This window comes from Phyllobates terribilis, unplaced genomic scaffold, assembly GCF_046119375.1.
Source record: "Phyllobates terribilis strain yellow unplaced genomic scaffold, ASM4611937v1 Scaffold_13__5_contigs__length_258822181, whole genome shotgun sequence".
NCBI lineage: Eukaryota > Metazoa > Chordata > Amphibia > Anura > Dendrobatidae > Phyllobates > Phyllobates terribilis.
This window is the reverse complement of record NW_027362773.1, coordinates 225366741-225426530: the sequence shown is the minus strand read 5'-3', so window position 1 is coordinate 225426530 and position 59790 is coordinate 225366741. Positions and strand designations below refer to the sequence as shown.

The 59790-nt window shown below is 45.8% G+C and overlaps 1 protein-coding gene across 3 annotated transcripts; it reads left to right on the top strand.

Annotated features, from left to right (window-relative positions):
* Positions 1–9278: 9278 nt before the first annotated feature.
* Positions 9279–54572, top strand: LOC141174408 (gastrula zinc finger protein XlCGF66.1-like). 3 transcript variants are annotated; one of them, XM_073659323.1, is made up of 7 exons: positions 9279–9348; positions 49518–49667; positions 49794–49973; positions 50057–50180; positions 50264–50361; positions 50558–50648; positions 52963–54572. In XM_073659323.1, exons 2-7 carry the CDS (start codon positions 49590–49592, stop codon positions 53841–53843), a joined length of 1452 nt encoding a protein of 483 aa, XP_073515424.1. In that variant the 5' UTR covers positions 9279–9348; positions 49518–49589; the 3' UTR covers positions 53844–54572. The 3 variants fall into 3 exon arrangements, with proteins under 3 accessions (XP_073515424.1, XP_073515422.1, XP_073515423.1); XM_073659321.1 differs by having other exon boundaries at positions 52960–54571; XM_073659322.1 differs by lacking the exon at positions 9279–9348 and having other exon boundaries at positions 49542–49973; positions 52960–54572.
* Positions 54573–59790: the final 5218 nt, after the last annotated feature.

Below are 59790 nucleotides of genomic sequence, written 5' to 3'. Positions count from 1 at the left end.
CTAAGGTCCTTCAAGCTAAAAAGAATCTGGTGACCCACAATAACACAACCCAACTTCCAGCTGCGAGCGTAAAGCTCAGGAGCACCAAAAACCCCCGAAAGGGTTCATAAAACGGTTAAACCGCCACATCCGGAACTCGACATTCCTTTATCGTAAGTCCCATAAATCACCAGACCCAAATACCACTTTTAACTGAGGGATTCATGTCCTTTTGACACTCCCACACCAATTTATAACCAACTTCAGGGACCCTAAAACGCTTCACCACGAGAGTACTTCACAACCTTAAGTACTCGAGACCCCCCTTCCTTTCATAAACATCGCTTGCTCGATGCCCCCTGTAAAGCTAATGACCATAAATCAATTCCGACATCAAATGAACTCAGTCTACCAACCTAAATTCCTCCGAGCCATTCTCCAAGTCAAAATGACGAACTGCTACCCCCTCATTTCTAGAAACAAAATTAGAAACCGCCCTGTTCACCTTCTTCCGACCTCTATTCATACTCTCTATAGACCGTGCGTTTCGCCATTTCCTACAGGGAACCATCTCAGACCAGATCGTTATCATCCCCGGACCCCGGAAAAGATGACTAGAGCAGCAATAAATCATGTGTAATATCTCTAATTAGGTCCCTACATGGCCAAACCCCCAAGTCATTACCCCCCACGTGTAAGAGCAATATATCCAGGGCACGAGCTAAATGGACAAAATTGTTCACCTCCCAAAATGCCTTGTTCCAACCCATACCCCTAACCCAGAGCTAACGAATAACGGCTTTGTCCCTTAAAACGCCAAGCTGCCTTCTGTCTTGCCGCATGTCTGCCCGTACCGCACCCCAATGGACGTAGGAGTGGCCCATTATCCAAATTAACAGAGGGGAACCTATACAAAGACAACACATTATCAAAACATAACAATACACATTTTATTCACGAGGTAACTGTCGAATCAGGTCTCACATAAAACAAAAACCGCCTAGACTTCCATCTCCCTATCCTTTTTTACAATATCCGAATTCAGCCCGAAAGCCACAGCCTCTGTAGCAGCCCCTATACGAAAAGAATGAGGGGCAAAACTAAGCGGATCCAATCCCAACCGACTTAAACACCTCCTAAAAATTCCGGTAAACTGATACTGCGACAAAAATGTCCCGTCCTAGTGACACAACAATGACCCGATAAGACTTCCATGTGCTAAGTGATAACGATGATTTAACTATTGGTTGGGCTGCACAAATACCAAGTTCCATAAATGTCGCGGGCACTCGAACCTCCTCTCTTCTGCGTCCGGAGCCAGAGGCCGAAAGCGATCCCACTGGAAACGAGAAAGGGCGTCAGCAATTGAATTCTTTTCACCTGGTACATGTGAAGCTGTGATACAAGCATTCAGTAACAAGCATACCAACACAAGACGCTGTAACACATCGATTACTGGTGGAGAAGATGCCATTATATTGTTGATTACCAACACTACCCCCATGGTGTCACAGTGTAAACGAAAACACTTGTTCCAAAATTGATGACCCCACAGTGTCACCACAACCATTATTGGGAAAATTCCCAGCAACGCTACATTTTTTACCAGCCCTGCCACTTTCCAACTCTCAGGCCATTCCCCTGCACACCACTGCCCTCTGAAATAATCGCCAAAGCCTGTGCTGCCTGCAGCATCCGTGAACAGCTTTAAATCAACATTGTCTGTTACTTCCTCCATTATCAAAGAACGCCCATTATACGCTTCTGGAAAACTGGCCCAAACCGACAAATTTTCCTTATGCTCTTTAGACAATCTAATGTAATGATGAGGAACCTTTACCCCCATTGTCGCACTCGCCAATCTTCGGGGAAAAAAAAACACGCCCCATGGGCATTACCCTACACGCGAAATTCAGTTTGCCGAGCAGCGATTCAATCTCCATCAATGTAAACTTTTTCAGTCGCCTAGCCCTCGCAACTTCAGCCCTTAATGCCACCACCTTCTCATGCTGTAACCAAACCTCCCATCTCTCCAAATCAATGATGATCCCCAAAAAACAAATACAAGAAGACTTTTTTTCGGGAGTCAAGGAGACTCTAAAAAGCTTAGCAACCCATTCCATGGTATGCAATGTGGATTCACACATCGGGGAATCTTTTGGACCAAAACACAAAAAATTGTCAAGATAATGAATGATTGGTGCCTCACCAGATACGTCGCACACATCCCATTCCAGAAAACTACTGAACGCCTCAAATAAAGAACAAGAAATGGAACGGCCCATGGGCAAACACCGATCTACAAAATATGCTCCATCCCAAAAACAACCCAGCATAGTAACATACATAGTAACATAGTTTTTAAGGTTGAAGGAAGACTAAGTCCATCTAGTTCCACCCATAGCCTAACATGTTGATCCAGAGGAAGGCAAAAAAAAACATGTGGCAAACACTAAGCTCCACATTGGGGAAAAAAATTCCTTCCCGACTCCATACGACAATCAGACTAGTTCCCTGGATCAACGCCCTATCAAGGAATCTAGTATTTATAACCTGTAATATTATACTTTTCAAGAAAGGCATCTATGCCCTTCTTAAATTTTAACAGTGAATCACTCATTACAACATCATGGGGCAGAGAGTTCCATAGTCTCACTGCTCTTACAGTAAAGAATCCGCGTCTGTGATTATGATTAAACCTTCTTTCCTCCAGACGTAGAAGATGCCCCCTTGTCCCCGTCTCAGGCCTCAGAGTAAAAAGATCAGTAGAAAGGTCTTTGTACTGTCCCCTCATATACTTGTACATAGTAATAAGTTCACCCCTAAGCCTTCTTTTTTCCACAGTAAATAACCCTAAGTGTAATAACCTGTTTTGGTATTGCAGACCCCCCAGTCCTCTAATAACCTTGGTCGCTCTTCTCTGCACCCTCTCTAGTTCAGCTATGTCTTTCTTATACACCGGAGACCAGAACTGTACACAGTATTCTAAGTGTGGTCGCACTAATGACTTGTATAGAGGTAAAATTATGTTCTCCTCATGAGCATCTATGCCTCTTTTAATGCATCCCATTATTTTATTTGCCTTTGCAGCAGCTGCCTGACACTGGCCACTAAACGTGAGCTTGTCGTCCACCAATACACCCAGGTCTTTTTCAGTTACAGTTTTGCCCAGTGTTTTACAATTAAGCATATAATTATACATTTTATTTCCTCTGCCCAAGTGCATTACCTTACATTTATCCCCATTAAAGCTCATTTGCCATTTATCAGCCCAAGCTTCTAGTTTACATAGATCCTCCTGTAATATAAAATTGTCCTCCTCTGTATTGATTACCCTGCAGAGTTTAGTGTCATCTGCAAATATTGAAATATTACTCTGTATGCCCCCTACAAGGTCATTAATAAATATGTTAAAAAGAAGGGGGCCCAATACTGACCCCTGTGGTACCCCACTGTTAACTGAGACCCAGTCTGAGTGTTTTCCATTAATAACCACCCTTTGTTTCCTATCACTGAACCAATTCTTAACCCACATACATATATTTTCCCCTATTCCCATTGTTCTCATTTTATGTATCAACCTTTTGTGTGGAACCGTATCAAAAGCTTTTGAAAAGTCCATATACACAATATCCACTGCATTTCCTTGATCCAGTCCAGAACTTGCCTCCTCATAAAAACTGATCAGATTAGTTTGACAGGAATGGTCCCTCGTAAACCTATGTTGATATTGGGTCATGAGGTTATTCATGAGCAGTCGAACAGTATCTAGGTGTAAGGCAATAACCTGAACGCACCTTCTATGTCTCTTTTAGCCATCAGTGTGCCTTTTCCTAATTTCCTGACCCACCCCACCGCCTTGTCAAAAGAGATATAAACAACAGAACATACTTCTGTTGCAATTCCATCATTCACCGACCTACCCCTTGGATAAGAAAGGTGATGAATTAACCTAAAGTTGTTGGGCTCTTTTATATGTACAATTCCTAATAGGGAAACGACTAAATCCCCCAACAGTAACTCCTTAAATGGCGCTGCCATTCTGCCCAACGCCACTTCCTTTCCCAACTTCTCTGCAACTACTGACGGATGCTGGTAAGTAGACTTCAAGTTTTTATTAGTAAAAGGAACCTCAACTGAAGAGGAAGGAATCCTAAAACCCACTTCAAAACCTGACGCCAACAACTCCGCTGTTGCCTGAAATCTATTTAGAAAAGGAAGCATTTTTGGTAGCTTCACTGGCGTCACTCCCTTGGGAATTGCCAAGAGGGGCCCTTCCCTTTGCTTTTCTGAAACATTTTCCATCTCCGTTTGAGGAACCATTACAGAATGAACAGACGTGTTTAAATTTACAGCTGGTACCGAACTTACACTGGCTGTCATTAAATAGCCAGCATAAACCTGGCTTTTGTCCTCCTGTTTGTCTCGCCTGCCCATTAACCTTTCCCCTATCTCCCTGTCTGGACAACCTGGCCCCCACCTGAAAAAACTGCTCGAACATAGCCGGGGCCATTACCTTCAACCGCAGACCTATATCTTTTTGGTCCCATCTAATAGCTGTTCTAATTGCCTTTCTTTGACGAAACTTTTCGTCATACCTCAACCATGTTTGATTCCCATATACTCTATATGCCTCCCCTATAGAGTCAAAATAACAAAACAGGGAGGAACAATTCTCAGGTGCCTTCTCGCCTATGACACGTGCTAAGACAGCAAATGCTTGCATCCAGTTAGTAAATGTGGAATCAAATGCCACCTACGTTTTTTCTCGTCCTCCTTTTTATTATCGTCACTCTTATTTTTGGCTAAATTAAACTTCTCCAAAGGCAGGAAGGAAACGATTTCGATGTATTCCTCTTTTCAAATTTGTTCCCTCACTTAATTCTTCAAATGGGCACCCAGAGGGCCCTCGAAGCAAACGTATACTTCGCCTTGCTCCTTGTCATCTAGATGAATCTTATCACCTTTGTCCACCATGGTCTGAACTGAAACGGACACAGGACCTGGTACCTGAGAATTCACATCCCCAGCCCTTACCATCTTGCTACTCATGCCCCCACCCCTCAATGGAACCTGGCCGACACTTGAGATGGCGGGAAACTAGGGCCCTCAACCTCGCCAAGCAATTTTTTATGGCTGCCAGCATATCTTGAATCCCAGCCCCCCCTTGTGACGAAAAGTTTGTGGTGTGTCTCGCTGGATTACCTACAACTGACCCTGTCTCTACTTCACCTGTCTGCTGACTATGCACTAAACTTTGTGACATCAAAATAGGAGGAAACGGACATGACATAGAGAAATACTCACCAGGCCATGTGGCACTCCACCAGCCATAAATCCCGCATCCATATGTCTATCCAGGTCTCCCGTTGCTGCCCATCTTGATGCCGATGTTCCCACTGGTAAAGACAAGGGGATAAAGGAATCCCCCACAGTCGATGATGGGGAAAGAAATCTGAGGGCCTGAACCGCCGGACTGGCCTTGGGAACAAGGCCCAGGCACTTGAGGGAGACCAGCAGGCAGGGTGAACAAAGGGGGGCCTCCCAAACCATGCCGGCCACCCGCTCTATCAGGGGTGAAAATGTGACGCAGGTCCTCCCCAGCCCTGGGTGAAAACTCATGCCGCAGATACTGATGCCCCACCTGGGGATCATGTGGCCGCAGGTCCTGTCGCCCCTCCCATGGGTCACGTGGCCGCAGGTCCTCCATTGCCGCTACATCACGTGACCGCAGGTCCTGTCGCCCCTCTCGATAGTCACGAGGCCTGCTGGTCCTCTGACGCTGCTGCAGCTGCCATCCGCAGTCGCAGCTCCTCACCGTCGTAGACCTAGGCCGCGCCCGCGGATTCCTCCCGGTCCGGGAACGGGGTTTGGACACTGGCGCCGCCACCGGAGAGTCCCTGGAGGGGCTCCTGCGCCGACACCTAGCTCTTGGGGCCCATTCTGGGGACAGCCTTACTGGAGGCTGAGTCCGTCAAGGACGCCGCTCCTGCAGCAATTCCACCGCTGCCATCCGAGCCCCACCACCGACAATCTGGGCCACTTGCTCTTCTAGCCGTCCTGAGGGTCTCCAGGAGCTGTTCCACCGATGACATACTGCAGAACAAGACCAAACTCCCTCCCAGGGTGACCTTATAAATGACCCCCACCTCCCAGACCCCACCCTCACTATCCCTGTCCCCACCTATTTCAAACCCCCGTCATGCCGGCTTCCTCCCACTGTCCTAGTTCAGTGCTCCAGCCTTTTTCTTTACCACTTGGTTTTGTGAAAATAATATTACATTTGCTCTGAGGCACAGCGAGGGGTTCAGCTCAGCATGTGAAATATCTGAGCGGCACCAAATCAAGTAACCGTATATATGCATACATATACACTGCTCAAAAAAATAAAGAGAACACTCAAATAACACATCCTAGATCTGAATGAATGAAATATTCTCATTGAATACTTTGTTCTGTACAAAGTTGAATGTGCTGACAGCAAAATCACACAAAAATCATCAATGGAAATCAAATTTATTAACCAATGGAGGCCTGGATTTGGAGTCACCCCCAAAATTAAAGTGGAAAAACACACTAAAGGCTGTTCCAACTTTGACGTAATGTCCTTAAAACAAGTCAAAATGAGGCTCAGCATTGTGTGTGGCCTCCACGTGCCTGTATGACCTCCCTACAACGCCTGGGCATGCTCCTGATGAGGTTGCGGATCATCTCCTGTGGGATGTCCTCTCAGACCTGGACTAAAGCATCCGCCAACTCCTGGACAGTCTGTGGTGCAATGTGATGTTGGTGCATGGAGCGAGACATGATGTCCCAGATGTGCTCAATCGGATTCAGGTCTGGGGAACGGGCGTCTGGCCACGAGGTCTGGCATTGTCCAGCATTAGGAGGAACCCATGGCCAACTGCACCACCATATGGTCTCACAAGGGGTCTGAGGATCTCATCTTGGTATATAATGGCAGTCAGGCTACCTCTGGCGAGCATATGGAGGGCTGTGCGGCCCTCCAAAGAAATGCCACCCCACACCATTACTGACCCACTGCCAAACCGGTCATGCTGAAGGATGTTGCAGGCAGCAGATCGCTCTACACGGCATCTCCAGACTCTGTCACATATGCTCAGTGTAAACCTGCTTTCATCTGTGAAGAGCACAGGGCGCCAGTGGCGACTTTGCCAATCCTGGTGTTCTGTGGCAAATGCCAAGCGTCCTGCACGGTGTTTGGCTGTGAGCACAACCCCCATCTGTGGACGTCGGGCGCTCATGGAGTCAGTTTCTAACCGTTTGTGCAGACACATGCTCATTTGTGGCCTGCTGGAGGTCATTTTGCAGGGCTCCGGCAATGCTCCTCCTTGCACAAAGGCGGAGGTAGCGGTCCTGCTGCTGGGCTGTTGCCCTCCTACGGCCCCCTCCACGTCTCCTAGTGTACTGGCCTGTCTCCTGGTAGCGTCTCCAGCCTCTGGACACTATGCTGACAGACACAGCAAACCTTCTTGCCACAGCTCGCATTGATGTGCCATCCTGGATGAGCTGCACTACCTGAGCAACTTTTGTGGGTTGTACAGTCCGTCTCATGCTACCACGAGTGTGAAAGCACAACCAACATTCAAAAGTGACCAAAACATCAGCCAGAAAGTATTGGTACTGAGATGTGGTCTGTGGTCCCCACCTGCAGAACCACTCCTTTATTGAGGGTGTCTTGAAAATTGCCAATAATTTCCATCTATTGTCTATTCCATTTGAACAACAGCATGTGAAATTGATTGTCAATCAGTGTTGCTTCCTAAGTGGACAGTTTGATTTCACAGAAGCTTGATTTACTTGGAGTTATATTCTGTTGTTTAAGTGTTCCCTTTATTTTTTTGAGCAGTGTACTATTCTATAAGATCAGAGTCTCATTATACCGAGTAGAGAAGCTCCAGGGACAAAGACCCTGTTTGGTTCTCACACGCTGGGGGCCCAGAGTATCCAGCCACGGGGCCCGGATTCTCTCATTTGTGGCTCCAGCGTTTCTAGTAGAATAAATCCCTTTCTCATACAGTCCTGTAGTAATGACTTTGTTATAACGTTTTGTAGGAGGTGTGACAAAGTCACTGGCAAACTACTGGAGAGAAAATATGTTTCACTAAGGCTGTTAGCTTCAGTGATGTGAAACATGGAAGTTTCTCTTGCATAGTAGGTGCAGAGAGGGTTAAACAGCCAGTTACAAAAGGCATGTTTTATTGGTGGATGGCTATAGTGCGGAGGGAAGCCATCCACCATATCTTCACCCCAGTATGTGGTTTGGGGCTATAATGAGCCAGCCTTTTGACTCAGGAGATATTCATTATCTGGAGAGGATTGCTCCAGAGAGGAGCTTGCATGTATTGTGCTGAACCGTGTGTGGTTAACCCTCATTGGCCAGACCTCGGCCAATATACGGACTGTGATGCAATTTTGTTTTGCCATTATGCCGAATGAGCTGTGTTTACTTTATGGACTCCAGGTTAGTTTATGATGCTTAAAGAAGTTGGTCACAACTTTTTATTACCCCCCCAATGTATTCCCGTGGGGCCCCCAGCATCCACCGCAGGGGCCGTGTCACTGATGTCACGCCTCACTTAACGTGACATCAGTGGCAGGTCACGTGATGCATGTGAGTGGCCCACGGTAGTGCTGCTCACAGGCAGAATCTGCAACACAAGGGGGCCCCGGGGGAATACATTGGGGGGGGGGGGGTAATAAAATGTAGTGAATAACCCCTTTAATAAACGAACCCCAAATTTAAAGAGACAGTGTTCCGTGTCTACCTGGGTGTACAGCCAAGCAAGCCGCTTTACCAAAGAGGGTTCGTCTGAATCCATCTTATGTTATCAATATATGTGCAAGAAACAAGAAGTGTCCGACCGCAGTTTTACCGAGTGTTCAGTGTCAGTTCTTCTACACTCTGATAAAGAGCCACGATGTCTCCGACTGAACCTGGGGATTATACAGCTGTATACACCGTACACACCGTACACATACAGCTCCGTACACATACAGCTCCGTACACATACAGCTCCGTACACATACAGCTCCGTACACACACGGCTCATTTTCGAAGACATGAACGGTTCCGCTCTGTACACACACAGCTACAAGTAATACACATCGTATATGCGCGACTCCACTCCGTACACACTCAGCCCTGCTACATCCACACTGTAAATCCCTCCTGACCCCACACACAAACTTCAGCTCATCCAGCACCATGACAACCAGCACAGCAGAGTCCTGCATACAGTGAGGCCCCTGATCATGTGACTGCTGACTCCTCCCCTCCTGTGACCTCATCACAGGTCCTGTGCGCACAGATCAGCCATATATGTGGTGGCGGCTCTGCAGGTGGAGGTATGTGCAGATTCCCCATTACTGGGCGCAGGGGACATTAACCCCTTCAGCAGTGAGACTCTTTTGGGGTCTTGTGTTGCCCCTTTATAAGAATCATAACGTTTATGTTCTGTTACCAGTAACTATGGAGACAGGAAGTGAGGAAACGTATTGTTCTCATAGTACAGGACCCTTTCTTGGCCCCCACACAGTGTAATGCCCCCATTATGCCCCTTGTGCAGGATGTGTAATGCCCCCATTATGCCCCTTGTGCAGGATGGATGATGCCCCCACATAATGTAATACCCCTTATGCAGGATGTATGATGCCCCCCACACAGTATAATGTACCCACAGTACCACCATCTCCCCCACACACAGTATAATGTACCCACAATACCGCCATCTCCCCCACACACAGTATAATGTACCCACAGTACCGCCATCCCCCCACACACAGTATAATGTACCCACAGTACCACCATCTCCCCAACATACAGTATAATGTACCCACGGTACCACCATCTCCCCCACACACAGTATAATGTACCCACAGTACTGCCATCTCCCCAACATACAGTATAATGTACCCACAGTACCACCATCTCCCCCACACAGTATAATTTTCCCACAGTACCGCCATCTCCCCCACACACACAGTATAATGTACCCACAGTACCGCCATCTCCCCCACACACAGTATAATGTACCAACAGTACCGCCATCCCCCCACAAACAGTATAATGTACCCACAGTACCGCCATCCCCCCACACACAGTATAATGTACCCACAGTACCGCCATCTCCCCCACACACACAGTATAATGTACCCACAGTACTGCCATCCCCCCACACACAGTATAATGTACCCACAGTACCGCCATTCCCCCACACAGTATAATGTACCCACAGTACCGCCATCTCCCCAACATACAGTATAATGTACCCACAGTACCACCATCTCCCCAACATACAGTATAATGTACCCACAGTACCACCATCTCCCCCACACACAGTATAATGTACCCACAGTACCGCCATCTCCCCAACATACAGTATAATGTACCCACAGTACCACCATCTCCCCCACACACAGTATAATGTACCCACAGTACCGCCATCTCCCCCACACACAGTATAATGTACCCACAGTACCGCCATCTCCCCCACACACAGTATAATATACCCACAGTACCACCATCTTCCCCACACACAGTATAATGTACCCACAGTACCGCCATCTCCCCCACACACAGAATAATGTACCCACAGTACCGCCATCTCCCCCACACAGTATAACATTCCCACATTTCTGCCACCCCCCCCCACACACACACACAGTATAATGTACCCACAGTACCGACTGAGGTCCTGCAGTTGAAATAAGTCCTGAAGTTTTACAGTTGGAATAATCCTTCTGGAAAATGTTTTTCCCTTTGCCTGCTCCCCTACATGTATACCCTCGAGCATGTATACATGCATGGAAAGGAAGGCCAACGGCCAAAAGGAGATGAGCCATACTCCAATTTATAAATATGAAAAAACACTTTATTGATAAAATAACATACAAGTGAGGTAGATAGGGTACACATAAAATGATACACTGGTGGAAAACACAGAAACACATGGCGGAAATAATCACTACATGTATGTAGAGGGGCCACAATCCAAATCACTGTACAATTAAATTATTACATATGGCCCCAATATATACTAAATGTGTGTATGGCAACTAGCGATCAACCTAAAGGCTAATCCATATAATAGTAAAGATCCATAGAGGTGTAGAGAAATTACCTAAAGCAATCAGGGACCGTGGAGCTACAGAATCCGCCGGAGCTCCAACCCTGACGCGCGTTTCGGCCAAATGCCTTCCTCAAGGGGTATGTGTCACAACTTAAACAGCCGGTATAAAAAGGGGGATGTACCAATAGGACCTGATATTGCCGTCCATGTGAGAATCAGCTCACTGGAAATGCCCGTTGCTATGTAGGCGGGCATTACACACCCAGAAGTGCTTTGCGCCACCCGGAAGTGACACGCACATCACCCTGAAAACAAGGATGCCCGGCGGCCGCGGCATCAACCAGGCTCCCATGTAAACACAGGAGAATGGGGTAAGATGTCACAGGCCGGCGGGAGTGCAGGGACCAGGGAGCATGCGCGTACGGGGGCTGGCAGCAACCACTGCTGGGAGCTGCAGTTGCCATATATATATCATCAGGTGGGTATTTGTAATGAAGAAGTATTGCCAAAACAAGAGGGAAGCACATATATACACCATAGTGAGGTACAGCATTAGGGTCAGAATTACAATCACAAACAAAAATATAGATACATTATTCTTATACAGTGGTGGCCAAAAGTATTGGCACCCCTGCAATTCTGTCAGATAATACTCAGTTTCTTCCTGAAAATGATTGCAATCACAAATTCTTTGGTATTATTATCTTCATTTAATTTGTCTTCAATGAAAAAACACAAAAAGAATTGTCCTAAAGCCAAATTGGATATAATTCCACACCAAACCTAAAAAGGGGGTGGACAAAAGTATTGGCACTGTTTGAAAAATCATGTGATGCTTCTCTAATTCGTGTAATTAACAGCACCTGTAACTTACCTGTGGCACCTAACAGGTGTTGGCAATAACTAAATCACGCAGCCAGTTAACATGGATTAAAGTTGACTCAACCTCTGTCCTGTGTCCTTGTGTGTACCACATTGAGCATGGAGAAAAGAAAGAAGACCAAAGAACTGTCTGAGGACTTGAGAAACCAAATTGTGAGGAAGCATGAGCAATCTCAAGGCTACAAGTCCATCTTCAAAGACCTGAATGTTCCTGTGTCTTCCGTGCGCGGTGTCATCAAGAAGTTTAAAGCCCATGGCACTGTGGCTAACCTCCCTAGATGTGGACGGAAAAGAAAAATTGACGAGAGATTTCAACGCAAGATTGTGCGGATGGTGGATAAAGAACCTCGACTAACATCCAAACAAGTTCAAGCTGCCCTGCCGTCCGAGGGTACAACAGTATCAACCCGTACTATCCGTCGGCGTCTGAATGAAAAGGGACTGTATGGTAGGATACCCAGGAAGACCCCACTTCTTACCCCGAGACATAAAAAAGCCAGGCTGGAGTTTGCCAAAACTTACCTGAGAAAGCCTAAAACGTTTTGGAAGAATGTTCTCTGGTCAGATGAGACAAAAGTCGAGCTTTTTGGGAAAAAGCATCAACATAGAGTGTACAGGAAAAAAAAAGAGGCATTCAAAGAAAAGAACACGGTCCCTACAGTCAAACATGGCGGAGGTTCCCTGATGTTTTGGAGTTGCTTTGCTGCCTCTGGCACTGGACTGCTTGACCGTGTGCATGGCATTATGAAGTCTGAAGACTACCAACAAATTTTGCAGCATAATGTAGGGCCCAGTGTGAGAAAGCTGGGTCTCCCTCAGAGGTCATGGGTCTTCCAGCAGGACAATGACCCAAAACACACTTCCAAAAGCACTATAAAATGGTTTGAGAGAAAGCACTGGAGACTTCTAAGGTGGCCAGCAATGAGTCCATACCCGAATCCCATAGAACACCTGTGGAGAGATCTCAAAATGGCAGTTTGGAGAAGGCACCCTTCAAATATCAGGGACCTGGAGCAGTTTGCCAAAGAAGAATGGTCTACAATTCCAGCAGAGCATTGTAAGAAACTCATTGATGGTTACCGGAAGCGGTTGTTCGCAGTTATTTTGGCTAAAGGTTGTGCAACCAAGTATTAGGCTGAGGGTGCCAATACTTTTGTCCGGCCCATTTTTGGAGTTTTGTGTGAAATGATCAATGATTTGATTTTTGCTTCATTCTCTTTTGTGTTTTTTCCTTGCAAGCAAATTAAGTGAAGATAATAATACCAAAGAATTTGTGATTGCAATCATTTTCAGGAAGAAACTGAGTATTATCTGACAGAATTGCAGGGGTGCCAATACTTTTGGCCACCACTGTATAAAACATACAAAATTGTACTTATGGAAAATGGACAAATATTATATATCACCGTAAGATTTGTTGTACAAATAACACAATTTAAATGGAATATATATATATAGGACACTACCCACAGAGACATTCCTCTAAATAACATAGATATAATAATAACCGCATCTGATAAGGGAGGCAACATCCAGCTCAAATCATCTCCAGTAACATGTTGTATATTTAGCGGATCGCTAGAGGTACAGGGCCTATGGATATTAAGAGAAATTAATTAGATACAAGCAAGTTAAAACCAAATAAAAACAAGCCACCATGGATCAAAGTACATGAAAGATGATGTGGATTGCACTGTCATGATCACAAAAAAGGTACGAATCTCAGGTTTTCGTTTAGACCATTGGGATACACAGTATTTAGGGTCCAGATCCACACGGCCTCAATTTATGAATATCAATAAAGTGTTTTTTCATATTTATAAATTGGAGTATGGCTCATCTCCTTTTGGCCATTGGCCTTACTTCCCCTGTTATACAACATGATGAACCAATCACATATTGAGTCTTAGGTGAGCAGTACCAAATATGGGTTACAATATCCTTATGATTATATTGAATGTGCTGTTGTTCTCTGCAAGCTCCCCTCATGTATACATGCATGTAGGGGAGCAGGCCTTACTAGATATCAAAGGCTTTGTACAGTAATATACCTCCTGTCTTACAGGAGTAAGACATTTCCGGGGAGTGCCTTGGGAATTCAAATTGATAAGAATGTTCAATTCCTTGACAAAAGGACTCAATCTAATACCTGGATTTATGACTCACTACATGGATTCAATTCACACCTCCACCAGACAGTCAGATAATTAAACATTCCTACAGACTTGCCATTTGCAACTAAAAACCCTAAATTTGATCTCTTTGACTTATTATTAGGAGGCGTCACCCTTACACCTCATGAACAAATGTCTTGCTGTAACATCGCTTAAAAGTTGTACCTTTTGTCTTATCAATTTATTTGTAATAATGCCTGAAGAAGGTTAGCCAATAAAGGTATCACTCCGAGAATACTTTTATCATTTTTGGGCATAAAAGTATTTACATTGAATTTGTCAGGGAATTTAACATCAATAGAGTGGGCCTTAGATTTACATCGGAGTTTAATTATTACCTGTTGCCTTTCCTAGATGTATTAATCAAGAAAAACGGGATTGGCCCCTAGGGAATCTCATCTACCATAAACCTACAAGTACTAATAAACTATTAAAGTGGGATAGCCACCACCCCATCTCCCTAAAAAAAAAAAGGAATATCCAAGGGCCAATTTTTATGGTTGAGAAGGAACTGTTCTAATGTCACATATTTTAATATACAAGCAATAGACATGAACACCAGATTCAGGAAAAAGGGTTGCCCACAGGACATTTTGGATTCTGCACAATTGTTTGCAGAAAAATTAGTCAGACACTCCTCCATACCTAACCAAGACACCAATAATAATAATCTTTATCCAATCTTTACACCAAGAAAAAGATGGGATAACATGAGCAATAGGGGCATTCTGATTGACGTAAGTTCCTATCTTTAATATCCTCAGAAAACACTGGGATATACTTGTGGTCGACGCGGATCTGAGGGGTACTGTGGGATCTACTCCCACAATAACTTTCAGAAAGGGTTAGTCATTTAGGGACATCGCAGTGTTTCTATAAAAAACCTGCACCAAAGGGGACTTGACTAGGTTTAAGAATCTGCAGTTTATTTAGATGTGGAAAATGTTGTAATTGCAATTGGATGAGACCATGTAAATCATTCTCGAGTTCCTACACGTAAAACATTTTTCAGAGGGATTTTTCCAACTGTAAAACCTCAGGACTTTTATATATACTGTATATATATAAAATAACTACTTCATGATGAAGACGACATCGTCATCTTCTGCTATGGCTCTAGAAACAAATTTGGCCAAAGTTGTTCACTGACTACATCAGCATCGGCCGTCTATATGAATGTTTCCCGTCTTCCCAGGATTGTAATCTTCTATCAGGTTAGATCTCATGTCTGGTTCACACAGAGAAAGTTTGAGGCATTTATAAAAGCTTTTTTGTTTCCACAAACACCGCAGACAGAATTATTTGATACCAAAGTCTCCATGTACAGTGTTTTATGGGGTTTATTTCTGGCTTTAGGCTTTCCTATATTACAAGAAAACACCATAAAAAAAAGCAGATATTAAAATGTTTCAAAAGAAAATTGGCGCCAACAATTTTTTGGGAAAAAAAAACATGCAAAAAGCATAAGACACATTTCATTATTTAATACGTTTAATATTTATTTAAAAAAAATTAACTCTTTTGGGCACCAGAACATAGATGTACACTGCAGGGATGGCACAGGTGCAGCTGCAACAAAAACACTGGCAGTTTAATTACTTGCTGCTGTCAAAAGCAAGCATGGCATCTAACAAGGTTTGGCAGAGTTCAGCTGAATGCCCCTCCTCCCCCAAGTACTTGATAGCATGGGGCTTCTTAGTTACTATGATACTTAAATGCCTAATAATGGTGTCTGGGTCTGCAATGTACGTAAGTTTATTAGGTTGGGCCAGAGGCAAAGTCCAATAAGATGCCTTTTAACGTCCCCATACACATTAAACCAGGGGTCTCAAACACGCGGCCCGAGTAATGTGCCCATCCCGGTCCCCATATGGGGACCGGGATGGGCACATTACTACAAGATGGGGACCGGGATGGACACATTACTACAAGATGGGGACCGGGATGGGCACATTACTACAAGATGGGGACCGAGATGGGCACATTACTACAAGATGGGGACTGGGATGGGCACATTACTACAAGACGGGGACCGGGATGTGATCCTTACCAAGAGATGGGGAAACTACTACAAGATGGGGACATTACTATAAGATGTTGGTTGGAATTACTGGTGCAAATTGTAAGAAAAAAAATCACTGTATGTGACCAATTAGGCGACACAAAAAGGAAATAAAAATTGTAAAAACTGTAAACTTGTAAAAACGATAAAACTGTACCATAGCCCATAAAATGAATGCCATGTAAAAGAATGAAATAAAAAAGCCAAAAATGTTCAAAAATGATCCAAAAGGTTTATAGAAAAAACAATATGGTATCATTAATTTTTTTTTATCATTCTGCAAAGAATGCGGCCCTTTATATTCACATTTTTTCTATGTGCGGCCCATATACTTAGCCGAGTTTGAGACCCCTGGTATAGACTAACGTTCATCTTGTAAGCATATATATACATTGCCTATTACATGCATGCATATAATAAGTTAAGCTAGATTTTTTATACGTACTTGTGTTTCCCGGTATGAATGTGACACACATGCTTGACAAGGGAGGTTATTCACAGATATAGTGGGTGGGATTTATATGTCTTTGGTCTATGAGAAAGGACATGTCCAGGCCTTCATGATTGCTCCATGATAGATGGAGTTTTGGTCATTGTATTTCGATCTTCAACTGTGATATAGGGTTGGTATTGAAACATGTGAAACCCAGTTGGCTTCACCATATGCATATCGAATATTCGCCATGAGAGCGGTTTGCCCATTCTAACTATCTTTCCCCTTTGATTTAGGAGATGTACAGACCAGGCGGCATCAAACTTAATGGTCTAAAAATCCCCCTCTCCTTTCTATATTCCTACATGGATACACATCGGTATATTGGACATGTCCTCCTCTACAGAATTATCCTCCTCTACAGAATTATTTACATTTATTTGGTACCCAACCTCATATGTGGCATCATAATATGCTACAGTATTTTCTAAAATTAAGGTATAATTTATTTGCATGGTTCTTTCACTTCTTAGTTCAAAACTGAACATGTAACTACTACCTTAGAATTACCTGGGCATTGTGCAGACTAAGTAGAGGTAATGTAGATATCTTACTCACAGTGGCACTATGTGCACTGACTGTGCGGCGCTTTTAGATGTGCATTTGCATTGGTGATGGTGGATACAGCTATCTCCACTTCTAAAAAGCCAGCCAGGACTATTTTTTTTGACAGATGCTTTAGTGCATGCGCAATATGAGGTATGGGCAAAATTGTTTGCCCACACAAGGAGACTTCCGGCTGATGCCGGCAGCTTCGCTTCCTGTTTGCGGCTACTGGACAAAATGCGGTCTCTACAAACACCACCATTGGTAGGTGATTTCCAAATTATTATCGGTACATATATAAGTGATTGCTCAAAACAATGGACTTCATTCCCCTGATGAAGCCGAGCTTGACATGGCGATATGAGTGGGGACCTGAGCCTCTACTGCGCCAACTATGCCTCCTTGCCTCAGATAGGGCATATCTCCACATAGCCATGGGATTCCATGGGCTTGGATACACATGTCTCAGCTAACTTAGGTATCAGCATTTTCTTAGAGATGTGCCATATCCAGGCTAACTCGAAGGGCTCTCCTAGGATAGTTCTAAAGCACTTATTAAGTCCACCTCTCAACTTTTTGCCATGTGGACTTATAGTACCTATTTAGTCTTCTATTTCAGCTAGATATTAAGACTAGTGCCTACTTTATATTGATTATTGTGATATACATGTTTTGATGATATTACGCATTGTGTTTTTGAAATAGATGCACTATTTATGACTGTACCCTATATTGTTATTAGGCTTACCCCATATAGAGGTGGGGTCTCATCTAGCACTTTACTAACTTTGTATTTTCAGTTGTTACAACCATATATGTGGAACTATTTGATACTACTACTATACAGCTTTATCTGAGGCTAGGCATCTATGAGGTATATGAACTGTGTATTACGTTTTGAGGCTATTTATATTTATATGGGACAATTTATTTGTACATGACTTCCCAATAACTGCAGGAGACAAGAGTCTATTGATTTATGTAGTTTTTAATTGCTTTTAAATTTGTATGTCTATATGTTTTGGAATAAAAGATTTGCTATATTCATGCTAGACAGCTGTGCTCAAAAGTTTACATACCCCGGCAAAATTTTTGCTTTCTTGGCCTTGTTTCAGAGAATATGAATGATAACAAAAAAAACTTTTTCTCCACTCATGGTTATTGGTTGGGTGAAGCCATTTATTGTCAAACTACTGTGTTTTCTCTTTTTAAATCTTAATGACAACCAAAAATATCAAAATGACCCTGATCAAAAGTTTACATCCCCTGGTGATTTTGGCCTGACAACATGCACAGAATTTGACATAAAAAGAGTTTGAATGGCTACTAAAGGTAACATCCTCACCTGTGACCTGGTTGCTTGTAATCTCAGTGTGTGTGCATAAAATTAGAGTGAGTTTCTGGGATCCAGACAGACTTTCATCTTTCATCCAGCCACTGACGTTTCTGGATTGTGAGTCATGGGGAAAGCAAAAGAATTGTCAAAGGATCTACGGGAAAAGGTAGTTGAACTGTATAACACAGGAAAGGGATACTAAAAGATATCCAAGGAATTGATAATGCATGGTCGAGTTGCCAGAAGAAAGCCATTACTGCGCTAATGCCACAAAGTATCTCGCCTACAATATGCCAAACAGCACAGAGACAAGCCTCAAAACTTCTGGAACAAGGTCATTTGGAGTGATGAGACCAAAATTGAACTTTTTGGCCACAACCATAAACGTTACATGTCGTTACACGTCAACAAGGCCTATGATGAAAGGAAGACCATTCCTACAGTAAAGCACGGAGGTGGATCGCTGATGTTTTGGGGATGTGTGAGCTACAAAGGCACAGGAAACTTGGTAAAAGTTGAAGAAAAGATGTATGCAGCACGTTATCAGCAAATACTAGAAACAAATTTACACTCATCAGCCCGGAAGCTGCGCATGGGACGTACTTGGACGTTCCAACATGACAAAGGTCCAAAACACAAGGCCAAGTCGACCTGTCATTGGCCACAGCAGAACAAAGTGAAGTCTCCTGACCTCAATATCATTGAGCCACTCTGGGGAGATCTCAAGCCAAAATTCGTTCTAGACAGCCCAGGAATTAACAGGAACTGGAGGCTTTTTACCAAGAAGAATGGGCAGCTTTACCATCTGAGAAAATAAAGAACCTCATCCACAACTACCACAAAATACTTAAAGCTGTCATTGATGTTAAAGGGGGCAATACACGGTATTAAGAACTGGGGTATGTGAACTTTTGATCAGGGTCATTTGGATGTTTTTGGTTGTCATTAAGATTTAAAAAGAGAAAACACAGTAGTTTGACAATAAATTGCTTCACCCAACCAATAACCATGAGTGGAGAAAAAGTTTTTTTGTTATCATTCATATTCTCTGAAACAAGGCCAAGAAAGCAAAAATTCTGCCGGGGTATGTAAACTTTTGAGCATAACTGTACCTCCCGTCCAAGACCTGTCCAGCTGCAACCTTACAAGTAGTACAGTGCATCACCTGAGCAATCAGAGGCTTGTATGTTGTATGATTGCACTAATGAGAGTTGTAAAAAAAAAACATCACAGTTTTAGCAACAAAAAATATCTATAGCTATAGGGAAAACAGAGTCACTGCACAATGTTAGGTAAGTCATGTCCATAAAAACTTTATTATACTGTATTATCCTATACACAGTGGAGTAGACTGAAATCACAGATCCCAACATAATATATATATATATATATATATATACCATATATGTATAACCCAGACCAGATGGTATAGAAATAAATGAGGGAGACCAAAGTCCAATAATAAACTTTTACTTTACAAGAACTTGATGTACATCAGATAGCAGGCACAACACCTCATGGACGCTTCTTCTGCATTATGCAGAGTCAAGAGCTTTCCGGTTACATGTGGTGGTTCATAAGTTTTGTTAAAAGCTACAAAAGTCCAGAAAATCATTTTAGATAGGCCCATCATCCCCTGTGGGGACCATACAGCTAGTCTTAGTTCCCAGTTGAGTTGTGAGGATCTCACTGGCTGAGGTGCATCGGTACGACTCCTCATTAGTACTCTCAAAGTACATTTGATGAGGGCCACACACTCCTTGGTGTGGCACTGCATCTTCAGTTCTTCGTAGGAGAACTCCTGTCCCAGTTTGGCAACAATGTAGCTTCCTCTCTAGTATAAAAAATTGTTTAAATCCTGTTTGTCTAAGATAAGGAATCCTTCCTTAACATAATCCCATTTAATTAGGCCTTCTGCCCCTCAGGGCAAAGTTCCACACCATTTCAGTAGGCCTCCTGGCCTGAACTAAGTACCTTTTATATTTCTGCTCACCTTAGCAAAGTTTTATCCCTTAAATTAGGCCTCCTGTTACCTCAGGGCAAAGTTCTGTACTGTTTAAGTAGTCCTCCTGGCATGAGCTAAGGACCTCATCCTGCTCTTTGTCCCCACTATGCTCTCTAACTGGAATCCAGATTCCCATTGCCATTATATCTTTGCTTTCCTTCAGAAGGTACTATCTGATGTCTCCCTCATGGCACACAACATCATATCAATTCAAGTCTACAACCAGATAGTCCAAAAACTTGTATTTCTCACTAACTTATCCCTATGTGACTCATCTCCAGGAACTTGTTCTCCTGTATGCCCATGTAGATCAGAATGAGGGCTCCCACACAGTATGATGGCCCCCATAGCACCTCACACAGTATTATGACCACAACAGCCTGCTACACCACATGAGGAAACCCACTCAGTATGGAGGCCTTTACAGTCCACCACAGCACCTCTCTCAGTTTAATGGCTCCCTTCAGCTGCCCACTCAGTATAGGCCCCAACAGCCCTTCACTTAATAGAATGCCCCCACAATTCCTGATATTTACAAAACAAAACAGACACACTACTCAACCAACCCCGTTCCCGAGCTGCGCTACTCCGGTCTGTGCAGTGTAAGTACTGAGGCTCCATACTACAGGTGTAATGCAGTGCACAAAGGCTCCTACTCACAGGTGAAGGCTGAATGGTGGATCAGGGAGCTTTGACTTCCTGATTCACTATTCTATTCAATGGCATCACCTTCACGGGAATGTGGATATCGCTGAAATTGTGATAATAGTGAAGGAGAGGGTGCCCGTCGCTAAGCCGCACCGAGCCCTCTCAATTCACGGGAACCAATGATATGCCTTTGCCTATCCAACTATTGTGTGGTAAATATCTGATAGGTCCTGGCTTCATTAGTATCTGCACCAAGAATGATGCTGAGCATTTATTAATTAGCCGTGGGGTAGTCGGTGGGATGGCTTCTACCAAATTGTGCGTGTAGAGTGCAATACTGTGAGAAACCCTCCTCTCCAAATTAAAATGTTAAACCTTAGTTAAATATATGAATTAAAAACTGAACTAAAAACATATACACATATACAGTGTATGTATGTGTGTGTATATATATGTAACAGGTCTGGGAGGCGGAACCTCTGGGCAACTATACAAGGGGGCGGTCCTTGTAAGGAAGCAGGTGGCTCCCAGGGAAGACGGGCAGGTAGTCACGGCAAGTGACAGGGACAGTCTCTGGGTAGAAGGGCAGGTAGTCACGGCAAGTGACAGGGACAGTCTCTGGGTAGAAGGGCAGGTAGTCACGGCAAGTGACAGGGACAGTCTCTGAGTAGAAGCACGGGTACTCACGGCAAGTGACAGGGACAGTCTCTGGGTAGAAGGACAGCAGGCAGGTGGCTGGTGAGCGCTCCCAGGTGAGCGGGCGAGAGTCTTTGGACAGGCAGGTGGTCACGGCAAGTGACGGCAAAGCCTCCAGGTAGGCTAGCAGGCAGGTAGCAGGTGAGCGCTCCCAGTTGAGCGGGCAAGAGTCTCTGGACGGGCAGGTGGTCACGGCAAGTGACGGCAGAGCCTCCAGGTAGGCTAGCAGACAGGTAGCAGGTGAGCGCTCCCAGGTGAGCAGGCAAGAGTCTCTGGACAGGCAGGTGGTCACGGCAAGTGACGGCAGAGCCTCCAGGTAGGCTAGCAGACAGGTAGCAGGTGAGCGCTCCCAGGTGAGCAGGCAAGAGTCTCTGGACAGGCAGGTGGTCACGGCAAGTGACGGCGGAGCCTCCAGGTAGGATAGCAGGCAGGTAGCAGATGAGCGCTCCCAGGTGAGCGGGCAGGCTGGTCCATAGACAGACTGACAGGTGTCAGAAGGCAGACCGTCGGACCGCAGGCTTGCAAGCAGGTAAACGGATATCAGGCAGGTATCAAGCAGGAATCTGGCAGGTGACTGGCAGGTGACTGGCAGGTAACTGGCAACGGGACCTGAGGGCTGAGTGAAGGCTTTGCAACAACATTGCTCGGGCACCTCCATTTTGGAGGAGGTGCCTTATATATGGTGAGGCCCTCCGGCCATTGGCCGGGGACTCCTTAGGACGGCGCGCGCGGCCCCTTTAAGAGAGGGGGAGCGCGCGCGCCCTAAGCACAGTTGCCGGGAAGCAGCGCGCGCTGCCAGCAGAGCGGGAGGAGGACGCCGGGCACGGAGTGGAGAGGTGAGGGGAACAGCGTCCCTGCCTCCTGCTACAGTACCCCCCCCTTTAGGCCCCCCCTTTTTTAGGCCAGACAGAAATTTATCAAGGATGAGAGGGGCATGGATGTTCTCCCGGGGCTCCCACGTTCTCTCCTCAGGACCAAACCCCTTCCAATCTACCAGAAAAAAGGTTTTTCCTCTTACCCTTTTGGTGGCCAGAATGTTCTCTACCTCAAACTCGTTTTCAGCGGAAACCGGAGCAGGAGGCGTACCTGTAGACTTGGAAAAAGAATTAAGTACCACGGGTTTGAGGAGAGATACATGGAAGGAGTTAGGGATCCGCAGGTTGGCCGGGAGTTTCAATTTATAGGCCACTGGGTTGATTTGTTTGATAACTTCTAGTGGGCCGATGAACCGAGGCCCTAACTTGTAGGAAGGAATCTTGAGCCGGACATACTTGGACGAGAGCCAGACTTTATCTCCAGGACGGAATTGTGGAGGATCCAGGCGTTTTTTGTCAGCGTGTTTTTTCATCCGCTCGGACGACTGAAGGAGTGCGGATCGGGTACTCTCCCAAATGGAGGAAAATTTGCTAACGAGAGATTCCGCAGCCGGATTGTCCACCGAGGTGGAGACGGGAAATGGGATCCGAGGATGCTGACCGAAGACTACAAAAAACGGGGATCTGGAGGAAGATTCGCTCTCGTGATTATTGTAAGAGAATTCGGCCCATGGCAGGAGATCCACCCAGTCTGAATGGTGGGCATTAATGAAGTGCCGGAGGTAACTGGTCAGGATCTGATTGATCCGCTCCACTTGACCATTGGACTGTGGGTGGTATGCGGAGGAGAAGTCCAGGGTGACGTCTAGCAGCTTACATGTGGCTCTCCAGAAGCGTGAGGTGAACTGAACCCCACGATCCGACACGATGTGGAGGGGCAGGCCATGGAGATGGAAGATGTGGCGGATAAAGTCTTTAGCCAGCTCGGGTGCAGACGGGAGGCCTGGCAGGGGAATGAAATGAGCCATTTTGAAAAAGCGGTCAGCGACCACCCAAATGACCGTACAACCGGCAGAGACAGGGAGATCAGTTATGAAGTCCATAGCTATATGCTGCCGGCGCAGGACACACAGGCAGAGACAAAGTCTATTACGTCCTTGTGCAGGGTAGGCCACCAGTAGTGCCTGGAGATAAGCTGGAGGGTCTTTTTCTGACCGGCATGGCCAGCTAGCTTAGACGAATGTCCCCAGTGTAGGACCTTCTCACGATCAGGTACCGTTACGAACGTCTTACCGGGAGGGAGATGATTTAGACTCACGGGGGCCACCTGCATTACTCTCGCGGGATCGATGATGTGTTTAGGTTCCTCCTCAAGATCAGACACCAGGAAGGATCGGGACAAGGCGTCAGCTTTGATGTTTTTGTCAGCCGGGCGAAAATGAAGAACAAAATCAAATCGAGCAAAAAACAAGGACCACCGGGCTTGGCGCGGGTTAAGTCTCTGGGCACTCTGGAGGTAAGCCAAGTTCTTGTGGTCCGTGTAAATTATTACCGGGTGAAGAGCCCCCTCGAGCAGGTAACGCCACTCCTCCAATGCCAGCTTAATGGCCAATAATTCTCGGTCTCCTATAGAATAGTTGCGCTCGGAAGAGGAGAAGAGTTTGGAGAAGAAGCCGCAAGTTACCATTCTCCCGGAAGACGATTTTTGGGTAAGTACCGCTCCGGCTCCAGAGGAGGAGGCGTCAACTTCCAGGAAGAATTGCTTGTTGCCGTCCGGGCGATGCAGCACCGGGGCGGAAGAGAAAGCCTGTTTTAAGGAAAGAAAGGCTTCCTCAGCTTCGGGCGGCCATTCTCTGGGATTAGTGCCCTTACGGGTGAGCGCAGAGATTGGGGCAGTCCAGGAAGAGAAGTGCGGTATGAAGAGGCGGTAGTAGTTGGCGAAGCCCAGGAACCGCTGAATAGCCTTCAACCCCTCTGGTCGAGGCCACTTCTCGATGGCAGACAGTTTCTCAGGATCCATTCGTAGGCCGGTCTGAGAAATTATGTAGCCCAAAAACGGAAGCGAGGTCTGCTCAAAGAGGCACTTCTCATATTTAGCGTAGAGGTGGTTCTGCCTAAGCCTGAGCAGAACCTGACGAACATCCCTCCGGTGTGTGGGGAGATCCGGAGAGAAGACCAAGATGTCGTCCAGGTACACCACTACGCAGGAGTAGAGAAGGTCCCGGAAGATGTCATTGACCAACTCTTGAAAGACGGCGGGAGCGTTACAGAGACCGAAGGGCATTACCAGGTATTCATAGTGGCCGTCCCGGGTGTTGAATGCTGTCTTCCATTCATCCCCCTGACGGATACGGACCAGGTTATACGCCCCACGGAGGTCCAGCTTGGTGAAGATTCTAGCCCCCCTCAGACGGTCAAATAATTCCGGAATGAGCGGAAGGGGGTATTTATTCTTCACCGTGATCTGGTTAAGGCCTCTATAGTCTATACAGGGACGGAGTGAGCCGTCCTTCTTTTTGACGAAGAAGAAGCCTGCTCCCGCCGGGGAAGTAGATTTCCGGATGAATCCCCGGGCCAGATTCTCCTCAATATATTCTGACATGGATCGGGTCTCAGCAGCGGACAAAGGGTAAATGCGCCCACGGGGAGGAGTAGCGCCGGGCATCAGGTCGATTGGGCAGTCGTATGGTCTATGAGGGGGTAATGTCTCTGCCTCCTTTTTATTAAAGACGTCCGCATACGACCAATAAGGAGCCGGAAGACCAGGTAGATTGGCTGGAGTAGGAGAAGGACGGACAGGATGGACGGGAACTAAACAAGTCTTATGACAGTCCTGTCCCCAGCGAAGGACTTCTCCGGTCTGCCAATCAAGCACGGGTGCATGTTTCTGAAGCCAAGGTAGGCCTAGCAATAGGGCGTGAGAGAGTCCAGGCAGAACATGAAAGAAGATGCTCTCAGAGTGCAGCATTCCCACCTGCAGGGTTATGGATTCGGTGATGAGTTGGATGGGATGTGGTAAGAGGCCCCCATCCACGGCAGCGACAGATAAGGGTACAGCTAGAGGTTTGGTGGGAATGCGGTATCTCTCTACCAGAGACTGAGAAATGAGATTTCCGGCAGCTCCAGAGTCAAGTTGGGCTAGTTCAAAATAACGGTTCTCCCCGCAGATGATAGAGACCGACAGCAACAGAGATGGAGAGGGTTTACTCTTGTCTAGGACGACCTCTCTGAGCGAACCTAGACACAGGCGTTTCCCGACCTCTCCGGGCAGGAACGGATCCGGTGCTCCTTACTGCCACAGTAGAAGCAGCTCCCCTCGGCACGGCGTACTCTTGACGGGTTTTGACCATCTTGGTCTGGTCGACCTGCATAGGCTCGGGTGAGTGTGCCTGGGGAGTAGCGGGAGACGTGACAGGTTTCTGAAAGGTAGGGGCTAGACGTGGAAACCTCCTCTCACGGGTGACCTCTTTGGCGCTTTCCTGGAACCGGATGTCAATCCGGGTGGCAAGAGTTATTAAGTCGTCGAGAGTGGTAGGTATGTCCCGATGGGCGAGTTCATCTTTAATACGGCCGGACAGACCCTCCCAAAAGACAGACACCAGGGCGTCGTTATCCCAGGCCAGCTCCGAAGCAAGGGTACGGAACCGTATGGCATATTGGCCCACGGTGAGATTTCCTTGATGGAGGCGTAGCAGAGATGATGCGGATGAGGTCTTCCGTCCGGGTTCGTCGAAGACTTTCCGGAAAGCCGTGAGAAAGGCTGGCAGGTTGGACACCAGGGGGTCTCCTCTCTCCCATAGAGGATTTAGCCAAGCCAGTGCCTCCCCCGTGAGATGGGACATGATGAAGGCTACTTTGGCCCGGTTGGAGATAAACTGGTGGGACAGGAGTTCAAAGTGCAGGGTGCACTGGTTTATGAAGCGGGGTCGCCTCCGAAGCGAGGAGGTGCAGAAAGCCGGGGTCCGGGGCAGGATGCCATGGTACTGGTGGGCAGCGGCGCTGCCGGGCTGCGAGTCAAGACACTAGCGGTGGTTGCTGGTGGAGCAGTCAGAGTGTCCAGGCGAGAGTTGACATTCCGCAGATGACTCAGGATGGACTCCTGTTGGGACCTCTGACGGGACAGTTCATGACATAGGTCCGAGAGTGAGGGAGCTTGGGTGCCACCGGGTTCCATGGCCCGAGCAAACTGTAACGGGTCTGGGAGGCGGAACCTCTGGGCAACTATACAAGGGGGCGGTCCTTGTAAGGAAGCGGGTGGCTCCCAGGGAAGACGGGCAGGTAGTCACGGCAAGTGACAGGGACAGTCTCTGGGTAGAAGGGCAGGTAGTCACGGCAAGTGACAGGGACAGTCTCTGGGTAGAAGGGCAGGTAGTCACGGCAAGTGACAGGGACAGTCTCTGAGTAGAAGGACGGGTACTCACGGCAAGTGACAGGGACAGTCTCTGGGTAGAAGGGCAGGTAGTCACGGCAAGTGACAGGGACAGTCTCTGAGTAGAAGGACGGGTACTCACGGCAAGTGACAGGGACAGTCTCTGGGTAGAAGGACAGCAGGCAGGTGGCTGGTGAGCGCTCCCAGGTGAGCGGGCGAGAGTCTTTGGACAGGCAGGTGGTCACGGCAAGTGACGGCAAAGCCTCTTGGTAGGCTAGCAGGCAGGTAGCAGGTGAGCGCTCCCAGTTGAGCGGGCAAGAGTCTCTGGACGGGCAGGTGGTCACGGCAAGTGACGGCAGAGCCTCCAGGTAGGCTAGCAGGCAGGTAGCAGATGAGCGCTCCCAGGTGAGCGGGCAGGCTGGTCCATAGACAGACTGACAGGTGTCGGAAGGCAGACCGTCGGACCGCAGGCTTGCAAGCAGGTAAACGGATATCAGGCAGGTATCAAGCAGGAATCTGGCAGGTGACTGGCAGGTAACAGGCAGGAATCTGGCAGGTGACTGGCAGGTAACAGGCAGGAATCTGGCAGGTAACTGGCAACGGGACCTGAGGGCTGAAGCAGAGTGAAGGCTTTGCAACAACATTGCTCGGGCACCTCCATTTTGGAGGAGGTGCCTTATATATGGTGAGGCCCTCCAGCCATTGGCCGGGGACTCCTTAGGACGGCGCGCGCGGCCCCTTTAAGAGAGGGGGAGCGCGCGCGCCCTAAGCAAAGTGGCCGGGAAGCAGCGCGCGCTGCCAGCAGAGCGGGAGGAGGATGCCGGGCACGGAGTGGAGAGGTGAGGGGAACAGCGTCCCTGCCTAGCAGGAGGCAGGGGCGCCGACGCTACACTATACATATACACTGCTCAAAAAACTAAAGGGAACACTGAAATAACACATCCTAGATCTAAATGAATGAAATATTCTCATTGAATACTTTGTTCTGTACAAAGTTGAATGTTCTGACAACAAAATCACACAAAAATCATCAATGGAAATCAAATTTATTAACCAATGGAGGCCTGGATTTGGAGTCACCCCCAAAATTAAAGTGGAAAAACACACTACAGGCTGATCCAACTTTGATGTAATGTCCTTAAAACAAGTCAAAATGAGGCTCAGTATTGTGTGTGGCCTCCACGTGCCTGTATGACCTCCCTACAACGCCTGGGCATACTCCTGATGAGGTTGCGGATGGTCTCCTGTGGGATCTCCTCCCAGACCTGGACTAAAGCATCTGCCATTTCCTGGACAGTCTGTGGTGCAACCTGACGTTGGTGGATGGAGTGAGACATGATGTCCCAGATGTGCTCAATCAGATTCAGGTCTGGGGAACGGGCGGGCCAGTCCATAGCTTCAATGCCTTCATCTTGCAGGAACTGCTGACACACTCCAACCACATGAGGTCTGGCATTATCCTGCATTAGGAGGAAGGAGGAGCCATTAGGAGGAGCCATTAGGAGGAACCCAGGGCCAACTGCAACAGCATATGGTCTGACAAGAGGTCTGAGGATCTCATCTCGGTACCTAATGGCAGTCAGGCTACCTCTGGCGAGCACATGGAGGGCTGTTCGGCCCTCCAGGGAAATGCCACCCCACACAATTACTGACCCACTGCCAAACCGGTCATGCTGAAGGATGTTGCAGGCTGCAGATCACTTTCCATGGCATCTCCAGACTCTGTCAAGTCTGTCACATGTGCTCAGTGTGAACCTGCTTTCATCTGTGAAGAGCACAGGGCGCCAGTGGCGACTTAGCCAATCCTGTGGCAAATGCCAAGCGTCCTGCACGGTGTTGGGCTGTGAGCACAACTCCCATTTAAAACTAGCAAAATTACAAGCTGAATGGCTTACCCTATACTGTACCTATATAAAGCTGATTTTTGCCTAGCCACGGAGGTTGGGCACCCTAAGGAATGATAATGGTGCCCCCCTCACCGGTGGCTGTCCATCAGAAGCCCTAGTCAGCCCTGATATCTATAATATAATGGGAGATGCTTGTCTCTGAAGCCTTTATAGACTGCGCAAGCGCGACACGCCTGCGCAGTCTGGCTTCAGACAGAAGCAGGCATGGAGCCGTTACAGGTAAGAGGAGTGTGTATGGATCCGGAGATCATGGTATGCGTAGACACTGAACGCATACCCCGATCTCCGGCTCCATACTTACCTGACCGGGAGGAGTGTTGCCGCGGCGCCTCTCTTTGCCGGAGACCGGGGCAGGAGTGAGGCGTCGGAATCTGCGCATAGCGCTATCCGACGCCATTTTACTGAAGACACATTTTCAGTGTGTCTTTCGCAAAATGGCGCTGGACAGCGCGGTATGCGCACGTGCGTACTCCGGCGCCGCACTCCTCCCCCGGCCTCCGGTAGAACAGGACACCACAGCGCTGGAGCACAGGGAAGAAAGGTGAGTATAAGTGTTTATTTTTTTGTATGTGTGCAATGTGAAAGGGATGAGGGGTGCCATACATACCAGGATTGAGGGGTGAGGGGTACCAAGCATACAAAGATTGGGGGATGAGGGGTACCAAGCATACCAGGATTTGGGGGATGAGGGGTACCATGCATACCAGGATTGGGGGATGAGGGGTACCATACATACCAGGATTGGAGGATGAGGGGTGCCATGCATACCAGGATGAGGAATGGGGTGCCATGCATACCAGGATGAGGGGTACCACACATACCAGGATTGGGGGGTGAGGGGACCTTGCATACTAGGATTGGGGGGTGAGGGGACCTTGCATACCAGGATTGGGGGCTGAGGACCATGCATACCAGGATTGGGGGTTGAGAGGACCATGCGTACCAGGATTGGGGGGTGAGGGGAGCATGCATACCAGGATTGGGGGGGTGAGGGGTGCCATGCATACCAGGATAGGAATGAGGGATGGGGTGCCATGCATACTAGTATAGGGATGAGGGGTACCATGCATACAAGGATAAGGGATGAGAGAGCCATACATACCAGGATTGGGGATGAGGCGTGCCTTGCATACCAGGATGAGGGATTGGGTGCCATACATACCAGGATGAGGGGTACCATACATACCAGAATAGGAATGCGGGGTACCATGCATACCAGGATAGGAATGCAGGGTACCATACATACCAGGATGAGGGATGGGGTGCCATGCATACCAGGATTGGGGGATGAGGGGTGCTATACATACCAGAATAGGGATGAGGGGTACCATGCATACCAGGATGAGGGATGGGTTGCCATGCATACCTGGATGAGGGGTACCATACATACCAGGATGAGGGATGGTGTGCCATGCATACCAGGATTGGGGGATGAGTGGTGCCATGCATACCAGAATGAGGGGTTGGGTACCAGGATTGGGGATGAGGGGTGCCATATATACCAGATTTGGAATCAGGGGTGCCATGCATACCAGGATGAGAGCTGGGGTGCCATGCATAGCCGGATTGGGGACGAAGGGTGCCATGCATAGCAGGATTGGGGATGAGGGGTGCCATGCATAGCAGGATTGGGGATGAGGGGTGCCATGCATAGCAGGATTGGGGATGAGGGGTGCCATGCATAGCAGGATTGGGGATGAGGGGTGCCATGCATAGCAGGATTGGGGATGAGAGGGGTGCCATGCATAGCAAGATTGGGGATGAGGGGGTGCCATGCATAGCAGGATAGGGACGTGGGGGGCCATGCATACCAGGATAGGGATGTGGGGGGGACATGTATACCAGGATAGGGATGAGGGGTGCCATGCGTACCAGGATAGGGATGAGGGGTACCATGTGTACCAGGATAGGGATGAGGGGTACCATGCGTACCAGGATAGGGATGAGGGGTACCATGCATACCAGGTTAGGAATGAGGGAGCTATACATACCGGGATTGGGGATGAGGGGTGCCATGTATAGCAGGACAGGAATGAGGGGTACCATTCATACCAGGATAGGGATGAGGGATGGGGTACCATGCATACCAGGATAGGGATGAGGTGTGCCATGCATACCAGGATTGGGGGTGAGGGAGCCATGCATACCAGGATTGGGGGTGTGGGGTGCCATACATACCAGAATAGGGATGATGGGTACCATGCATACCAGGATTGGGGATGAGGGAGCCATGCATACCAGGATAGGGATGAGGGGTGCTATGCGTACCAGGATAGGGATGAGGGGCCATGCATACCAGGATAGGGATGAGGGGTGCCATGCATACCAGGATGGGGATGAGGGGTGCCATGCATACCAGGATAAGGATGAGGGGTGCCATGCATACCAGGATAGGATGGTGGGGACAGGATGGGGGCAGCACAAATACCAGCATGGGAGCCATATACCAATAAAAATGCTCGCCACCCGGGCGTATAATGGGTTCAATAGCTAGTGTGTGTGTGTGTGTGTGTGTGTGTATATATATATATATATATATATATATATATATATATATATATATATATATATATATATATAAATATATATATATATATCAAAAAATGCACTGATACATGAAATAGGACCAGATATGTCTCAAGATATATATAAAGGAAAGGGTATGGTACTCATCAGAGAATGTTTCAATAATCCGCCTCATGCATTTCCCCAACAGATTCATTAGGAGGCTTAATACAGGGATGATTATTCATGATGTTCAGCATAGTGTGCCTAATGGCCAGGTGTCCATGTTTAAATATCCCACTTCATCCAAAACCCCTCCCCAGACTAGGACACCAATTCCCATTTCTAGAGGTGAGTTGTCATAGGATATATAGAATGGAGTCTGTCTACAATAATGTACATGACCTACGCTACTTCTCATGTGCGTGAGATCCGATAATGTCCATCCCCTAGTGTGCATGACCGGAAGTGACGTGTTTTTCACTATATATATATATATATATATATATATATATATATATATATATATATATATATATATATATATATATATTATAAAATCACGGTGGCTGGCCCAGGGTGGACAGTGCACAAAAGGGGTAGCGATTGCTAATAAAGTTCAGAGAAATTCGTGACGCCACCTGTGGTGTCTGGTGAAGGTCACCAGCGCTGCAGCAGTCCTCTGAGGCAGGTGACAAGGCAGCTAAATATTGGTAAAGCTCCCCACAGGTGGAGTGGGCCTCAGGGCAGCATAGATAGATAGATGGTGGAATGGTGTGCTGGGCGTTGTAGTGCGGTGAGGATCAGTGATGCCGGTGAAGAAGCAGACAGAGGCTGTTCAATGCAGTCGTCCACGGTTTTACTTACAGTTCTTAGGCAAATCACAAATGCACTTTGCAGGTGAAGGCCTCCCTCGTCGCGCTGCGTTCACCGGGCAGGGGTTCAGTCCTTTCTCAGCAAATTTAGGAATGCCTGGCGGAACCCCACTTTCATATGTACCTATCTTGACCTTTTCCACACTCGGTCCTTCTCACCGTGGCCCTACGCTGCTCACTCTCATTCCCGCTCGGGTATGTTGAAGTCCTTCCTGTACGTCGGATCCGGGACCAACCTGACCCCCTGGGGTTTTGAGTGTAGCAGCCGATCCCTCCTGATCACCTGCACGAGCGGGACGTATGGGTGCCGTCCTGCACGCGCAGTACCCCCTGGGATCCCTTAAGTAGAATGGAGCCTGCTCCCTGCTCCCCTCCATGGCCTCGATCCTGGGCCCTAACTTGTGGAGCAGAGCTCTGACTGAGCCTCTGCTGCCGGACTGTTCCTTTGAACAGCCCTCACTAGAACAGCACTGTGTGCTGAACTGAACTCAACTCCTTTGACCTAATATGGCTTTGTATTATATATTTACTGTATATGTGCTCCGTGTATCTGTTTCCTCCACCCACACCCACTATTGGTTCCCCCTACCTTTGGGTTCCCCCCTACTCCAGCCAGGGCCAGGGCTCAGCAGAAAACTACATTGCGTCTTGCCCCTCCGGCTGGCCTGGAGCAGTGTTGTGTTGGATGTAGGTGGTTGGGGTTCCGTGCAGCACTCCCTCCTTACCTGAGAGAAGGGAGACACCACACCTCGGGGTGAGGTGCAGTATCTCTGTGGCGACTGAACCCTCAAGGGCGCCACACCTGTAGTTATGTGTTCAACGCCGGAGTGCATCTAGGGTGATTATCTGCGATTGCGCATGTCCGGAAGCATGCGTTCCACGCCGGAGCGCATGATGAATTTGGGTTGCATTCCACCAATATAGAAAACTCCTGTCTCTGAGATCAGCGTCCTGGGAGACTATAAACAAGTATTGCACATCCTTCCATCATGCAATAGGCATGTAGATCTACTTTATCACTACATAAAATATGGGATGATGGCCCACAGTATACTCCTAAATGGTCAAATTTGACCCCTATTGGATAATTAGACACACACAAGGATCACCACACGTGTTAGCTACTAAATAATATATGTGGGATATAACTGATATAGAAGATCAGATATCTCGATGAAGTACAACAATATGTGAACCCCATTCACAGGGAACTCAGTAGCAATGGGTAGAGTATAAAATCCAAAAATGTAATCCAGAATGGGGCTGTATTCACACAAAACAGCCATAGGAAACTTGCTTCTTGAGTCCCTTAGCGGTTAGTGAATCCAGTCTAAAAATCCACTCACTTTTCCTTTTTTGAGGATACATCTATTGTGATTCTCTCACATTGGGTTTAACCACCCCAATGATACAAAATGAGATGTCTCCAGTTTCACCTCGATGTACACTGTTAATGTGTCGGGTTAATGTGGTGTCCCGACCATGACATATATTGCCCAAATGCTCCCCCACCATCCTCCTAAACTCCCTCTTGGTCGTGCCTGAATAATGTAGGGTGCAGGTGTTTTTTGTTAATCATTTTAATTTGCTTAGATAATGACTTTTGTGTTTTCATTGGCTGTAAGCCATAATCATCAACATTAACAGAAATAAACACTTGAAATAGATCACTCTGTAATTACTCTAAATAATATGAGTTCCACTTTTTGTATTGAAGAACTGAAATGAATTAACTTTTTGATGATATTCTAATTTAGTGAGATGCACCTGTATATATCCATATAATAATATTTATTTAACAGCAATGGACAAAAAAGTGCAGGGTGCATATAGTACAATGGGTAAGTAAATCTATGTAGGACAAACTTCGCAAGAACGAAGAAGAAGAATTCAGAAACATATGTCTACCATCAACTTGGCTGTAACAGACACAGAAAAAGGCAAAACACTTACCTCCGTAGCTGTACACTTATTAAAATTCCACCATGGTGCTTGCAATGGCACTTGTATAGTGGGCTTGGAGAAAGTTAGAAGCCTTGCAAGAGGAGGGAACATACGGAAAAAATTACTCCAAAGGGAGTCCCATTGGAATTTCAAACTTCAATCTGTGTCCACCAACAGAATGAATGAGGAATTGCTCTTCACAGGATTCTTGGGACCTTTAGGCTATGTGCCCACGATGCAGAAATGAAGCAGAAAATTTCTGCAGCATTTCTGCATCTCCCTGGCAGAAAAAACGCATGCAGATTGTGCATGCGTTTTTCCTGCAGAATACATGCGGATTCACATGCGTTTCCGCATGCAGATTGACAAGCGCTTTCCAGGCGATAGCATCACTTGGAAAGTGCTTGACAACTAGGTCACACTGTATAAATCCATGCAAACGGCATGGATTTATACAGTGTGAACCGTAAAAATGAAAACAAATAAAGCTATACTCACCCCCGAGGCCCCGGTGTGTGCTGCAGCGCTCGTTCCTGTCTGGTTCCTGGATGCCGGCATATCGCGAGACAGAGCGGTGAAGGGCCTGCGGTCACATGACTGTGACGTCACCACAGGTCCTCAAGCGATGCCGGCATTCAGAGAGAAGCCGCCGGACAGGTGAATATAAACTTTATTTGTTATTTTATTCTTTTTTTACAGGTAGAATGGTACCCAGGTCTGGATGAGAGTCTCCTCTCCTCCAGAACTGAGTACCATCCGCACATAGAGACGCATAGAAGCCGCTTGTAAAAATGTACAGTCGCGGTTTCTATGTGTCTCAATGCAAGTCAATGGCGGGAGTTCCACTGCTCTTCCGCAAAATTAAATGACATACTGTGGATTTTTGTACGCAGCATGTGCATAGAACATGCGGAATCCCCTTGGGGACCATGGGGTGCGGATTACCTAGCGTTTAACAAGCGTTTACGCTGCGGAAATTCCGCAGCATAAACGCTTGAAAAACGCTACGTGGGCACTCAGCCTAAGACTATGGAGGCACGGACTTTTTACTTTTTTACTTCATACTACCTCTTGTTAATTTTCCACAGATTGCCCCTCTCTTTGGAAGAACAGAGGGACGACATCACAACTAAAGAAAGTGACCGAGGATCCCATGAACTCTCCAAAAATATAAATATAATAAAAAAATATGTCTGCTCTGGAGATTACTATTTTGAAACCTGCATAATCATAACCACTTTCGGGGCGCATGATACTGTATTAAAGCGCACATGGATATATTATGCTCATCTACAAGGCCTAACACGTGGATACCATTATGCATCTGATCCCCTACGGAGTGGACTTCGGAGTGGAATTCAGAATATTCTACGAGACATGGCAAAATTTTCTGATAATATACTCAATAATTTATCAGATCACTACCTACACTTCGGGACACCTATATTTGTTGGACTTCATGTAGCATGAACAAGGGTATGATGATGTGGCACCCCAGGGGTCTGGTTTCCACAGTAATAGCAATATTACGTCTGAGAGCAGGTGGGAGGTCTCCTGGTCAGGAATCCTATGCATGCCACACCTTCTGCCCAGTCCTAGGAGGGGAAGAACTTCCCCTATATAAAACTAGGGCTGAGGCAGGGTTAGAAGAGAAGAAGAGGAGTCCCAGATGTAGACATAGTCTAGTCTGGAGAGGAGCGGCTATAGGAAAGAAAGATCAGGAGCTCAGTGGGAGCAGTGCTAAAAGGAATCAGGGGCTGGAAGCTGTAGAGCTCGCCCTGATTGAAGAGTTCTCACCGGACCCGGAGTCCGAGGCTGTGGGGACTAATTCTTACCCAGCAGCAGAAACCGACCGGCAGGGGATTTCAGGTGCTCTGGCCCAGAAACCCGAAGGCACGGTCACACGCAAGGGACCAGCACCGCCGTCGTGGAGCGGAAGCTACCAGAAGGCCCCGAGTCACCGGCCATACGGGTGAGCACCACACGGTACACTCAGGGACGTGGGCTACTTTTATCAGCCTCTAGCAAGGTAGCCAGAAGAGTACGATTAGTTGGGGAGGCCTACAACTCCACCTGGCCCTGGCCAGGGGAGATTCCATCTGCTCACGGACTGACCAGGCCCCGATCGCTAGCCAGTACTCCGGGAGGGTCTACCTTTGCCACCAGTAAAGACCCTGAACTACACCGCACCGTCTCTGAGTGTTTCATCATCCACGTCCGCTGCCCTGAGGCCATACCCCTCCCGTTGGGGGTTATACCATCCCCGCTGCACAACCGTATCACCGGCCTCAGCGGTCTGCCCTGCAGCGGCGGTCTCATGACCGCATTCAACGGGTGGCGTAGTCGAACATTCTAACATCTACTGCTAAATACTGCCGCTCAGTTTGACTCCCTGGGCACGGACCGGGTCACCGCCACGAAACTACTACCCCTCTCAGATCCGGCTCCGGGTAGGCCCCCGCGTGCGCAACGCTACTCAGCACAGGCCCAGGGGCGCGTCAATGACTTATCTCCTTTAATGGGACTTGCCATTTTTCCTCCTTCCTTGTTTGGTATTTAGGCAGGCTCTGCTTAGGGTATGTCTCCCTATCCAAAAGGGACTAAGTAATACCCACTCAATATTGTACTGGAATGGACTCTTTTATAGACCCATACCAGGAATGGACCTTAGGTTGAGGTCACCCACCAGATGTAGTATATAGACTACCGTTCATCTTGTAAGCATATATATACATTACCTATTAAATGCATTCATATAATATGTTGAGCTAGATTTTGTATTCGTACTTATGTTTCCCGGTATGAATGTGACACGTATGCTTGACAAGGGAAGTTATTCACAGATATGGTGGGTGGGATTTATATGTCTTTGGTCTATGAGAAAGGACATGTCCAGGCCTTCATGATTACTACATGATAGATGGAGTTTTGGTCATTGTATTTCGATCTACAACTGTGATATAGGGTTGGTATTGAGATATGTGAAGCCCAGTTGGCGTCACCATATGTATATTGAATATTCGCCATGAGAGCGGTCTGCCCATTCTAACTATCTTTCCCCGGCGCTTTTAGATATGCATGCGCATTGGTGATGGTGGATACAACTATCTCTACTTCTAAAAAGCCCGCCAGGACTATTTTTCTGATGGATGCTTTAGCGCATGCACAGTATGAGGTATGGGCAGAATTGTTTGCCCACCCAAGGAGACTTCCGGCTGATGCCGGCAGCTCTTCTTCCTGTTTGCGGCTACTGGACAAAACGCGGTCTCTACAAACACCACCACCGGTAGGTGATTTCCAAATTATTATCGGTACATATATAAGTGATTGCTCAACACAATGGACTTCATTCCCCTGACGAAGCCGTGCTTGACATGGCGATATGCGTGGGGTCCTGAGCCTTTCTCCTGCGCCAACTATGCCTCCATGCCTCCGATAGGGCATATCTCCACATAGCCATGGGCTTGGATATTATTATTATTTATTATTATAGCGCCATTTATTCCATGGCGCTTTACATGTGAAAGGGGGTATACATACAAAAACAATTACAATAATGTTGAAGGGATGGGTGAAGATACAGTAGGTGAGGGTAGAGCTGGTCATTCAGCGGTATGGTGGAGCAGTGGTTATTGCCGGTTGTAGGCTTGTTGGAAGAGGTGGGTCTTCAGGTTCCCTTTGAAGGCTTTTGAAGGTTTCCACGGTACGCAAGCGTCTGATATGTCGGGGTAGAGAGTTCCAGATCAGGGGGGATGCACGGGAGAAATCTTGTATGCGATTGTGGGAGGAGGAGATAAGAGGGGAGTAGAGCAGAAGATCTTGTGAGAATCGGAGGTTACATGCAGGTATGTACCGGGAGACTAAGTCACAGATATATGGAGGAGACCGGTTGTGGATGGCTTTACATGCCGTGGTTAGGTTTTTTCACTGGAGTCTCTGGGCAATGGGGAGCCAATGAAGGGATTGACAGAGAGGAGAGGCCGAGGAATAGCGAGAGGACAGGTGGATTATTCAGGCAGCAGAGTTTAGGATAGATTGGAGGGGTTCTAGAGTGTTGGAAGAGAGGCCACAGAGCAGGAGGTTGCAGTAGTCGAGGCGGGAGAGCATGAGGGCGTGCACTAGTGTTTTTGCAGATTCGTGGTTGAGGAATGTGCAGATCCGGGAGATTTTTTTAAGTTGTAGTCGACAGGAAGTGGAAAGTGCTTGGATATGTGGTTTGAAGGCGAGATCAGAGTCAAGGATTTACCCCAAGGCAGCCTGCGGGGCTGGGAAGAGTGAACAGCCATTGATATTCATAGATGGGGGGGGGGGTTGAATGAGATGGTGGAAAGATGATGAATGCTTTTTTTATCCATGTTAAGTTTTAGAAATCTACCAATCTAGGGCTTGGATACACGTGTCTCAGCTAACATAGGTATTAGTGATGAGCAAGCACTAAAATGCTCGGATACTTGTTGTTCGAGTTGACCAAATTGGAATACTCGAGTGCTTGACCCGAGCAACGAGCCCAATGTAAGTCTATGGGAAACTCGAGCATTTTTCCGGGCTTCCCAACCCCCCCCCCCCTACTCCCCCGGAGGTCTGTAGAGGGCCTAAAAATTGCGAAAATCAATGGGAACAGTGCTCAAATGACATGGGAACAACATGGGGAAGCATCTATAACTCCCGGGTCACTGCTGTCAACAATGTTGTCAGAGTATTACTCCACTTTTTCGGACTCACAATAAAACATACAAAAACTAATCCAAAATGGATTTTCCTGAGAAAAATGTTAAGGAACATCCTTTCCAGGGTAATGACTTGTATATAAGGCAAAATAAATAACTAAAAAAAAAAATGCTCCTCAACACCTTGGGCTATGTTCAAACATAGCGTTTTTGACACATTTTTTGCACTTTTGCATTGATTTCAATGGTGACAAATACATTCACCAGTAAATGTCATTTTAACATTTTACTACCTTATCTGGTCATGTTATGTGTGAGTTCCCATTATTAATGAGTGGGTCTCCTATACTGTTATTGCGTATGCAGTGACTGCAAGGGCTGCCAAAAATTTGAAAACACACCAATACCCATTTGAAGAGACCTAGAGGGGGGCCTCAGTAAAAAAAAATGTTCCCATTATAAAGGAGTGGGTCTCCCATACTGTTCTTGCGTATGCAGTGACTGCAACAGCTGCCAAAATTTGGGAAAAACCCAAATACCAATTTAAGACACATAGAGGTGGGCCTCAGTAACGACATGTTCCCGTTATAAAGTAGTGGTACTGCTATACAGTTATAGGGTATACAGTGAGTACAACGGCTTCCAAAATTTTGAGGAAAACCCCAATACCAATTTAAAGACACATAGAGGTGGGCCTCCGTAACAGAATGCTCCCATTAGAAAGGCGTGGGTCTCCCATACTGTTCTTGCGTATGCAGTGACTGCAACAGCTGCTAAAAATTTGGACGCACTCCAATGGCCCTTGGAAGATGCGTAGAGGAGGGCCTTATGAAAAATGTTTTCCCATTATTAGGAAGTGGGTCTCCCATACTGTTATTACCTATGCAGTGAATACAACGGCTGCCAAAAATTTGGAGGCACTCCAGTGGCCCTTGCAAAAGACGTAGATATGGTGATATGGTGGTGGAGGATGAGGAAAAGGAGGAGGACAAGAGCAAATAGACAAAATCAGGAAGCGTATACCAATGTCTGGGTGTGAAAACAAAGGTGCATGGGAATAGAATTAGACCTCCCAAAAAAAAGACACTGAGTTTATGTTACGCTGCTATCATTCAGTGGTGTTGAGAAGTCTGGCCCAATCCAGCCCTTGTTCATTTTTATAAGAGTCAGCCTGTCAGCATTTTCAGTTGACAGGTGGATGCGCCTACCAGTTATAATTCCCCCGATGGCACTAAAAACCCGCTCTGACAAAACGCTAGCGGCAGGGCAGGCCAGGACCTCCAAGATTTAGAGAGCCAGTCCATGCCACGTGTCCAGCTTGGATACCCAATAATTATAAGGCACAGAGGAATCACGGAGGACAATGGTATAGTCTGCAAGGTACTCCTTCAGCATCTTCGTACAATTATCCCTCCTTGTGAGAGTACCCCGCGCACCAGGGCTTGTGCGATGGGAGGGTCTGAGAAAACTGTCTCAGAACTTTGACAGTGTTCCCCTGCCTCTGCTGGTTTGGATTTGTGTCTCTCTCGCCTGTACTCTTTGGTTGTCCAACGAACTGTGACCTCTGCCGCTAGCGTGTTTTCAGGTGGGAATTTTTTTAATAATTCTGCGACAAGGGCCTTCTGGCACTGCCCCATTTTAGCAGACCTGTCCGCCGCGGGAATAAGAGATAGAAAGTTCTCCTTGTAGCATGGGTCTAGAAGTGTCACCAACCAGTAATGACTGCCACCCAAAATTTGGAGAACGCGAGGGTCACGGGAAAGGCAGCGTAACATAAACTCAGCCATGTGTGCCAGAATGTTAACAGGCAAGACTTGCGTGTCCTCACCAAGAGGACGACTGACCATACTCACTCACCTCATATTCCTCCTCCCTCTACTCAGGACATCCACGCTGAACAGACCGTATGACAGTTGTGCGGGTAGTACCATCTATAGTGCAGTAAACTAGCTTCTGTTCTTCCGCCTCTTCCTCATTGTCACCCAATCCACATTGGGATGAGATGTAGCTGGGCTGTGTGGAATCACCCTGTATTGTTCCTTGCTCCATCTCATCGTGCTCCGCCTGCAATGCCTCCTCTTTAATTGTGAGCAGAGCGCGTTTCAGAAGAAAGAGAAGCAGGATGGTGATGCTAATTATGGCGTCATCGCCGCTCATCATCTTGGTGGAGTCCTCAAAGTTTAGGAGGATGGCACAGATATCTGACATCCATGCCCACTCCTGAGGTCTTATGTGTGGAGGCTGACCTAAATACTGACGGCCGTGTTGATGCTGGTAGTCAACAACTGCCCTCTGCTGCTCACAAATCCTTCCCAATATCTGCAACGTTGAGCTCCAAATGCATGCGGACATCGCACACCAGTCAGTGAGCTGGAAGCTGCAAACGCTGCTGAAGCACGGCAAGGGCGGCGGAAGCTGTAGCTGGCTTTCTAAAATAGGCACACAGGTGGCGTACTATGACAAGCTGATCCGGCAGATCCAGGTAGGTTTTGAGAAACCACTGAACCACGAGATTAAGCACATGGACCAGGCATGGTACGTGAGTGAGCTCTCCTCGCTTGAGAGACGCTACCAGGTTCCAGCCATGCCTGGCTGTAGGTTCAACGGTGTCAGCCACAGATCTGCCTGTTCTTTCAGAGCTGTCCACAACTCTTCAGTGGTGTGCGGTTTGTCAACTAAGCATATTAGCTTCAGCACAGCCTGTTGCCGCTTGGCCGCCATCAGGTTGTGGAAAGCTTCTGTCTCCACGAGCCTAAAAGGCAACATTTTGAGCGCAAGCATTCGCGAAATGTGTGAATTTAGTAATGTGGCCTGTGGGGCGTTGGCTGCGTATGTGCTCTTGTGTTCCAAGAACGAGTAGGGACAACTGAACGCTGCACTGGGACAAGGACGTGGTTGCTGATGGTGCTAGTTGAAAGTGTGCAACGACAGATGCAGGGTGGGAGGCTTCTTCTCATGCGCCATGGCATTGGCGTGCATGCACAACAGCATAACAAGCAGTGGTGTCACCCGCAGACACCTTTTCTGGACCCTGGCATTCGGCCCACCTAGTCGGGTCCTTTGCTGTCATGTGCCTGAACATGCTGGTGGTGTTAAGGCTGCTAGTTTTGTTACCCCTGCTGATGCTGGCCTGGCAGATGGCTCAAATGGCCTTTTGGGGTTATCTGCAGAGTCTTTACAAAACACTGTTAACAGTTGTACTGGCAACTTCCGTTGTGTTGGTGTTCCAGGGTACAGTTGCCCGCCTTGTGTCTGATGCCACCACACTGATTCTTCCTGCCTATTGTGGTGCTATGCTTCCCCCCCCCTTGTGTGCTGCTGTCCTCGCTCTGCATGTAAATGTCACCTTGCCAGGTTAGGTCAGTGACTTCATCGTCCACCACCTCGTCTTTCACTTCCGCACCCTGTTCCTCCTCCTGACTTTCTGGTAATTGTGTCTCATCATTATCCACCTCTTGCCACAGTAATTGCACTTTCCCACCATTGCCTTCGTGTGACCGTGGCTGCTCAAATATTTGGGCATCGCTACACGTGTTCTCCTCTTGCCCCGCTTGAAGCTGGCTGGGTGAGAGGCCTGAATCTAAAAATGGAAAAGTGAACAGCTCTTCGGAGTGTCCAAGTGTGGGATCAGTTGTCTCCGGGCACTCGGCATGGTGGGAGGAAGGAGAATCAGGGTGAGGAATATGTGGCCCAGACTCACGGCTGCTGAGACTTGACCATGTGGAAGACAGGGTGGTGGTGGTAAAGTGACTGGAAGCATTATCTGCTATCCAACCAACCACATTTTGACACTGCTGTGGGTTCAATAGTGGTGTGTTGCAGTCCCCTAGCTATTGGATAGGAAGGTCGAGCAGCAAGATGTGGGTGTTTGTTGTGGCACAATTTCAGCTTGCCCATGGTCTCGGCCTCTGCATGCACCATCACATCCACTTCCCCATCCCTTGCCACGTGCCCTGTCCATTTTAAATGGAGGACAATATTTTCCATGTTCACTACAAATGCCTGGATATGTAGCGCAGTTATATATGATACGTCTTACTGACACCCACGGTTTTAAATAGCGGCCCTGTAGTTTACTATTCTTCACAGCGATCACGTGTGAATAGCTTCACTGACACACAGATGCAAAACTGTAAATAGAGGACAATATCTTCCACGTTCACTACAAATTTGTGAATTTTTATCGTTGTAATATGGGATCATGTATGATGATGGAAAAGATCTGGCTGTATTCTGCAGTGCTAACAAGCAAATGGAGCACTAAAATGGTGTACTCTGGATTGCTTTTTAAGCAAATGATCAGGATTAAGATAAGAAAAAAAATAAGCACTGGCCCCTGATATCTGGGGCTATGTCTACAGATATCTGTAACAGCAGCAGCAGACAGAACGTGCAGTGGACCCTATTGTGCTCTATACACTGCCGCAAACCATTCTTACATGGTTACATAGTTTATAAGGCCGAAAAAAGACAAGCGTCCATCCAGTTCAGCCTATTTCTTGTGCACTGCTGCTATTCCGCAGCATTGATCCAGGGGAAGGCAAAAAAAAAACATGCGGTATAGGCCAATTTACATCATTGAGGAAGAATTCACTTCCCGACTCCAATCTGGCAGTCAGATTAAATCCCTGGATTAATTAACTATCACTAAGCATAAGATGTACTTTTATTGTTCTCAAGAAAGGCGCCCAGGCCTCTCTTGAACTCATTAAGTGAGTTGGACATCACCACTTCCTCTCCCAGAGAGTTCCAGAGTCTCACGGATCTGACCGTAAAGAATCCCCTTCTATGCTGGTGCAGGAACCTCCTTTCCTCCAGACGCATAGTGTGCCCCCTCGTCTTTGTCACCATCCTTGGTATAAACAGGTCATGGGAGAGATCTCTGTACTGCCCCCTGATGTATTTATACATGTTTATGAGGTCTCCCCTAAGCCTTCTCTTTTCCAACGTAAATAGGCTTAATTTTGACAACCTCTCTGGGTATTCTAGTCCCTCCATTCCCTTTATTACCTTAGTCGCCCTCCTTTGTACCCTCTCTAGCTCCAATATGTCTTTCCTGAGCACCGGAGCCAAGAACTGTGCACAATATTCTAAGTGCGGCCTTACCAGCGCTTTATACAGAGGAAGAACAATGTTCTCATCATATGCCCCTATTCCTCTTCTGATGCATGCCATGACTCTATTTGCCTTCGCAGCTGCTGCCTGACACTGGGCACTCCAATTTAATTTGCTGTTAACCAAGACGCTCAGGTCCTTCTCCATGTCAGATTTCCCCAACGGTTTCCCATTTAATATGTATGGGTGACTGCTGTTTTTCTTTCCCATGTGCATGACCTTACATTTATCGGCACTGAACCCCATTTGCCATTTTTTGGCCCAACTCCCCAATTTAACTAAATCCTCCTGTAGCTGTGCCCTATCCTCATCTGTATTAACTACTTTACAAAGTTTAGTATCATCTGCAAATATTGCTATTATACTATGCAACCCTTCCACTAGATCATTAATTTATATATTAAATAATATAGGGCCCAAGACAGACCCTTGAGGCACCCTGCTAGTAACCCTGACACACCCTGAGCTTACTCCATTGATAACCACCCTCTGCTTTCTATCACTCAGCCAGCTATTTACCCACTTGCACACATTATCCCCCAGACCAAGCATTCTCATTTTAAATACCAACCTTTTGTGTGGCACGGTATCAAACGCTTTGGAGAAGTCAAGGTATACAACATCCACTGACTCTCCCCGGTCCAGCTGTGAGCTCACCTCCTCGTAGAAGGCGATCAGGTTTGTTTGGCAGGAGCGATCATTCCTGAATCCATGTTGATATGGAGTTAAACAGTTATTATCATTAAGATATTCTACAATAGCATCTCTAAGAAATCCTTCAAACAATTTACCCACAACAGACGTTAAGCTTACTGGTCTATAGTTCCCAGGGTCACTTTTAGACCCCTTTTTGAATATTGGTACCATATTTGCTTGGCGCCAGTCTAGTGGGACAGTCCCTGTCCATAAAGAGTGCTTGAATATAAGATACAGTGGTCTGTCTATCACATTACTTAATTCTTTTAGTACCCGGGGGTGTATGTCATCTGGGCCTGGTGACTTGTCCATTTTGATATTATTTAGGCGTTTCTGAACTTCCTCCTGGGTTAGGTGGGTGATATTTAGCGGAGGGTTTACTTTATCACTCTGCATTTCCTCCGATAAATTGTTTTCTTTTGTGAAAACAGTGGAGAAGAAGCTATTGAGTAGGTTTGCTTTACCCTCATCGCCCTCTATGATTTTACCCAGGTTATTTTTCAATGGGCCATCTCCATCAGTTTTAATCCTTTTACTGTTTATATAGTTAAAGAACAGTTTGGGATTCGTTTTACTTTCCTTGGCAATTAGTCTCTCTGTCTCCTCTTTTGCTATTCTTATTTGTTTCTTACAGATTTTGTTTTTTTCCCTATAAGATATTAGCGCTTCCTCGGTGCCTTCTTGTTTAAGTTTACCGAAAGCCCTTTTTTTGTTTTTCATTGCCCTCTTGACTTCCTTATTTAGCCACATTGGCTTCCTCCTATTCCTAGCCCTTTTATTCCCATAAGGTATGTACCTTCTACAGTGACTATGTAGGACTGTTTTGAAAATTTCCCATTTTCTATCCGTGCTCCTATTACTAAAGATACTATCCCAGTCTATAAGGTGAAGGGCATCTCTTAGCTGATCAAACTTTGCCCTCCTGAAGTTCAGTGTTTTTGTGACTCCCTTGCTGGGCACCCTACTGAAGCACATGTGGAATTGTATGATGTTGTGGTCACTATTTCCCAGGTGCCCCCCGACCTGCACCTCAGTTATTCTGTCTGGCCTGTTAGTTAATATTAAGTCTAAAAGGGCCGTCCCTCTGTTTGGTTCCTGCACAAGTTGTGACAAATAATTGTCTTTGATAATTGACAGAAACCTGTTTCCTTTCTGAGATCTACAGCTTTCGGTTTCCCAGTCTATATCGGGGTAGTTGAAGTCCCCCATAATAATCACCTCGTTATTTTTTGCTACTTCGTCTATTTGTCTCATTAATAGACTTTCCTTGGCTTCTGCTATATTTGGTGGTTTATAACAGACTCCTATGATAATTTTATTATTGTTTTTTGCCCCATTTATCTCCACCCATAAGGACTCGACCTCCTCATTTCCCTCCCATACATCCTCCCGTATTGTAGGCTTTAGACACGTCTTTACATATAGACAGACTCCACCCCCTTTCCGATTTCTTGGATCCCTTCTAAACAGACTGTAACCCTGTAAGTTAACTGCCCAGTCATAGCTTTCATCTAACCATGTCTCGGTTATTCCCACTATGTCATAGTTACCTGTAGATATTTCTGCTTCCAGTTCATCCATCTTGTTTGTCAGGCTTCTGGCATTTGCTAGCACGCAGTTTACACGATTTTGTTTTGTTCCAATCTTCTCCCTGTGGATTGTATTAGAAATTTTCTTACCTCCCTTCCAAGTATCTTGTCTTGGACCTTCTTTGTCGCACTTCATATCTTTCATTAGTATGTTCTCTGGTTTCATGTTCGTGTCCGGCGTTTTTCTTCCCATCCCCTCTTCTTCTAGTTTAACGCCCTTCTGATGAGTGTTGCGAGTCTCCTGGCGAATGTGTGTTTCCCAGGTTTGTTGAGGTGTAGTCCGTCTCTGGCAAGGAGTCCGTCATAGAGGTAATTCACACCGTGGTCCAGGAATCCAAATCCTTGTTGTTTGCACCATCGTCTTAGCCAGTTGTTCACATCAAGGATCCTGTTCCATCTCCTGACGCCATGCCCGTCTACTGGAAGGATAGAAGAAAAAACTACCTGCGCATCCAGTTCTTTTACTTTCTTCCCCAATGCTTCAAAGTCCTTGCTGATTGTCGGTAGGTCCTTCCTTGCCGTGTCATTGGTGCCAACATGTATCAGAAGAAATGGGTGGACATCCTTGGAACTGATGAGCTTCGGTATCCTATCAGTAACATCCTTGATCTTCGCACCTGGGAGGCAGCATATTTCTCTTGCTGTTATGTCCGGTCTGCAGATAGCTGCTTCTGTTCCTCTCAGTAGTGAGTCTCCCACCACCACCACTCTTCTTCCCTTCTTGGCTGTCCTTTTTCTTGTCGCTTCTGGGTGTTTCTGGGTGCTCTTTTCTTCTTTGCTTGCTGGTAGTGCCTCATCCTTAGGTGTGCCATCTTCGTCCTCCACAAGTCCTTGGAATCTGTTTCTCAGTTGTGTGGTTGGTGGTGTCTCCATGGTCTTCTTGCTTCTTTTGGTCACTTGCCTCCACTTGTCTGCCTCTGGAGGTTCTCTGACGCTTCCTTCACTTTCCGTGACCAATAGTGACGCTTCTGTTCTGACGAGGAAGTCTTCATTTTCCTTGATGAGTTTTAATGTCGCAATTCATTCTTCCAGTCCCCGCACCTTTTCTTCTAAAAGAGCCAGTAGTCTACACTTCTGGCAGGTGAAGTTGGTTTCATCTTCTGGTCGATCTGTGAACATGTAGCACATGTTGCAGCTCACCATGTAGGTTGTCACATCTGCCATGCTGCTCCTTGTCCCTGCTGACTTGATGTCTGTCTTCTTTATTGTGATACCCTAGGATAACGGCGTGCGGTTTGGCGATGCTTTCCAAGCAGCTGGTCCCGGCTGTACCCAACGATCTTCTAGCTGAGGGAGACTCTTTGCTTTTCCCATAAGGCACCTGGAATATGCAAATTGTCCTCTTCAAGCTTCAATCCCTGGTTTGGCGATGCTTTCCAAGCAGCTGGTCCCGGCTGTACCCAACGATCTTCTAGCTGAGGGAAACTCTTTGCTTTTCCCAGAAGGCACCTGGAATATGCAAATTGTCCTCTTCAAGCTTCAATCCCTGGTTTGGCGATGCTTTCCAAGCAGCTGGTCCCGGCTGTACCCAACGATCTTCTAGCTGAGGGTGACTCTTCGCTTTTCCCAGAAGGCACCTGGAATATGCAAATTGTCCTCTTCAAGCTTCAATCCCTGGTTTGGCGTTGCTTTCCAAGCAGCTGGTCCCGGCTGTACCCAACGATCTTCTAGCTGAGGGAGACTCTTCGCTTTTCCCAGAAGGCACCTGGAATATGCAAATTGTCCTCTTCAAGCTTCAATCCCTGCCTTCAATCTTGCCTAACTCCTGCTATTACCACTGAATATATGCAGCTGGATTAGTCCTCAGAAGGACTGTTAGTTCAGATGGATATGTAGATATGTTGTGGAATACCTATACTAACTAATAAACAAGCAAATCAATCCCTGACTCAGCAGCTGCTCTCCCTACTCTGCCTGTTTCCAGGTTAGACCATGATGAGCATAGGGGCACCTGGTCTTATATAGATCCAATGACGCTATGCGGCCAGCCAATCACTGTAATGCCACAACCAACATGGCTACGGCATTACAGTACGTGGCAGACAATTCCTGCATGTTCATTGGCTTTCTAAAGAGCGCCAAACATGCAGGGTGGGGACCCGAGCAACCCGGATATACTCGCCAAGTGCCGAGCATGTCAAGCACAGTGATGCTCGGGCGAGTACCGAGTAGTGGCAAGCAGGTTCGCTCATCGCTAATAGGTATCAGCATTTTCTTAGAGATGTGCCATATCCAGACTAACTCTCCTTCTCTAGAAGGACTCTCCGTCTAGGATAGTGCCAAAGCTCTTAAGTCCACCTCACAACTTTTTGCCATGTGGACTTATAGTACCTATTTAGTCTTCTATTTGAGCTAGATATTAAGACTTGTGCCTACTTTATATTGATTATTGTGATATACATGTTTTGATGATATTACGCATTGTGTTTTTGAAATAGATGCACTATTTATGACTGTACCCTATATTGTTGTTAGACTTACCCCATATAGAGGTGGGGTCTCATCTAGTACTTTACTAACTTTGTATTTTCAATTGTTACAACCATATATGTGGAACTTTTTGATGCTACTACTATACAGCTTTATCTGAGGCATCTATGCGCTATATAAACTGTGTATTACCCTTTGAGGCTATATATATTTATTTGTACATGACTTCCCAATAACTGCAGGAGACAAGTCTATTGATTTATGTATTTTTTTATTGTTTTTAAATTTGTATGTCTGTGTTTTGTAATAAATGATTTGATATATCCATGCCATACTTGAAAGGTGTGCACATCATTTAATGTGGCTCTTTTCTCTTTGGTATGGTAGATATTTCTCATGTCACATGTAATGAATATCTCCTGCAGTATTTCTAATGCTGATTCCAGTGTTGGTAAATAAGACGAGAATTAGCGTTATGGAAGATGAATCATTTGAAACGTATTCAGCTGCAGACTTCGAGGACTTCGCTTGTTGTCTGTCGCCTAAAATATCTAGGTTTGATTAGTAGATGTAAAAAAGAAAACTAAATACTGTAAAATAATAAATATATGTTTCCCTTATTATCTCCAGTAATTATATTATTACACTGGATTTTTATGATGTTACATCTGCGCATCTTCTTCTCATTCAGGTCTCTACAATATCGGATCCTCTCAGTGAAGATCTTCTATATAAGAGAATTTTCCAGATTTACCCATCAAAGATGGTTATGGACAGAGACAAGATGGCGGAGAGGATATTACACCTCACCCTAGAGATCCTCTTCCGGCTTACAGGGGAGGTGAGAGATTCTGATGTCACATTACATCATTCTTCTCAATGGGAATAACAGATGGACAGAACTGGAGAGGTGAGGACTCTGGAAATGTCTGTAGTGACATTTATTAATGTGTCTCTCCATAACCAGGATTACACAGTAGTGAAGAAGACCTCTAGTGAGTGCTATCAGGACCCTGTGTCTAAGGGATGGGGAAGACACCTGAGCCCAATCACGGGGCCTCTACCTCACTCCCCGATACATGAGCACATCAATGACCAGAAGATCCTAGAACTCACCTACAAGATGATTGAGCTGCTGACTGGAGAGGTGACACTGCTGGGAATGCTGGAGCATTATGCAGTAGCGCTATGAAGGGATTGGGGGCATGACGGTATCATTGTGTGTGTCAGGTTCCTATAAGGTGTCAGGATGTCGCCGTCCATTTCTCCATGGAGGAGTGGGAGTATTTAGAAGGACACAAAGATCTATACAAGGACGTCATGATAGAGGTTCCCCAGCCCCTCACATCACCAGGTAATAGACAGGACTAAAAATACACTGCCTATAATTATCTGTTTGTAAAGTATGAATTCAGTCCTAGTATGTGTTTCCTCCAGATCTATCCAGTAAGAGGACAACACCAGAAAGATGTCCCCATCCTCTTATTCCACAGAACGGTAAACAAGAAGATCCCAATGTTCCTCTGTTTCATCAGGTAGATGGAGAAGGTGTCATGAGATCTCCCCTATAATATGTAGACGGCTGTGAAGGTCTTGTGCTCAGTCTTGTTTGATCCACCAGTATTATATGTTTTATGCTTGTTTAATGAGAGTGGTGGAGATGGCAGTATTAGAGCTGATCATAGATGTGACTTCTCCATCTGTCTGTAACTTCTACAATATTTGTTTCAGGGTGAAGATCTGACCCATAGTAATACTACAGACACATATGTGAGGGGCGATGAGCGGTGTAGACAGGAGATTCCTACATATGACTACCCAGGTGAGTAGTAACCACTAAATACAGAGAAGTCAGAGATTCTTCTCAGTCACAGACTGTGGCTGTTTTATCAGTGGTGTAGTCCGGCCGTATCACAATTGTGTGATCACCATTTTGCCTCTAGTCCACAACATTCTTCTCCATTCAAAACTGTTCAAATGAATTTTGGCATTGAAAGCCCTTTTCTATAGAACTTACAACCTGGAAGATACACCTACCCCCCGGGATTAGAAGATGCTGACCGTTGCCTGCCCAGATGTGTAAACAACAAAGCCAAATGACAGCGTATGTAGAATGTGCTGAGAAGTTAGAAAATCGCTTGAAGAAAAATATTATGATGGGCCTGTAAGAGAAAGCAGAGGGTAATGATGCTGTTAGTTTCCTAGAACCCTTATATCTTATTGGATGAATCTACCTTCGGAAAGGGAAACTTCTCTGCTGCTGAATGTGATCATATGGTCCCTACAAGACCAGGGCCAGTCTTTCTGGCCAAACTTCGCTTTTATGATTGACAACATTAAATGTGCAGTGAGGGCCAAGTGTGAATTCCTGTACAATAATAACAGAGTTTCCCTTTATCCTGACTTTTCAATTTCTTTTAAAACCGACTAACTTCAAACAGGATCGCGATAACCTACATAAAAACATTACACCTGTGCCATGATATATCTCTAAGCTGTGCATGGCTGATGGCTGTAATATACATTTATTCACACCTTTAGGAGATGTTTTGGCATTGCTCGAGCCCTGGTTTCATAGATTCACTCCACGTCATAAATTACATTATTAATTACAGTCCTAAGGAATTCAGATTACTGCACAATCTCTCCTGAAATGGGGAACACTAATAATTTATCTACTCTTCTGGACACGACTCATAGTAGCTCCAATGGTTCCCCATAAATGAGTGCAATTCCAGTTTAATGTTGGAGCTCTCCCCTCATACGTTCTTGTTGGGGATGTAACCTGTTTTTTTTTTATTCTATGTCTATTTGTTTACAGTTTTTCATTTTGTGTGATTTGTGGTGGGATTTCCCTGCTTCACTTATGTGAGTCTGCAACTCCCTTGTAGCCTTTAAAAAAGGTCTCCATTGCCTCTTCCAAATTCCTGAGATCTAGAGATCTAATCTCTGCACTATTATAAAAAGTTCTCTTTGAATGTCTAATATTTCTTCTTGAAACTCATCTAATTAAAAATATTAGCTCTTGCAATAGTTTAGATTGCCAAGAGAGTCCGAGCCACATACTCTTACCCCACAGAGGTTTCACTACTAGTTACTTATTTTTTTTTTACTGAAGAAGACTGTTCAGCTTGATCATTTCAGTAGTTGTGTTATTGTCTGTACTCACAGTTTTACACATCACTTTTTAACTTCGTTAACCCCTCTACCTGGATCTGGACTTACACAGAGACCCCTAGGCTTGGGCTACGGTGTTGCTTGCTGTTCTGTGGTATGAGATGGCAAGAAGAATAGTCAGGTATCTGGGTCAGAACCAAGAGGGCAGAGAAAATACAAAATCAGAAGACACAAGAGTAATCCGTAAACGGTTCGGGATCACAAGAAGAAACAAAATGCACAAGCTGGGAGCTGAGCACAAAGGACTGAACCAGGGGAGATCAAGGTTGTATCTGGCAGCTTCCGGCAATATGCGTCGCGCTTTAGTAGGGTGTGGTGCTTTCCATTTGGGTTAAGTAGGGAGCAGATTACTTATTTGACTTTGGGAGAGTGGATTTTGCTGGATTTTTTTTATGGAAGACATGTGGCTTTTCAAGAGCCTCTGAGCCACCAGTGATGTGGAAACCTCTGTTTTTCCATTGACAGATGGTGGACCTGAGTGGGGACTTCTTTTTTGTGAGATGAGTAGAAGTTTTTATTGATATCATTTTCGCCTGTATAACATTGTTTGGTGGATTTTTATTCCATATTTGGGAGGCAGAATGAACAAACAGTTGAACACCACGCTCCACTGGTTCATCCTATGAGGTATTCTAGAAGGCCACGGCCCTATTATCAGTATTTGGTCAGTATTCATTGAGTATTTTTTCTCAGGAGTGGGAGCCAAAACCAGGAGTGGGTGATAAATGCAGAATTCGTGCACTTGTTTGTATTATACCTTTTCTCTGATTGTTCCTCAACTGGTTTTGGCTCCCACTCCTGAGAAAAAATACTGACCAAATGTCATTGTCTTGGTGAATAATTCATTATATTTACATGACTTGCCATTTGTACCAACAGTTTAAGTAGAACAGTAGAAATGTTTAAAACTATACATTTCAAGAATATTTTATTCAAATATATATTTTTTTACTTAGCAGATGAATGTACCAGGAGATCAGAGGGACAGCTAACATCTTCAATTTTCAAATCAGATAAGCTTGAGATCCCACAGTATACAATTGAAGTGAATGCCATTACTCCAGATATACCATCATTCCTTCACAGCAAAGATCTGTCATCTGATCCTTTGAAACAGTTCCTGTCTTCTGATTCATTACCGACTACTAAGGGAAATCAAAGCTACAAAATAAGCATTAAAAAACGAACTGCTCCTAAAGCTAAGAAGCCATTTTCACATTCAGAATATGGAAATAGTTTCCCCCTTGAAAAGTCTTTTCTAAAACATCAAAAAATTCACACAGCAGAAAATAGATTTTCTTGTTCCAAGTGTGGGAAATGGTTTAACAAGAAATCAAGTCTTGTTAGTCACCAGAGAACTCACAAAGGGGAGAAGCCTTTTTCATGTTCAGAATGTGGAAAATGTTTTGTGAAGAAATCATCTCTTCTTAGACATCATAGAATTCACACAGGGGAGAAGCCATTTTCATGTTCAGAATGTGGGAAATGTTTTAACCAGAAATCAGATTTTGTTAGTCACCAGAGAATTCACACAGGGGAAAAGCCATTTTCATGTTCAGAATGTGGGAAATGTTTTAACCGAAAATGGAGTCTTGTTATACACCAGAGAACTCACACGGGTGAGAAGCCTTTTTCATGTTCAGAATGTGGGAAATGTTTTAACCAGAAATCACATTTTTTTAAGCACCAGAGAACTCATACAGGAGAGAAGCCTTTTTCATGTTCAGAATGTGGGAAATGTTTTGTGAATACATCAAATCTACTTAGTCACCAGAGAACTCATACAGGGGAGAAGCCCTTTTCATGTTCAGAATGTGGGAAATGTTTTAACTGGAATTAAAATTGTGTTAAGCACCAAAGAACTCACACAAGGGAGAAGCGTTTTTCCTGTTCAGAATGTGGAAAATGTTTTACAGAGAAATCAACTATTTTTACATATCAGAGAACTCACACAGGGGTGAAGCCATTTTCATGTTCAGAATGTGGGAAATGTTTTAACCAAAAAGCGAATCTTGTTATACACCAGAGAACTCACACAGGGGAGAAGCCTTTTTTATCTTCTTAATGTGGAAAATGTTTACTTGGAAAGACACACTTTAAGCAAGTGCGTTCCATAGACTGGAGGCAGCGTCCTGTGACGGAGAATAATGAGACAGCGTCCTTCCTGATCACTGAGAGAACTGCTATCTCTCCTCCAGTCCCACACTTATCTAACTGATTGGTGAAGGGCAGGATAGGAAGGTACCGGAACCTGCACAGAGGCTGCACATCCTGAGTGAGCAGCTGAAGAACCTTTCACCTGACAAGCTCAAGGACCTTTCTGATCATGTATCTCTGTTTTACATATTTTCAAAAGTTGTTAGCTTCAGTTATGAAATGAGCCATTTCTTCATGATTTTGACCCCCTGAATTCAAATTGGACACTGATAATTTTTAGTTGTCTCTTGTTTCTATATCAGAGTTTTCCTTCTACTGCTATATATAATTAATACATATAAGTTTCAGTACTTTGAAACATTATTACTTTTATAGACACATAACCACAAAAAAGTGAATAAAATTACCAACTTTATTAAGTAATTAATATAAAAATATATATAGAAAGAAAAAGACAAGAAATGGTAAAATGGGAAAGGTCAATCAGACCACACACTAACAGACACTATAAATAGAACGGTAAGCCTATCAATATGAACATATGCATCTGTGGAACGCATCATTCCACTATTGGTCTCATCTCTTACCAGCGCCTATGTAACTCCCTTTAGTGACATCACTTCCGGTTCCGTTCCCAGCGTTCCACTGTGGAGCGCATTTCCGGCCCTTGTGCGTTCCACTGTGGAACGCACTCCGGTTTATCGTCTCCCTGGGTGGTTGCGCTCTTTTGAGGCGCACCTGCTGTTGGGGGACGTCATTCCGGATGCTACCATGCATGGTATTTATTTCTTTTTCCCTGCTTCACCTGGTTAACATCATTTATGGCGGATCCAGACTCCTATATATATACACTCTCTCCCATGTTCACCTCAGTATCCTTGAGAAAGCGACAGCGAAATGTGCGTTGGATGCAGGACTCACACATGTGACACTATTTACCTTGAGGGTTAGTACCTATCTGTTCATTTATTCATTTGCATTTTAATGTATATGCCCTTACTGTATCTATTGTTGGAGTGCAATACTTATTATATGTACACATATTTATAGATTCATCTAATAACACATATCCACTTGGATTCATCTTTTTATATACAGTGCCTACAAGTAGTATTCAACCCCCTGCAGATTTAGCTGGTTTGATAAGATGCAAATAAGTTAGAGCCTTCAAACTGCAAACGAGAGTAGGTTTTATGAATAGAAGCATAAATCTTACAAACCAAAAAGTTATGTTGCTCAGTTGAATTTTATTAAATTTTAAACATAAAAGTGTGGGTCAATTATTATACAACCCCTATGTTTAATATTTTGTGGAATAACCCTTGTTTGCAATTACAGCTAATAATCGTCTTTTATAAGACCTGATCAGGCCGGCACAGGTCTGTGGAGTTATCTTGGCCCACTCCTCCATGCAGATCTTCTCCAAGTTATCTAGGTTCTTTGGGTGTCTCATGTGGACTTTATTCTTGAGCTCCTTCCACAAGTTTTCAATTGGGTTAAGGTCAGGAGACTGACTAGGCCACTCCAACACCTTGACTTTTTCCCTCTTGAACCAGGCCTTGGTTTTCTTGGCTGTGTGCTTTGGGTCGTTGTCTTGTTGGAAGATGAAATTACGTCCCATCTTAAGATCCTTGATGGAGGAGCGGAGGTTCTTGGCCAAAATCTCCAGGTAGGCCGTGCTATCCATCTTCCCATGGATGCGGACCAGATGGCCAGGCCCCTTGGCTGAGAAACAGCCCCACAGCATGATGCTGCCACCACCATGCTTGACTGTAGGGATGGTATTCTTGGGGTCGTATGCAGTGCCATGCAGTCTCCAAACGACACGTGTGTGGTTGGCACCAAAGATCTCGATCTTGGTCTCATCAGACCATAGAACCTTGAACCAGTCTGTCTCAGAGTCCTCCAAGTGATCATGAGCAAACTGTAGACGAGCCTTGACATGACGCTTTGAAAGTAAAGGTACCATACAGGCTCGTCTGGAACGGAGACCATTGCGGTGGAGTATGTTACTTATGGTATTGACTGAAACCAATGTCCCCACTGCCATGAGATCTTCCCGGAGCTCCTTCCTTGTTGTCCTTGGGTTAGCCTTGACTCTTCGGACAAGCCTGGCCTCGGCACGAGAGGACACCTTCAAAGGCTGTCCAGGCCGTGGAAGGCTAACAGTAGTTCCATAAGCCTTCCACTTACGGATGATGCTCCCAACAGTGGAGACAGGTAGGCCCAACTCCTTGGAAAGGGTTTTGTACCCCTTGCCAGCCTTGTGACCCTCCACGATCTTGTCTCTGATGGCCTTGGAATGCTCCTTTGTCTTTCCCATGTTGACCATGTCTGAGTGCTGTTCACAAGTTTTGGGAGGGTCTTAAATAGTCAGAAAAGGCTGGCAAAAGAGATCTTTAATCCACACATGTGAAGCTCATTATTCTTGGTGCCTGAACTACTTCTTAATACTTTAGGGGGACCAAACAGAATTCTTGTGGTTTGAGGGGTTGAATAATAAATGACACTCTGAATTAACTTTTAACGTTTTTAAAAAAAAAAAAAAAAAAAATTGCTGCAGTGCATTTCCCACTTCCAGGCTGATCTACAGTACAAATGTCACAATGCCAAGTTAATTCCGCATGTGTCAACCAGCTAAATCTGCAGGGGGTTGAATACTACTTGTAGGCACTGTATATATATAATTGTTTTATGAATTTATTAGTTTTGTACCTCATTGCACAGTGCACTTTATTTGTGATTTGTGGAGACATATACATTTTGGCTATACTGGATTGATATGCATATGTTCATATTGATAGGCTTACCGTTCTATTTATAGTGTCTGTTTGTGTGTGGTCTGATTGACCTTTCCCATTTTACCATTTCTTGTCTTTTTCTTTCTATATATATTTTTATATTAATTACTTAATAAAGTTGGTAATTTTATTCACTTTTTTGTGGTTATGTGTCTATTTGTTGGTTATATGTTAGTTATTGACACATTATCATACTTATTTGTATGTATTTGTTGCAACATTACTTTTGAAAATATACAGATTCAGAATATTTTATGACAATTTTCTGATATTTATTTAAAGGAAATATAGCAACAATTCAGATAACTAAAACCTGTCTAAACACTATTGCGAATTATAAACCGTTTGCACTACAAAATGTGGTCCTTATTCAGTGACAACTCTTTTTTTGCTTGTTTCTTGTACACCTGCATCAGATCAGCTTTTACAATTGTCCAACAGTAATCTGCAAGTATTGATGGAGTCCATTTTCCTTTATATCTTTTCTGCATAGCTGCAATATCTTGGTTAAATCTCTCACTATGCTCATCTCTCAGTGCTCCTTAGTTTAGTGGAATGAAGTCTAGAATGTAAGAAATTAATCATTAAAGACATGTTACAGCCAAGATCCTTATATGTTTTGAAGAGAATTAACACCAACTCTTCATAGTTACTGTATCTGTGTCACGGGTGTGTCAGAGGTGACAGACAGTCGTCCTGCAGTTGGTTGCAGGAGATCTCTACGTTTGACATTACAGATATCTTCTTAGAGGCTGTCTCTAGGACCCAGCGGCTGCCTTCCTCTGGCTAATTAACTCCTTGGCTTGGGTGTATAAATACCTGGTGTGTTCCAGAGGGAGGTGCAGGCGATATTCATTACTGCTTGTGAAGGCTTTAGCAAGAGCAGTCATTCGTCCTTTCTGGAGCTTGAGGACGTGTGCGCATTTGTCTGGAGTCATCTAAAGCTAAGCAATTTCCCCCTGTTTATCCTCCCTTGTTGTCTGTAGTGTTTAGTGAAGATCGATTAGTGCTTATATCCTCCCTTCCCTAGCCTGAGCCTAACGCTAGGAAAAGACAGGGCGAGGGTGACGCTAGATCAACCTAGGAGGTCTCCACTTCCCCCCTTTCACTAGAGTCTGGGCTCTCTTTCCCTCTTCCCTTTGTGTTGCACTAAGTCTTTCCCACACCTTGCGTGACATTCTGCTCTTGAGTTTCCCAAAAAATTAGTTACTAATAATGCAAATGCTAACCATGCAGCCTTTTCCTTGGCCTGCAGCAAACAAAGAAACTCCACATCTTGAAGAAGCTTACGAATCTGAGGTCCAACAAAGACTCCTTTTATATTTGCTTTCTTAACCTTGGAAAGTTATCAATGAATGAATGCTTTTACATTTTTATCCATTTCCTTTACCAAGTTTTTCATTAGGCCCAACTTGATAAGATTTTGTTACCACCATTGCCTACGTGGGTCAACAATTTCTGGATGCAGGACAGTTTTACTCCCTTGCTGAAGTGAATGTTGGAGAGGCCAGTCTCTTTTATTGTAGTGATATTCTCTTGCTTGACTATCCCACTCACACAGAAAGCAGCAGTACTTTGTGTATTCACCTGGAGACCAAGTAAAAGGGCAGTCACCTTGACAGCATGTGAGAACAAGCAGATGGAAGAGCTCTGGCCGAGCATCTAGCTATTTATCCGATATAGGACCTGACGATAATCCGGAAAATCGTCATACATCTACCGGATAACTTTCTGAGTGTGGAGGTACTTTGCTCTAGGGGGAAAAAATGACCATGAAAAGCCATAGAAAGACAGCGGGAGAGGCGGTTTCTCAGCTCCAAACTGATGCCACGGTCGTCATGCTGGAACCAGATTGAGCAGAGGAGAGGAGGAGGAGGGAAGTGGTGGCAAGGCTGGATCAATGTGCCCGCACAGAATCACAGGTCTAAGCAGGTGACAGTGGCTTTCTTCTAGCACCTAATCCCGCAGCTGTGCTTGGTCTCCAGAACGGAGGAGTTGGGTGAGGAGGAGATGGAAGAGGCAGCCACATTGATTGAGGGTCGAAAAGATCACAAAACAACATGTGGCACAGTACTCGCTGCCCCACAGCCTAATCTGCACCAATGGGACATACAGGTATCTGAGTAACCTACTTTAAAAGATGTTTTCATAGCAGTTGGATAAACACGTAAGTGAGCTGCGCTGCTGGAGTAAATCAATTCTTCAGAGATGATGATGAGGAAAAGGCTTTTTATTCACAATGCATTTCAATGCCGCACCGGCGTCTTTTTCAAGTGAAAAAAACATGGCAGTGGTACAGTACATTGTAAATCATCTCTATCTGCTTTGAATGTACAGTTTGGTGGTCTTAAAGATAAGACCGCAGGTATACGACAGAAACTGCAGAAAACAGAGCACGGGTAGTGGAAGGCAGTATAAGCACCATTGAGGATCAGATAGTTGATACAATCAATGAGAGCAGGCTTACAGCACAGTAAGGCTATGTGCCCACGTAGCATTCTTGTAGCGTTTTTGCAGCCGCAAAAATGCTTGTAAAACCGTCTGCCATGCAAAGCAATGTGAATTCGGATGTGCTGTGCACATGATGCGCTAATTAGCGTGCCGAATTCGCATTGCGTTGCAAAACGCAGCATGACCATTTCTACCGCGATTACGCCGCAAATTCGCGGCCATTGAGGAACTTTGAAACGCAGCAAACCAGCAGGTATATGTGGATTTGCTGCGTTTCAATTAAATTCAATGGCCGCGAATTTGCAGCATAATCGCGGTGCGTGTGGTACCCAGGAAGAAGAGGGGACTACAACTCCTCTTTCATCCTGGCTACCACGC

Bases quoted from the DNA above. Each gene is read 5' to 3' on its own strand.
- LOC141174408 (XM_073659321.1), top strand. From the start codon at position 49,590: ATGGTTATGGACAGAGACAAGATGGCGGAGAGGATATTACACCTCACC. The intron at 49,668-49,793 runs GTGAGAGATTCT...CTCCATAACCAG, and splicing joins TCTTCCGGCTTACAGGGGAG to GATTACACAGTAGTGAAGAA. The intron at 49,974-50,056 runs GTGACACTGCTG...TGTGTGTGTCAG, and splicing joins TTGAGCTGCTGACTGGAGAG to GTTCCTATAAGGTGTCAGGA.